At 45.3% G+C, this 72,089-nt stretch overlaps 1 protein-coding gene across 1 annotated transcript; it reads left to right on the plus strand.

Moving 5' to 3' along the window:
• The first annotated feature begins 8,977 nt into the window (after nucleotides 1-8,977).
• LOC141041684 (uncharacterized) lies at nucleotides 8,978-14,306 on the plus strand. The gene is made up of 4 exons (XM_073508578.1): nucleotides 8,978-9,883; nucleotides 10,227-10,291; nucleotides 10,378-10,477; nucleotides 12,223-14,306. The coding sequence occupies exons 1-4, from the start codon at nucleotides 9,818-9,820 to the stop codon at nucleotides 12,304-12,306; spliced, it is 315 nt and encodes a 104-aa protein (XP_073364679.1). The 5' UTR covers nucleotides 8,978-9,817; the 3' UTR covers nucleotides 12,307-14,306.
• The last annotated feature ends 57,783 nt before the right edge of the window (nucleotides 14,307-72,089 follow it).

Raw genomic sequence — 72,089 nt, forward strand, 5'->3', positions numbered from 1 at the left:
TCGAGTTGTGGGAGCGACACACTAGACGCCTAGGGTTTCGAGGGGGTGAGTAGTTGACCTAAGAAGAGTGGCACTAGAAAAAACGTAGCAGTCAATAACTGAAGGTGGATGGACGCGTAAGCCATAAGTAGGAGGTCAGGCATCACCATCATGAGAGGGAGGGAGCAGTTGAAGAAGATTGCTCATCCGAAGAAGATGTCATGTCAGGGGAAGTGGACATGCCAGGAGAAGATGGTGCATCATGAGATGTTGCCCCATCAGAAGAAGGCACGATAGAAGAATCCACAACACATGGACGACGACTGCAGCAGAAAAGGAGGAAAAGCAGGATGAGGAACCATACAAGGGAGCTCAAGAGACAAATGAGGTGGAGATAGCAGCATGCGGTCCACAACGGGAGTATGTGCAAACCTAGTGGGATGGGTGGAAAGGGGCAATACAATAGTGATAGGTGTGTCAGGCTAAGTTGAGAAATAAATAGACTCATTAGAGGAGGTCAAAGGAGAAGACGCACGAGGATTGAAAGGGTGAGACTCATCAAAAGTCACATCATGAGATATGCCAATCTACAGGAACCTAACATTGATAGCCCTTGTGTTCACCATTGTATCCTAAGAAGACACTCAATAGAGCAAATAGTTTGATGCATTCACAAGGTGCTAGAAGAACATATCGAACAAAACCAAACAAATGAAGCACATTAGTGAGGAGAAAGACCGCAAAGGCCCTCGCAAGATTTCCTAGACAATGGATCACTCGCAAACACTAATTCTTCATGTTACAATTCTTTAGAAGGGCACACCTATGTCTTCGTGTTTCTTTAAACCAAATCTTCGGGGACTTTCACTTATGTATCCTCACAAACACATCAGTCTCTTAACCACTTTTGTTGTCAGTACTCCAAAATCTCAAAGGGGGCACTAGATGCACTTACATCTACCAAGCTTACAACCCCGATAATCTAAAAATACACCTCCCGAGGGAGACCCTTGAAGACCATGATGAAACTTAAATCGACAAATGAGAGCCATGCAAACGACCAATGCGACGATACCTCTTCTGAAAAGAGGCGGTAGACAAAGCGTTGGGACGAAGAGAGTGGTGGCGGTGGCAATGGAAGGAACATGGGCTCGTTAAGTTCCCACCAGTGAGGCATAGCACCAGGGTCCAACCCCAAACAGAGCCCTTGTGTGACAAATCATGAACACAATAAAAATCAACGTCAAGAATGATGTGAGAAACAGAGTCAGTAATCTGGTTAGCTGGAAAGAGTTGCATGGCAATCCTAGAATATAAGCAACATGAGAAACATGAAAAGAAGTTAAGGGTGCTATAACTAGCAATGGGAAGAGAAATACCGCCGATAGAAAGAACATGAATAGGAGAATTTGGGGATATAATAAATGGCAGAGCAGACGAATAGAAGTTATATGGAAAGATGCACTAGAATCAAGAATCCATGTGGAGTACCTATTTGTGTAGAAGGTGGTCTCCTAGTGCCTGAATGGTGCGCAACAAAATTTGCCGATGAAGAACTAGAACACACTTAAGTCGCGCAATATCTTGCTCAATTAGGGACACGACTAAAGAGGTCGAGGTAGAAGCACCAACCCATGTAGAAGAGCCATGTACCAGGTACTTAGAGACCTTCTAATTGTACGCACCAATAGAAACATCATCAACAATCTTGGCAGCTTCAACAACAACATGATCAGCAACATGGATAGGAGTTGGCGATACCAATGATGAGGGCTGCTCCAGAGGAAACATGGCACACCAAGCATGAGACCTCGCGAGAGAGGACGCCTAGATATGAAGACCACACATGTAGGCAACAAAGTTGTTGTAACTAACGTCGTAAAATTTTTACCGGACAACACGGGATGGAAACAAAGCCCAATGATGAAGACATTGTGCCCATTTTTACTATTCTTACAAGATGGAATTGAGCTCGGTCAATCTACCAAGTGGAATCTACAGTGGACCAAACGCTATAGATTGATCGAAATAGGGTCGAGCATCAGCTACGTGCATGCGTAGAAGAGGTGCACAAGTTGAGCGCGAGCGATGCGGTTTGACCACACATGATTCGATAAGTGTTGTCACAACATAGCTCGACCCGATCCAAGGGGTGGCGCTCCGTGCTCTAGCTTAGCCCGATCGAGATGTTAGAGCATGAGATGTGCCCCAGGTCGGCTTGATCAAGGTGCTGACACACGCGCTCGATATGGATTAGAGCGCCTAGAATGGACAACACTACATGGGCTTGTATCAATGTTGGTGCAAAAAGGCGGCGGTGGTATCTAAAGAGAGGATTGCCAAAGGAGTAGCATGGTGGAATAAATTAGAGGCAAGACAAAGAAAAAATGAGATCAGGCCCTCGATAAAAATCGCAGTCAATCATAGCATAACTTGTTTGTGTGAAAATGGAAACCTAGGCTTTGATACCATGTTTTTTTAGAGAGGCATTGATACCATGTTAGAGAAATAGTAACTTGTATTCTCATGTGGCGAAAGGTCAATATGTACACATGCATAGATAGGGTAAAGTATGAAAACTGAGAATTTATATAACAGGGATATTAGACTACTTCATTGAACTACCCATTATATAAGTTCTTGTTTTTTATGATAGGATAAAATATGAGAAGCCTAAGAGAAGCCTTGAACTATGTTACGCTTCTTTATTGCTATTTAATCTTACATCCTAATTATGCCTATTTAACAACATTTGACCTTTTGGAGTCTTGGGAAATGGAATGCTACACTTGATCAAGCATATTATTGATCAAAATCTTCGGCTTAGTTGCCTTAGTTATTTGAATATGCTCAGTGTGACCTCATTTTCCTTGTGTGCACAGAGTTTACTACTCAATTGTCCGAGCTAGTTTATCTAATACACAATACCGAGTATAGGAGATATTGTTGCTGATATCTTTTTATTTGTAGGATGCGAAATCCTTGTGATCTTACCTACAATTAGTCGCATACTTCTAAGCTTGTCACAACTTCACTACCGCAACATTCTCTTGTTGATTCACTATCCTAAGACATTCTTGATTCTTCACTCTATTGTCACACCACCTCCAAATACTTGTCATTCACCAGTTCCATTTTCTCCCGGGACCCCAATAACACATCACCTCCGAAGGCACCTTCACATCTCCCGCTAAGATCTCTAACATTCTCTGTTGGTTGATACTTGTTTTACCGAGATGTCTTCTCTTATTTTCATAGTTAAATTGTGATCATTGGACTCCTAGATCTCCTTGGTGTTATGCTTGGTCTTTTAACCTTTTACTATGAGTGAAATACCAAGTACGTTGACTAGAGGATTGAATAGGTGATTAAAATTTCTTACGTAAATTTGTCCTTGGGGTGAGAATTGAAGTAGATAGGAAACCCATGTTCCCGGAGGTTGGCACAAGCACTCTGAGGTACTTGGTTCATCCATAAACACATTAGAAATTATGGTCACTTTGAAGGTGCCAAGCATGAATGCTCGGGGGTCTTGGACAATTGCACATATTGTCCAATGTTGAGATACAACCATTGAAAATTATGGACCAACTCCACTTGAAAGTTATAGAACTAATAGAGGACCATCAGAAATGGACTTAATAGAAATGGCTAAGTCCCCAAATCAGAGGTTCCAGGCCAACTTCACTCAAAGGTTCCTAACCAATATAGAAACTACTCTTTTCGAGAAACCCTAATAGACTCAGAAGTACCGGACATGCTCCACTCAGAGGTTCTGAACCTAACAGAGAACCCTCTAATTTCATCACTAAATCCATGGTTTCGGGAATCAACTTGACAATTTTAGATTCAAAACTAAGAGAATTTTAACCAACTCCCATGTCACACAAACAGTTTGGAGGTGTTGGCTGACTGGTCCGGTAGTTCTGTGCATGTTGAAGCTTGTGAAATGATATACTTCTAATGGAAATATTTGATTCGTTTGGGAATGTGTTGAGCCGTCGTTCAAGGGCAAATACCCCTCTTAATAGTATGGGTGTCACTATGACTCAATGTGGAGTTGCTCCACTAGAATTCTTAGAAAATTATCCTTAATCTTGTTGTGTCCTTTTAGACTTTTTGCGAGGTCAACAAACTCAATATGGTAGGAGGGCCAAGAGTTTTGTATTGAAGTCTCGACTTTCACAATTTAAGTTAAAATGTGATTGCCCTCTTTTTGTCGATGTTTAGGCCTTATCAAGCTAGTCGTGAGAGGAATGGTTCACTTTAGCATTGCAAGGTATCTTTGAGTGGTAGTATAGTCGGTTAGAAGTTACTCAATTTTGATATGGATCATTCTTGCTATATTCGCAAGCTATATATGGCACCCTTGGTTGAGTTCTACATTGCCTATGCACTGTCCATAGAGCTTTGGTGCACTTGAGGGTTATTTAACATCTAGTAAGTTTGAGGGTTCGTGTGAGTAGCCTACAGTACATGTGTTGAAGGAGGCTACGCTTTCTCTTTACGAGCGAGGAGAAACCAAGATCAATTATTAGGCCTATAGATAGTTTAGGTCTTGATTGGTCACATTGTTCAACAAGAGGTAAATCAATCATTTCCTTCGTATGCTTAGTATCACATTCCTTGGTATTCCTTACTGCTTACACTACAAGAGATAATTTAGGGACATGCACTGCGTCCTACCGCTAGCGACACATTCCTTGATATTTAGTCATATATCCTTAGAGATATTTGTACTGCCATGGGCCTTAGACATGCGCCAAGCTGGCCTTAGTGTTGCTTTTGTCCTAGCATTCCCGAGACTTGTCACTAGGGCCCCAAGGCTTAGGACTTCAATTCATCGCGAACCTCGGGACCCAAGCACCGTTGTTCCTTGTCGTACTGTGTGCCAAGTCACTTGGGTTGAGTGTACCCCATCATGCCTCGGCTTCGCGCTTCATTGTTCTTCGCTTCTTGCGCTGCCTCATGCCACGCGAGGTATCCATCCGTGTGTTCGGGGTGTTTTTTTAGTTGTTGCGCCATCCATGTCTCCCATGTGCTTTGACTTGTCCCTAGATTGTTCAATTCACGTGGGTAATAATCTCCTATGAGTTACTTCCTTATGATTGGGGTTTCAACCGTTTTTACATGGGCCACTACGCTAATGCATATTGTTGGGTAGAGCTAGGCTATTGTATAATATGTGGTGTTATTTGTTCATCACCCATGTACATGTTTTGGCACATTGTAGTGTTTGAAGTTCATTTGTAAGGCACGTACAAATACAATCATTAGTCTTTCGCTGCAATAATATAGGACTACAATGTACAAAATCGAGTTGTGATGGATCTTTCATGGCAGATACGCCGCTAAATCTATACAATTACAAGATGTTAATGGCCTCTATTTCAACTAATCTAACTCCCAAAATGTCCCAATAAGCCCCCTAGCTCGCGCACATGCATCACGGTTGTGAAAGAACACCTTGTCCCCGCCATTCCAATTCTAGCACTTTCAGAGACCATTGTAGCTCATCACCATTTACCACCAAACCTTAGCAGTTGCAAAAAACCTGGCATTTAAGAAACTGTGGCTACTAGAAAAATGAACCAACATTATTAACATTTTATTTCCCACAAGAGCGTGAAACTGATAGTTCCAGTACCATCAGTTCTATATACAAAATTCAATGAAAATGTTAGTTGTTCTATTGTAGCCAAGGCTCCTTCATTCAACAAAGTTGTCGATAACTCTTTGTGACAATTTTTTAATTTTAGTGCATGCATTTTTACAACAGTTTTGAGGCACATTGATATTGGGGATCATACCTATCCTCACATTGTAGTAGAGATTACTAACATTTTGGAAATATCTGAACTATTGTCCTTTTCAAAAGTCTCCATGCCTAATACCGCATGTTCTTATGTGGTTCAGGACACCAGAGTCGTCTACTAAAGTATTTGTGGATTAACCAACCTTCTCCATCATTTTAAACGTAGGTTTCTACTACTTGGTGCATCAAACTTTATATAATATTAGAGCTAACAGTTCTTGGGTTCAAATGTTGACTTTCACAATGTAAAATAAAAAATCATTGCCCTCTTTTTATCCACATTGAGACATTATTGAGCCAGACTTAAGAGGCGTGTTGAAGTATTTGTGGATTACCCAACCTTCTTCATTGTTTCAAACACTGTTTAATAATTCATCCGATTAATTAGTTAACATGCCAGTTAATCGCTACTCGTACGGTGACCGAATCGAATAGCACCTATTCATCGTGTTAACTTGCTAGGCGATTAATTGACCTGTTAGACCGATTAATTAGCCTATTAGACCAATTAATTGGTTGTTAGGCCGATTAATCATTGCTGACCCATTAGCTAGGGTTCAATCCAACAGTAGGATATTTTGGTATATTACATAGCCGAGAGCATGAGAGTATCGTATAATACTTAAAAAACTAGATATATGTTGACAATTCCTATTTAATTTACCAATTAATGGTCGATCGATTAATCCAGTTAATAGGCCGATTCACTGACTAATCACTACTCCCAAGCCCACCGAGCAGCTACTAGTTACCGGTTCCCTTAACAATGGTTTCAAACATTTAGTTCTATTGGTTGGTGCATGAAGTTTAATAGGGTATTGGCCGCCAAGAGATTTTTTGGTTCAAGTCATAGATCTCATAATTAAAATAAAAGATTTTGGCTCTCTTTTCTTCATTTAGGCCTTGTCGATCCACACGTGAGAGGAGGTGTTGAAGTACATGCAAATGTACAACCTTCTCCTTAATTCAAACTTTTGATTCTACTAGTTAATGCATAAACCTTAATATGGTATCAGAACTGAGAGGTCTTGGGTCCAAGCCTCCGCATTTATAGTTTAAGTAAAATATTGCTTGTTCTCTCTATGTCCACCTTTAGGTTTTATCGAGTCACATGTGAGATGAGGTGTTGAAGTACATGTTGATTGTTGAACCTTCTTTGTGAGTTTACAATTTTGATCCTATTAATAGTGTAGTTAACTTGGTATCAGAGCCAAGAGGTATTGAGTTTAAGACGTAACTAGTGTTTAAATAAGAAAATTTCTGCCCACTTTCTGTCTAGATTCGGGCATTTCTTATGTTGGGCCTTCAATTAAAAGGTGCTCCTTTTGTATTTAATAATATTATTCTAATTATTTCAGGATACATAAATACAATATTATAGTCATATTTCTATTAAAACCATATTTCTAAGGCATTTCCTAGCCTTTTTCATGCTTTTGATTGGAGGTAATATTGAGCACAAGGCCGGCTCGACCATGGGGCTTCGGGTTTGGGCCGTCGGACCGGGCTGCCCATGCCCAAGTTTATTCTTGCTCATGTTTAGACCTTATTGAGCTAGACAAGAAAGAGGGTGTTGATGTATATATGGACTGCCCAATCTTCTCCGCCGGTTCCAATTTTTGATTCTACTGGTTGATGCATAAAACTTACTACGGTGTCAAAACTAAGAGATCCTAGGCTCTCCTTTTGCAGCTTGTTTGCCTCTTAACGCCATATTTAGGCCCTATTGAGCCACAGACGAGAAGGTATTGAAGTGGATTGCCTAACATTGTCCATTAGTTTGGGTTGGTGCATGGAACTTTTAATAGCTTGCATGCTTGGATCATACTAAGGACGCCAACATTTCACCTATCTGGCTACATCTTGCTGAAGAGTGGCTATCAATATCGCCCAGTTCACAGTTTTAGCTAAAGTAGGTGATACCTCCTCTGATTTCTCTTTATGAGTCCTTTGATGAACTGTTTAAACATAATTTCTTATAATGCAAGCTATGGCTTGAGATCTTTTACAAGAGTTCTTCAAATTAAGCTCGATACTCTTTTGTTACACAAATAACAACAAAGTCCTGAACTGGTGATGGTCTGCGGCACTGAACTTTGCCTACACTGTAGTTATGAATGCGGAGCAAAATACACATCATAGCAGAGTTTGTATGCCCGGAACCAAAGCGCAACATTGCATTCTATGTGGATTATCATCGCCGTGATCCACATTAAGTCTTGAATATATAACTTAAATAATCGAGCCATTCGTCTCACCAAACGTGCGGATCGTGCGACTAAACTGTCGAAAGGAAGTCTTCAACAGGGAATGTTGATCCTTCATGATGTTGTCGTCAAGGTCTACCGCCACCATGTGCTTGAGAAGACTTGTACAACCCTTTAACAAGCAAAAGACCCACAAGAGGATTGACATCATCCTTTTCTTGGGTTAACGGCCGAATAGCCACCATGCGCTCAATCGCTTGACTGAGCGCCATCATCTGCTGGGCCAACGCGTCGTGCCACCGCTCCATGCCATAAATCATTGGTGCTTCATTGCTGCTAGCCGAACCAGATCCAATCGCACTACCATCTGTTGGTGCGTGATGTCGAGAGTCGCCAGGGTGGCCAGAGCCACTACAATTTGGCTCAAGGACTCGCCAAGAGAATGAACGGTTTTGTGGTGAGGGTTAGGAGGCACCATCCCAATCTCTTTGGAAATCTGACTAACCGCATCCAAATTTGCATGCGTTTAGGGAGGAATCAATGAATCGAAACACCAAATTCCCTACCTTCTACTAGGATTTTACGGCCAAGGGTTACAATTCGACGATCGATCTGGACCTTTGATACTCCAAGTGTAGCGTCCCTTAGTCCTACAATTGAAAGACCGAATTTCCTACCTTCTACTGTATTTTACGGCCAAGGGTCGAACAATTCCACGATCGATCTGGACCTCTGATACTAAGCGTAATGTCCCTTAGTCCTAAGTGATTTGGGTGTGATTCATACTGATACAGGATATGCAACGATTGGGGATCGATGAAAAGCAAGATAGGGTAGAGAGTTCATTCTTTTCTTGCTGCCATTACCACTCTCAGGCTATATAGCCAAGGACTCGCGCAACTTACGCCATCTTTATCACGCCTTCCTAACTCGATGGTGCCACCCTAGTCTCCACTTGTACCACTTCGGCCTGTGTTGTTACAAATTCTGTCGTGAATCTCTACTACTTAAAAAGAATAGATTTCACTACTTAAAAAGAACGTAAGGTTCCCGTTTCACCTTTCTTTCCACCACCCCCTTTGTCCAACCTACCCCTATTATAGTCAATCACCTCAATTAACTTACCTTCTTAACCAATTATACTTTAACTTACTTACCAAACTCCTGAACAAAATATAAGGTAAATCACGGGCAAAATTTGATGAACATTTACTTTCACAATCGCATTATTATAGACAGGTAAATCACAAGCTAACATACTAGAATATTTATATCCCGTTGCAACGCACGGGCATTGTTCTAGTAAACCAAAAAGCAACTCTCACTTGGTACTCTGCGAAAATGAAATTTCATGGCATAAAATTCTTTTGGAGTCTCATGCCTGTGCATCCGTGTCAGCTCATGTAGATTCGCCTGCCTGCAACCATACCAAGGATGTTTGGTTTTGAAATTTCGGCCTGACTGGACATGAGATGAACTTCCCAGCTGAGCCCACGTGAATAGACTTAACCCTTCTCCAAGAGTGGTAACGTGCAATGGAGAAGTAATATCTCCGGCATAAAGCATACAAGTACACAACTATCGATGGCCTAGGAAACATGACGAAGCGACAAAATGCATGGGCATTACCATCAGTAGCCAGCTTGTTTCCAGAAAACTCAGTGGATTACTTCTGCCCAAGTAGTTCTCTGAACTATTGTAGCAATACTTGTTACTTTTTGCATCATTATGTCTTTGATGCTCATTTCTCTTGAATATCGAATTGATATACTCTGTTCCACAAAAGAATTATGCATTCACAAACCTTTGTTGCAGTATGGAGAATATCATCAAACGTTATCAGAATTTCCCAGAAGCACATGGAAGGAGCCTTCTCAAAGAGGTGACAAAGGACAGAATCAACATCATTAAAACATTATCTAGAGTGTCTATCTTTACCTCTTATTGGATATTAAAAATCAGTTTTGATGCTCTGCTGCAGATACCTTTCTATGAGCAGATCTATACACTTTTCCTACAGCAGTAACTATTTTTTTTATAAAGAAAGAGCATAAATCATGCTATGGAAATGTTACAAATATGAGTTCACAAAACTGGAAAATACAAAAGGAATTATGTTCTGATTTAAAGTGATGGTATTAAATAAATGAGACATTATGCACATTTATGCCCATTTGCTTTGAGAATATTCTCGGTACTGCTAATGATCATTTCCATTTTTCTAGAGAAGAAGCAAGGATTTTCAAATTCCCATAGTGACAACAGATAGAAGGCCAAACATTCATGACATGTAACATCTCAAAATTGCTTCTACAAGTACCAATTGCAACTATAAATAGTTCCAAAAGGTTACTAATATATATATATTATCAGCAGGTCAATTGATGAATCAAGCATATCCCAGTTGACCATCGAACAGCTTAGCCAAATTGAAAGAAAATTGGAGTATGCACTAAGGAGGGCAAAGACCAGGAAGGTATGTTTCAGTAAGGCATGTTTGGTATGTATATCATTTATTAGCTTCCTAGTCCAAATATATTTTGGCAAACTTCGTCGCAGAATTTTCGTTTAGATTCCAATTGAAGACTTATTTGTGTAAAGTATCATTAAGGTTCTCTTACAGGAAAAGAACTGGGATGTCTATGCAAGTTTGAAATTTTTATTTTTCTTGTCACCATGTAAATTTAACCTACCTTTTATTAAAAAAATCGTGAAAATGGGAATCACACTCCACATAACAAAATGTGAAATTGAGAATCACACTCGATAGAGATGTTTATGTAGTTTACATTCTTTCTTGCCTATTAATACTGTAACACTTTTTTGCGGGGTATTACTACTGTAACACTTGTGCCAGGCTTCTCATGCTCAGACAGAAACCCAAAGCATTTATTTTAGTATCTGAGTCTACCATTTATCAGTTGCACTGATACTTATGTTCCATGAATGACTATCGGATTTGTTGTAAACAGACTACCTAGCACAACACATGGTATTTGCAGATCTAACATCAAAGAGGGAATTGGCCCATTAGTACAACATGAAAGTCACTAGTTGGTATGAAAGTTTAACACTACTCATGCCTGCTTTACCCCAAAGATTAGACAGTCTAGAAGACTGCAACAACTGATTTTTCACAAGAGGGCATGCTCTTCACAGCACCTGATAAGATATTGGTCAAACAGTTCGAGCGATCTCTCAACGTTTTGGGAAAATCCCTGATATAGATAAGGAATAACAGAAAAAAATTCTTTTTTTTTACCTGCTAAATCTGGCTCTTTCAGTGATTCACGATGAATTACCTGTCTTATGGTGAAATGGAAGGAGTGGGTCCAAACTAAGTTTCTACTGTTGGTGGATGGCATAGATGTGAATCTGGGATGTATATTAGGATGAAGATTCAATTAAGGTTCCACCATCTGAATTCCTATTCACGGCAGGCAGATGACTAGTCCTTTGCCTTACGGTGCCAATGAATAACTAAACTTGTTGCATTACTAGTAATTTTGATTTATATGGTTTATATCTTTTGGCGTTTTTAGATATTTCAGTCTAATATGCCCCCGGATTCATTTTTAAATTCAACACACTTTCTCCTGGGTGGAATCAGTTGGAAGCGTATAGGATCGCCACACTACAGGAGAAGGTGAGTCTCGATATACTAACAAGATTTTTCTAAAGTCCTATTTTATCTGAAGCACGCAGAGCATAAAACTAATTTTAGTACTTAAGAGGCTTACCACGTCCAGCACATGTCTCCATCCAGCTCTATGAAAGAATCATCCGGAGGCAAATCTTTTGCCTCCGTTTCAAAAAAAAAAAAAAAAAAACAGTTCTCACTGTATAAACAAGCAGCCGCATCTGCTAGATTTCAGTTCTGCGTAATGGATAAAACTTAATCAGGGAAATGCATTTATCCAGTGTATGCGACATCGAGATATTTCTGCATGTGCGCCTTATTTTTCATGCGTGATGTGTTCAGGGCCTGCTGTTCTATTGGACTGTGGCTCTGCGCAAAAGCAAGCAAGAAACCAGTGGATAAAGCAAGCTATAACCCCCCCCCCCCCCCCCCCCCCCCCCACACACACACACACACACACACACAGACACAAAAGATGGAGCAACCAACTCTGTACCTTCCCGCAAAAAAGAAAAAACAGACTCTGTAAATTACATCTTGCTGTCAGGCTCGCTCATGACGTTCCTGATGCATGGTTGCAGGGGAAAACAACGCTCGAGGAGAGGGACTTGATGGAGATGGTCTCGAGGAAGGAGCAGGCAAGTGGATTGATCCATTGCAGTTAATCATAGCACTCGGTTTCACCATGGAGTTGATGTCTTGCATGTAAACAGAAGCAGGAGGGAGGAAGGTATGTAACTAGAAGCCAGCAAAGCAGCAGGGAGGTGGATTTGACGCTCAGCCTCGGCATCGGCATTGGCTGCAACGTTGGTTGCTCGCATAGGCACCAAACGCCAATTGACCTCAACATGCCGTGAGAGAGACATTTTCGGCTGGCTCATGAGCTTCATAGTTGGAGTGACGTTGCATGTGAAGCACCAACAGATTCTCCAGAATTTGCCGCGAACATTTTGAGTTGGCTTAAGTCAAATCTGAAGCTATCATAGTTTCTGCACAGGTGCACAGCTTTTCACCCCATTGCGTTTAGGGCTCGATTAAGAATTTGGTGTTCTTCTTCCGTTCTGTTGTACTAGCACAAGCTTACTGCACAAAATGTGTGCATTTGTGCTTATCTCCACCAAATTCAAGTTATCTTCCATGAGTACCATGATATGTATCTTCAGTGAAACGAATCCATGATTTGTGTTCTACTAATGCAGTAAGGTGCCCTTGGTTATAGTGCACAACTCTGGTAAACTCAAGTTATTATGTGTCAAGTAGATATTTCACTATCCCCGCAAAAAAAAAATCACTATATTTTTCCTGACGGGGTTACCGAGGGAGAAAGTGAGGATTGTAGATGGTAAAAATGTTTTTTTAAGTGTCAACATCTCTATTTATTCATAGAAGGTAGTGATCTCTGCCGAAATAATCACAAGGGCTGGCTGAGTTTGTGGGATACTGTAGCTCTGGAAAAGTTAAAACACACACATGGAGATTGATCCGAAATGGGCTAGCGGTTGGCTCAGAAGTTAACAGGCGAAGAATTAAGGCTGGAGTCTTCTGTGTTGCTTGTGGTGGAGAAGAAACAAATTAGGGCAGTGATCTGCGCCGGCGCACCGGCCCAACTGTTGGGCCGGTCGAACGCCAACCGCCCGATGTAGCGAGCCGGAACCGTCCGATCTGGCAACTCAACCCTCGACTCGTTCTTCCTTCGGTCAAAGCTTCCAGAAAAAACGCCCCCACCCAGCCAATCCTCCTTCCACCTTTGTGCGTGCGCTCCCGGCGAGCTCGCCGCTCCCCCCTCCCGCTCCCGCGGTTGCAGCGTCTGGTCCCCCACCCCCTTTTGTCCCCGTCGTCGAGCTCGGCGCAGGCGTCGCCGTCTCTGCTGGCCTCCATCGACATGCATCGTACCTACAGAACTCCGGTGGTCGGTTGAAGCAAAAACGAACAATGCTTCCAGCAAAATCGAACAACGCTTCCAGTAAAACCAAACTTAGGTCCCAGCAAAAATGACATGAAACATTTGAGAGCTCTGCAGCCGATGAAGCAAAAAATTATATCTATTCCAGCAAAGAAATTCATCGGTTCCAGCAAAAACAAAATTTTGGTTCACCAAAAAAAGACGCATCAGCAAAAACGGCCACTCCCTCTTGCAACACCCCTGGTCACCGGTTGTAGCTCCGGCGTACATGGTTGCAACTCCCGGCGTTTGAACGACGTTGGATGCAGCCCTCCTCGCCACTGGATGCAGCTTCCTCCGGCGAGCTGTCAACCTTGCAGCACGTCCACCAAATGCTTCCCGCAAATCGAGACACCGGTTCCAGCAAAAACGAAAAGAGTTCATCAAATCGAATGGGGATGGTAGCAAAAAAGAAAGGGGTTGTAGCAAAAAAAGTGGGTGGATCCAGCAAAAAAATAACCTGGTTCCAGCAACCCTGGGCTCCAGCACAAACTCGTCGCCGCCGCGGCTGATTGCAGGTTAGTCATGGCGACTAGCGAAGCTCTGGCTGCGGTTGCCATGGAAAGGGTGCGCGTCCAGTTGCCGCGGACAAGGCGACGAGCAAGCCCCTGGCTGTGGGCGGCCATGGAGAGGAATGCATCCGGTGCGGGTGATCCGCACACGATTCAAAATGAGGCGCATCCAGTTGCCGGCGGCCATGGCGACGACCGCGCCCCCGGCTGTGGGTGGATGGGGAGGGAGATGCGAGTGGATATGGAAGAGAAGGGATAAGGTCGCGGGCGGTGCGCGGGCCCCAACAGCCACGCGTTTGATCCCCTGTGTGGAAGACGTGGCTAAACAGGCGGTTCGATCGCTAATCATCGAACGACCCGCGCGTGACCGGCTTCGGCCGGTCCGCCGGCTACAACCGTTTCCCAACAAATTATCATCGGTTTTGGGACAGTCATCATTCAGCAAAATTCTGGAAGGTAATGCGCTCGGAATTGGGAGTTCCGGTGGCGATCCCACCGGTTTCAGTAAGCTCCCAGGGTGATCTTTCTAGATGGCTGCTGTCTTGGTTGGCGGATGCCTCTGACGACGAACGAGCTACCATGGTTCGGAGCCTCTATGGGCTATGGTTGGCAAGGAACAGTGCACGGGATGGGAGGATCGAATCATCGAAGAGGCGTCAGATACTGAACGATCAGTGGTGAAGCTGATGGAGGAACGGCAGTCGATTCATGGCCGCAAGAGCAAGATTGTGAAGCCTGTACCAATGCAGAAATGGGAGCCGCCGGACCCTGGATGGGTGAAGGTGAACGTCGACGGAGCAACGACCAAGATGGGAAAGAAGGGTGGCGTGGGAGTGGTGTTCGGAAATCACGAGGGTGCCTTCCTGGGAGGGGCATGCCACTTCTTTCCTCAGTCTATGGAACCAGCAAAGATCCTAGCTGACGAAGTGAATGCTACTTACTAGACTGCATATTGAGATGGATTGCAAAGATATCGTCAGCAAGCTTCCGAACATGGAGCGTGACGTGTCGATGCTGGGGCCAATGATCAAGGAGGTGAAACAGCTTCTGGAGACACGCCAAGTGCAGGGGGGTTGGGTTAGGCGCACAGTTGGTTTAGCTAAGGAAGGGGTAATGAATAATTTGTGTAAGGTTTAGTTGAATGAATCACCTGAGTATTCTGCGCATTATTTCGATGGTAGTTTTTGTCTGTTCAATGGACCAAGCACATGGACCAAGATTTGAACCTACCGGCAAGCAGCACGATGCAAAGAAGAAACTTGCGCATACCTTGATTCAGATCTCCTTCTCCGATCGCCGGCACTCTCCTGTGCTTGTCGGGCGGCGCCCGCGTTTGTGTCCGTCCGTCGTAGGAGCCGAGGAGGATTGGGGCCGGACGAGAGACAGGGAGAGAGAGTGTCTGTCCATTTCCCCGGCACGTGTCTCAAAGGCTTCCGTAGTAGCCGCCAGGTGCCCCATCAGCTGAACGCCCGGTGACACGCGCGACGTGCACGGCCCCCGTCAGCCGAACCCCGCTGCAAATGTGAATCCCTCCCGCGAGAGCAGCCCACGGACAATTTTCTTTTGACACAGAAGTACAGATGCACGTGCTTATTTATTTTTTCACATCAATGCGGGATTGACGAAGTCGTCACAAACGTCTTCCTAGTCAACGGAAAAGCCTTTTCTTACTGGACGCACATCATCAAAAGGTCTAAAATAAATCCAAGAAATACCACCATCAATGTTCTAGGACTTGAACCGTCTGTGGTTTAGTTTCACCAAAAAAAACCTAGTTCGCAGCCCATATACATTCTAAATGTAGTAATTTAAAACACAGAAATAGGGAAAACATGAAATGAGATGTTGAATTTCTGAATTTTATAGAAACAAGAATCACATAAAAAGAAAAAGAAACGGCAGAGAAACATAGGAATTATTGACAAACAACAGAAGAAAACATAAGATCCGGTTTCCTCGAAACATTCTATGGCCCATAGAAATTCAAAGGAATGTACCATACTAATTCCTCTGTGCCAAACAACATCAAAGGAAAAATCCTTCTAGGAATCATATCCTTCAAAATTCATGTGATTTTCTTTTGTTGTCCTAAACCTAAAATTGAACACGGAAAGTTTGGCTTCACTAAAGTTGTCATCTGTGTTGTCATTGACTTGCACATTTTAGTCTACAAAATGAAGTTGTTTCGTACCGTCTCTTGGCAAACATGAATACACAAAAAAGAAATATGTCTACTCTATAATGTTTTGTTGAGATGTACATTAAGAATCAGTTAGATTATAAATTTGCTGCATGAAATATGTGTTACTTCCTCTGTTTTAATTATTGTTGTGGTTTTAGTTTAATTTAAACTAAAACCATGACGATAATTATGGAACGGAGGAGTATTTTTCTTTTAAGAAACATGGTACAAATGCAGATGCTCGCGGAAACATATGAACACTCATTCCTATGAATGCACATACACATATCCTACCCCCGTAACACCTTCGAAAGACTGAGCAGACAAATCTTAAGACCGACAAAGTTACCACAAAGCGACCTGTAGTGAAAGGGAACGAGGTCTCCACTGAGCGAACGTCGTGGAAAATCCTGAAATAAATCCAGGATTATGCAAGCACTCATACTAAGTTTAGGAATTGAACTTGGTGAAATCTTCTATTCTAAATAGCCGCAACCCACTATCTATTTTTGCTCCTCAAGCAACCATGCCACATCATCAAGTCATGCATGTGGTCATAATTACTTATTTTACCTCTTCATCTTACCATGCCACATCATCAATTCATGAATGTGGTCATAAGTTACAACATGTGCACTGATCTACCCATTATTTTACTAATTTTTGTGTGGGCATATATGGTATATACATTGAATGCTTAGAGCAAATATATGTAGATCATGTTACACATTTTCGTTTAAAATGGCCCCACCTTTACTTTAATTCAATAGTTTATATTTTTATGCATCATTTTGTCAAATGCTTCATAGGATTTTTTTTGTTTTTAAAATATAAACTAAGAGCAATTCTAAATTGTTTTCTACAATAGTTTTAGTTTTGGGTCCCGATAACGCCCACACGTGTCCGCGTTAAGGGGTATGGCCACAGATTTTGTGTGGTATCTAAGAGAACCAGTCCACACATCTACGTGTGGGCAAAACAAGTAATGCCCACACACCCGGTCTTTTGCCTCGCGGTCCCTCCCATACACCTATGTGTGGGCAAAATAGATAACGCCCACACGCCCGTACGTCCGGCCTCCTACCTGACGGTCTCGTACGCCCCGCGTGACAGTCATCACGCGTCCCCGCAGTTGCCATGGTTCGGACCCTCTTCCATGTTCGTTTAACTGCAGTTGCCATGTTGTTGAACTACAGTTGCCATGTCTGACAACTACAGTTGCCATGGTTGCTCAACTGCAGTTGCCATCTCAGGTCAAGTGCCAGATGCCATTTTTGAACAACTGCAGTGAAGGAAATATGCCCTAGAGGCAATAATAAGTTGTTATTTATATTTCCTTATATCATGATAAATGTTTATTATTCATGCTAGAATTGTATTAACCGGAAACTTAGTACATATGTGAATACATAGAAAAAACAGAGTGTCCCTAGTATGCCTCTACTTGACTAGCTCGTTAATCAAAGATGGTTAAGTTTCCTGACCATAGACATGTGTTGTCATTTGATGAACGGGATCACATCATTAGAGAATGATGTGATGGACAAGGCCCATCCGTTAGCTTAGCATTATGATCGTTTAGTTTTATTGCTATTACTTTCTTCATGACTTATACATATTCCTCTGACTATGAGATTATGCAACTCCCGAATACCGGAGGAATACCTTGTGTGCTATCAAACATCACAACGTAACTGAGTGATTATAAAGATGCTCTACAGGTGTCTCCGAAAGTGTTTGTTGAGTTGGCATAGATCAAGATTAGGATTTGTCACTCCGTGTATCGGAGATGTATCTCTGGGCCCTCTCGGTAATGCACATCACTATAAGCCTTGCAAGTAATGTGACTAAGGAGTTAGTTGCGGGATGATGCATTACGGAACGAGTAAAGAGACTTGCTGGTAACGAGATTGAACTAGGTATGATGATACCGACGATCGAATCTCGGACAAGTAACATACCGATGACAAAGGGAATGACGTATGTTGTTATGCGGTTTGACCGATAAAGATCTTAGTAGAATATATAGGAACCAATATGAGCATCCAGGTTCCGCTATTGGTTATTGACCGGAGATGTGTCTCGGTCATGTCTACATAGTTCTCGAACCCGTAGGGTCCGCACGCTTAAACGTTCGATGACGATTAGTATTATGAGTTATGTGTTTTGGTGACGAAGTTTGTTCGGAGTCCCGGATGAGATCACGGACTGACGAGGAGTCTCGAAATGGTTCCGAGTGATTCGGATATTTTACCGGAGTACCGAGGGGTTACCGGAAGCCCCCGGGGGAAATATTGGGCCTTAGTGGGCCTTAGTGGAGAGAGAGGAGGGCCACGAGTGGTGGCCGCCCCCCCATGGCAGTCCGAATTGGACTAGGGGGAGGGGGCGGCGCCCCCCTTTCCCTCTCCCTCTCGCTCTCCTTCCTTTTCCCTCCGGTGGAGAAAGGAAAAGGGGGGAGGGCGAATCCTACTGGGACTAGGAGTCCAAGTAGGACTCCCCCCATGGCGCGCCCCTCCTGGCCACCGGCCTCCTCCTCCCCTCATTTATATACGGGGGCGGGGGGCACCCCAAAGGCACAACAAGAATTCTCTTACCCGTGTGCGGTGCCCCCCTCCATAGTTTACTCCTCCAGTCATAGCATCGTAGTGCTTAGGCGAAGCCCTGCGCGGATCACATCAACATCACCGTCACCACGCCTTCGTGCTGACGGAACTCTCCCTCGACCCTCTACTGGATAAAGGGTTCGAGGGACATCATCGAGATGAACGTGTGCTGAACACGGATGTGCCGTACGTTCGGTACTTGGATCGGTTGGATCGTGAAGACGTTCGACTACATCAACCGCGTTAACATAACGCTTCCGCTTTTGGTCTACGAGGGTACGTGGACACACTCTCCCCGTCTCGTTGCTATGCATCTCCTAGATAGATCTTGCGTGATCGTAGGAATTTTTTTGAAATTGCATGCCACGTTCTCCAACAGTGGCATCAGAGCCAGGTCTATGCGTAGATGATATGCACGAGTAGAACACAAAGAGTTGTGGGCGATAATAGTCAAAATGCTTACCACCAACGTCTTACTTTGATTCAGCGGTATTGTTGGATGAAGCGGCCCGGACCGATATTACATGACCGCGTTCATGAGATTGGTTCTACCGACGTGCTTCGCACACAGGTGGCTGGCGGGTGTCTGTTTCTCCAACTTTAGTTGAATCGAGTTTGACTACGGCCGGTCCTTGTTGAAGGTTAAAATAGCACACTTGATGAAAAATCATTGTGGTTTTGATGCGTAGGTAAGAACGGTTCTTGCTAGAAGCCCGTAGCAGCCACGTAAAACTTGCAACAACAAAGTAGAGGACGTCTAACTTGTTTTTGCAGGGCATGTTGTGATGTGATATGGTCTAGACGTGATGAGATATAAATTGTTGTATGAGATGATCATGTTTTGTAAAAGTTATCGGCAACTGGCAGGAGCCTTATGGTTGTCGACTTATTGTATGAAATGCAATCGCCATGTAATTGCTTTACTTTATCACTAAGCGGTAGCGATAGTCATGGAAGCAATAGTTGGCGAGATGACAGCGACGCTACGATGGAGATCAAGGTGTCAAGCCGGTGACGATGGAGATCATGACGGTGCTTTGGAGATGGAGATCAAAGGCACAAGATGATGATGGCCATATCATGTCACATATTTTGATTGCATGTGATGTTTATCTTTTATGCATCTTACTTTTCTTAGTACGGCGGTAGCATTATAAGATGATCCCTCACTAAATTTCAATGTATAAGTGTTCTCCCTGAGTATGCACCATTGCTACAGTTTGTCGTGCCGAGACACCACGTGATGATCGGGTGTGATAAGCTCTACGTTCACATACAACGGGTGCAAGCCAGTTTTGCACGTGCAGAATACTCGGGTTAAACTTGACGAGCCTAGCATATGCAGATATGGCCTCAGAACACTGAGACCGAAAGGTCGAACGTGAATGATATAGTAGATATGATCAACATAGAGATGTTCACCATTGAAAACTACTCCATCTCACGTGATGATCGGACATGGTTTAGTTGATATGGATCACGTGATCATTTAGATAACTAGAGGGATGTCTATCTAAGTGGGGGTTCTTAAGTAATATGATTAATTGAACTTTAATTTATCATGAACTTAGTACCTGATAGTTTTTGCATATCTATGTTGTTGTAGATCAGTGGTCCGTGCTACCGTTCCCTTGAATTTTAATGCGTTCCTAGAGAAAGCTAAGTTGAAAGATGATGGTAGCAACTACACGGACTGGGTCCGTAACTTGAGGATTATCCTCATTGCTGCACAGAAGAATTACGTCCTGGAAGCACTGCTACATGCAAGGCCCGCTGCAGGAGCAACTCCGGACGTTATGAACATCTGGCAAAGCAAAGCTGATGACTACTTGATAGTTTAGTGTGCCATGCTTTACGGCTTAGAATCGGGACTTCAAAGACGTTTTGAACGTCATGGAGCATATGAGATGTTCCAGGAGTTGAAGTTAATATTTCAATAAACTGCCCGAGTTGAGAAGTATGAAGTCTCCAACAAGTTCTATAGCTACAAGATGGAGGAGAAAAGTTCTGTCAGTGAACATATACTCAAAATGTTTGGGTACCATAACCACTTGACTCAGCTGGGAGTTAATCTTCCCGATGATAGTGTCATTGACAGAGTTCTTCAGTCACTGCCACCAAGCTATAAAGGCTTCGTGATGAACTATAATATGCAAGGGATGGAAAAGACAATTCCCGAGCTCTTCGCAATGCTAAAGGCCGCGGAGGTAGAAATCAAGAAGGAGCATCAAGTGTTGATGGTTAACAAAACCACTAGTTTCAAGAAAAAGGGCAAAGGGAAGAAGGGGAACTTCAAGAAGAACAGCAAGCAAGTTGCTGCTGAAGGGAAGAAGCTCAAGTCTGTACCTAAGCCTGAAACTGAGTGCTTCTACTGCAAAGGGACTGGTCAATGGAAGCGGAACTGCCCCAAGTATTTGGCGGATAAGAAGGATGGAAAAGTGAAAGGTATATTTGATATACATGTTATTGATATGTACCTTACTAATGCTCGTAGTAGCGCCTGGGTATTTGATACTGATTCTGTTGCTCATGTTTGCAACTCGAAATAGGGGCTAAGGATTAAACGAAGATTGGCTAAGGACGAGGTGACGATGCGCGTGGGAAATGGTTCCAAAGTCGATGTGATCGCCGTCGGCACGCTACCTCTACATCTACCTTCAGGATTAGTTTTAGACCTAAATAATTGTTATTTGGTGTCAGCGCTGAGCATGAACATTATATCTGGATCTTGTTTGATGCGAGATGGTTATTCATTTAAATTCAGAGAATAATGGTTGTTCTACTTATATGAGTAATATCTTTTATGGTCATGCACCCTTGATGAGTGGTCTATTTTTGTTCAATCTTGATTGTGGTGATACACATATTCATAATATTGAAGCCAAAAGATGCAAAGTTAATAATGATAGTGCAACTTATTTGTGGCACTGCCGTTTAGGTCATATTGGTGTAAAGCACATGAGGAAACTCCATGCTGATGGGCTTTTGGAATCACTTGATGCTTGCGAACCATGCCTCATGGGCAAGATGAATAAGACTCCGTTCTCCGGAACAATGGAGCGAGCAACTGACTTATTGGAAATAATACATACTGGTGTATGCGGTCCGATGAGTGTTGAGGCTCGCGGCGGGTATTGTTATTTTCTGACCTTCACAGATGATTTGAGCAGATGTGGGTATATCTACTTGATGAAACATAAGTCTGAAACATTTGAAAAGTTCAAAGAATTTCAGAGTGAAGTGGAAAATCATCGTAACAAGAAAATAAAGTTTCTACGATCTGATTGTGGAGGTGAATATTTGAGTTATGAGTTTGGGCTTCATTTGAAACAATGTGGAATAGTTTCGCAACTCACGCCACCTGGAACACCACAGCGTAATGGTGTGTCCGAACGTCGTAACCGTACTTTATTAGATATGGCGCGATATATGATGTCTCTTACCAATTTACCACTATCGTTTTGGGGTTATGCTTTAGAGACGGCTACATTCACGTTAAATAGGGCACCATCTAAATCCGTTGAGACGACACCATATGAACTGTTGTTTGGCAAGAAACCTAAGCTGTCGTTTCTTAAAGTTTGGGTTGTGATGCTTATGTGAAAAAACTTCAACCTGATAAGCTCGAACCCAAATCGGAGAAATGTGTCTTCATAGGATACCCAAAGGAAACTGTTGGGCACTGTCGGTGTCAAAACCGGCAGATCTCGGGTAGGGGGTCCCGAACTGTGCGTCTGAGGATCGAAGGTAACAGGAGACAGGGACACGATGTTTACCCAGGTTCGGGCCCTCTTGATAGAGGTAATACCCTACTTCCTTCTTGATTATCTTGGGTGAATATGGGGTTTACAAGTGTTGATCTACCTCGAGATCGTAATGGCTAAACCCTAGATGTCTAGCCTGTATGATTATGATTGCCTTCACGGACTAAACCCTCTGGTTTATATAGACACCGGAGGGACCTAGGGTTGTACAGAGTCGGTCTACAGAGGAAGGAATCTTCATATCCGAATGCCAAGTTTGCCTTCCACGTAAAGGAGAGTCCCATCTGGACACGGGAAGAAGTCTTCTATCTTGTATCTTCATGGCCCATTAGTCCGGCCCACGTCACATAGCCCGGACGCCCGAGGACCCCTTAATCCAGGACTCCCTCAGTAGCCCCTGAACCAGGCTTCAATGACGATGTGTCCGGCGCGCATATTGTCTTTGGCATTGCAAGGCGGGTTCCTCCTCCGAATACTTGAAAGTAGTCTTCGAACATAGAAATCGTGTCCGGCTCTACAAAACAGGCACCACACACAACCACAAAGAGTATAATATTTCACAAGTCCCATCTACTGACAACTTTTGTAGCGAGATGTTACGTCCCTGCCCGGTCATTATTTCGAACCGTTTTTTAGCCTCCCGCTCCATGTTTGAAGATGCGGTTTTCATTGGCACATCTTGTCGAAGCAGAGATCGTGTCCCCTTATCGTGGGATTCTCATTAATACGGGTGTGGGTAATCCAACAGCGCCATCCGCATGACCCTTGGGGAATAGGCGAGTTTTAAGGCGAGTGGGGAGGCGCTTGATATTCGCTACCTTGATAAGAGGATAAGGATTCACTCTTTCACCCACACCTTCTTCCTCTCTGCCCATCCGTTCTCGAGCTCCATCGCCCAAGCTTCCATCCTTTCCGCCCCCAAAAAGCACTCCGACCATGTCCGGATCTGGAGCACAGGGCAAGTGGATGGCCTCCTCCGTCACAGAGGAGAACATCACGGAGCTCCGGGAAGCGGGGTACTTGGCCCAGGAAATCGTCCACCGGCTTCAGGCCAAGGGGCAGACCGTCCCCACCCCGGAGCCCAACGAGAGAGTGGTAATCATCCCCCACTTCATCCGTGGGTTAGGATTTCCCCTACGGGCTAGATTTCCACGATCTAGCCCCAAATTCTTTCCTCAACATCTCGGCATTCATTGTCGTGTGCGAGGCCTTCCTCTGTATCCCAACCCACTTCGGATTATGGTTAAAGACCTTCAATGTGAAGCCAAAAGTGGTGGATGGTCCACATGCTGAGTGCGGAGGTGCCATGGTGACCAAACTGTCCAACGTCACATGGCCCACAGGCACCTTCGTGGAGACCGTCAAGGGGTGGCAACTGTTGGGGAACGTAGTAATTTCAAAAAAATTCCTACGCACACGCAAGATTATGGTAATGCATAGCAACGAGAGGGGAGAGTGTTGTCCACGTACCCTCGTAGACCGAAAGCGGAAGCGTTATGACAACGCGGTTGATATAGTCGTACGTCTTCACGATCGACCGATCCTAGTACTGAACGTACGACACCTCCGCGATCTGCACACGTTCAACTCGGTGACGTCCCACGAACTCACGATCCAGTAGAGCTTCGAGGGAGAGCTTTGTCAGCACGACGGCGTGATGACGGTGATGATGAAGTTACCGGCACAGGGCTTCGCCTAAGCACTACGATGATATGACCGAGGTGGATTATGGTGGAGGCGGGCACCGCACACGACTAAGAGATCAATGATCAACTTGTGTCTATAGGGTGCCCCCTCCCCCATATATAAAGGAGTGGAGGAGGGGGAGGAGGCCGGCCTCCTAGGCGCGCCCCAAGGGGAGTCCTACTCCCACCGGGAGTAGGATTCCACCCCTTCCATGAGTAGGAGTAGGAGGGAAGGAAGGAGGAGAGAGGGGGAAGGCAAAAGGGGGGGCGCCCCTCCTCCTAGTCCAATTCGGACTAGAGGGGGAGGGGCGCGCGACCTGCCCTGGCCGGCCCTCCCTCTCTCCACTAAGGCCCATGAGGCCCATTACACTCCTCGGGGGGTTCCGGTAACCCCCCGGTACTCCGGTATTCGACCAAACTCACTCGGAACCTCTTCCGATGTCCAAACATAGTCATCCAATATATTGATCTTTATGTCTCGACCATTTCGAGACTCCTCGTCATGTCCGTGATCATATCCGGGACTCCGAACTACCTTCGATACATCAAAACACATAAACTCATATTACCGATCGTCACTGAACGTTAAGCGTGCGGACCCTACGGGTCCGAGAACTATGTAGACATGATTGAGACACATATCCGGTCAATAACCAATAGCGGAACCTGGATGCTCATATTGGCTCCCACATATTCTACGAAGATCTTTATTGGTCAAACCGCATAACAACATACGTTGTTCCCTTTGTCATCGGTATGCTACTTGCCCGAGATTCGATCATCGGTATCTCAATACCTAGTTCAATCTCGTTACCGGCAAGTCTATTTACTTGTTCCGTAATGCATCATCCCGCAACTAACTCATTAGTCACATTGCTTGCAAGGCTTATAGTGATGTGCATTACCGAGAGGGCCCAGAGATACCTCTCCAACAATCGGAGTGACAAATCCTAATCTTGATCTATGCCAACTCAACAAGTACCATTGGAGACACCTGTAGAGCACCTTTATAATCACCCAGTTACATTGTGACGTTTGGTAGCACACAAAGTGTTCCTCCGGTATTCGGGAGTTGCATAATCTCATAGTCATAGGAACATGTACAAGTCATGAAGAAAGCAATAGCAATATAATAAACGATCAAATGCCAAGCTAACGGAATGGGTCAAGTCAATCACATCATTCTCTAATGATGTGATCCCGTTAATCAAATGACAACTCATGTCAATGCCTAGGAAACTTAACCATCTTTGATTCAACGAGCTAGTCAAGTAGAGGCATACTAGTGACACTCTGTTTGTCTATGTATTCACACATGTACTAAGTTTCCGGTTAATAAAATTCTAGCAAGAATAATAAACATTTATCATGATATAAGGAAATATAAATAACAACTTTATTATTGCCTCTAGGGCATATTTCTTTCAGTCTCCCACTTGCACTAGAGTCAATAATCTAGATTACACAGTGATGATTCTAACACCCATGGAGTCTTGGTGCTGATCATGTTTTGCTCGTGAGAGAGGCTTAGTCAACGGGTCTGCAACATTCAGATCCGTATGTATCTTGCAAATCTCTATGTCTCCCTCCTTGAATTGATCACGGATGGAATTGAAGCGTCTCTTGATGTGGTTGGTTCTCTTGTGAAATCTGGATTCCTTTGCCAAGGCAATTGCACCAGTATTGTCACAAAAGATTTTCATTGGACCCGATGCACTAGGTATGACACCTAGATCGGATATGAACTCCTTCGTCCAGACTCCTTCATTTGCTGCTTCCGAAGCAGCTATGTACTCCGCTTCACACGTTGATCCCGCCACGACACTTTGCTTAGAACTGCACCAACTGACAGCTCCACCGTTCAATATAAATACGTATCCGGTTTGTGACTTAGAGTTATCCGGATCAGTGTCAAAGCTTGCATCGACGTAACCATATACGACGAGCTCTTTGTCACCTCCGTAAACGAGAAACATATCCTTAGTCCTTTTCAGGTATTTCAGGATGTTCTTGGCCGCTGTCCAGTGATCCACTCCTGGATTACTTTGGTACCTCCCTGCTAAACTTATAGCAAGGCACACATCAGGTCAGGTACACAACATTGCATACATGATAGAGCCTATGGCTGAAGCATAGGGAACACCTTTCATTTTCTCTCTATCTTCTGCAGTGGTCGGGCATTGAGTCTGACTCAACTTCGTCACACCTTGTAACACATGCAAGAACCCTTTCTTTGCTTGATCCATTTTGAAATTCTTCAATACTTTGTCAAGGTAGGTGCTCTGTGAAAGTCCAATTGAGCGTCTTGATCTATCTCTATAGATATTAATGCCCAATATGTAAGCAGCTTCACCGAGGTCTTTCATTGAAAAACTCTTATTCAAGTATCCTTTTATGCTATCCAGAAATTCTATATCATTTCCAATCAACAATATGTCATCCACATATAATATTAGAAATGCTACAGAGCTCCCACTCACTTTCTTGTAAATACAGGCTTCTCCAAAAGTCTGTATAAAACCATATGCTTTGATCACACTATCAAAACGTTTATTCCAACTCCGAGATGCTTGCACCAGTCCATAAATGGATCATTGGGCCTTGCACACTTTGTTAGCACCCTTTGGATCGATAAAACCTTCAGGTTGCATCATATACAACTCTTCTTCCAGAAATCCATTCAGGAATGCAGTCTTTACATCCATTTGCCAAATTTCATAATCATAAAATGCAGCAATTGCTAACATGATTCGGACGGACTTAAGCATCGCTACGGGTGAGAAGGTCTCATCGTAGTTAACTCCTTGAACTTGTCGAAAACCTTTCGCAACAAGTCGAGCTTTGTAGACAGTAACATTACCGTCAGTGTCAGTCTTCTTCTTGAAGATCCATTTATTCTCGATGGCTTACCGATCATCGGGCAAGTCAACCAAAGTCCACACTTTGTTCTCATACATGGATCCCATCTCAGATTTCATGGCCTCAAGCCATTTCGCGGAATCTGGGCTCATCATCGCTTCCTCATAGTTTGTAGGTTTGTCATGGTCAAGTAACATGACCTCTAGAACAGGAGTACCATACCACTCTGGTGCGGATCTTATTCTGGTTGACCAACGAGGTTCGGTAGTAACTTGATCTGAAGTTACATGATCATCATCATTAGCTTCCTCACTAATTGGTGTAGGAGTCACAAGAACAAATTTCTGTGATGTACTATTTTCCAATAAGGGAGCAGGTATGGTTACCTCATCAAGTTCTACTTTCCTCCCGCTCACTTCTTTCGAGAGAAACTCCTTCTCTAGACAGGATCCATTCTTAGCAACAAATGTCTTGCCTTCGGATCTGTGACAGAAGGTGTACCCAACAGTTTCCTTTGGGTATCCTATGAAGACACATTTCTCCGATTTTGGTTCGAGCTTATCAGGTTGAAGCTTTTTCACATAAGCATCGCAGCCCCAAACTTTAAGGAACGACAACTTTGGTTTCTTGCCAAACCATAGTTCATAAGGTGTCATCTCAATGGATTTAGATGGTGCCCTATTTAACGTGAATGCAGCCGTCTCTAAAGCATAACCCCAAAACGACGGCGGTAAATCAGTAAGAGACATCATAGATCGCACCATATCCAGTAAACTACGATTCGACGTTTGGACACACCATTACGCTGTGGTGTTCCGGGTGGCGTGAGTTGCGAAACTATTCCGCATTGTTTCAAATCAAGACCAAACTCGTAACTCAAATATTCTCCTCCACGATCAGATCGTAGAAACTTTATTTTCTTGTTACGATGATTTTCCACTTCACTCTGAAATTCTTTGAACTTTTCAAATGTTTCAGACTTATGCTTCATCAATTAGATATACCCATATCTGCTCAAATCATCTGTGAAGGTGAGAAAATAATGATACCCGCCGCGAGCCTCAACATTCATCGGACCACATACATCAGTATGTATGATTTCCAACAAATCTGTTGCTCACTCCATTGTTCCGGAGAACGGAGTTTTAGTCATCTTGCCCATGAGGCATGGTTCGCAAGTACCAAGTGATTCATAATCAAGTGATTCCAAAAGTCTATCAGAATGGAGTTTCTTCATGCGCTTTACACCAATATGACCCAAATGGCAGTGCCACAAATAAGTTGCACTATCATTATCAACTCTGCTTCTTTTTGTTGGGGAACGTAGTAATTTCAAAAATTTCCCACGCACACGCAAGATCATGGTGATGCATAGCAACGAGAGGGGAGAGTGTTGTCCACGTACCCTCGTAGACCATAAGCGGAAGCGTTATGACAACGTGGTTGATGTAGTCGTACGTCTTGACAATCGACCGAACCTAGTACCGAACGTACAACACCTCCGCGATCTGCACACGTTCAGCTCGGTGACGTCCCACGAACTCACGATCCAGTAGAGCTTCGAGGGAGAGCTTCGTCAGCACGACGGCGTGATGACGGTGATGATGAAGCTACCGGCGCAGGGCTTCGCCTAAGCACTACGATGATATGACCGAGGTGGATTATGGTGGAGGGGGTACCGCACACGGCCTCGTCATGTCCCCGATCTCATCTGGGACTCCGAACTACCTTCGGTACATCAAAACACATAAACTCATAATACCAATCATCACCGAACGTTAAGCGTGCGGACCCTACGGGTTCGAGAACTATGTAGACATGCCCGAGACACGTTTCCGGTCAATAACCAATAGCGGAACCTAGATGCTCATATTGGCTCCCACATATTCTACGAAGATCTTTATCGGTCAAACCGCATAACAACATACGTTGTTCCCTTTGTCATCGGTATGTTACTTGCCCGAGATTCGATCGTCAGTATCTCAATACCTAGTTCAATCTCGTTACCGGCAAGTCTCTTTACTCGTTCCGTAATGCATCATCCTGCAACCAACTCATTAGTCACATTGCTTGCAAGGCTTATAGTGATGTGCATTACCGAGAGGGCCCAGAGATACCTCTCCGACAATCGGAGTGACAAATCCTAATCTCGATCTATGCCAACTCAACAAGTACCATCGGAGACACTTGTAGAGCACCTTTATAATCACCCAGTTACGTTGTGACGTTTGGTAGCACACAAAGTGTTCCTCCGGTATTCGGGAGTTGCATAATCTCATAGTCATAGGAACATGTATAAGTCATGAAGAAAGCAATAGCAACATACTAAACGATCAAGTGCTAAGCTAACGGAATGGGTCAAGTCAATCACATCATTCTCTAATGATGTGATCCCGTTAATCAAATGACAACTCATGTCTCTGGCTAGGAAACTTAAGATTCAACGAGCTAGTCAAGTAGAGGCATACTAGTGACACTCTGTTTGTTTATGTATTCACACATGTACTAAGTTTCCGGTTAATACAATTCTAGCATGAATAATAAACATTTATCATGAAATAAGGAAATATAAATAACAACTTTATTATTGCCTCTAGGGCATATTTCCTTCAGTCTCCCACTTGCACTAGAGTCAATAATCTAGTTCACATCGCCATGTGATTTAACACCAATAGTTCACATCACCATGTGATTAATATCCATAGTTCACATCGCCATGTGGCCAACACTCAAAGGGTTTACTAGAGTCAGTAATCTAGTTCACATCGCCATGTGATTAACACCCAAAGAGTACTAAGGTGTGATCATGTTTTGCTTGTGAGAGAAGTTTAGTCAACGGGTCTGCCAAAATCAGATCCGTATGTATTTTGCAAATTTCTATGTCTACAATGCTCTGCACGGAGCTACTTTAGCTAATTGCTCCCACTTTCAATATGTATCCAGATTGAGACTTAGAGTCATCTGGATCAGTGTCAAAACTTGCATCGACGTAACCCTTTATGACGAACATTTTGTCACCTCCATAATTGAGAAACATATCCTTATTCCACTAAGGATAATTTTGACCACTGTTCAGTGATCTACTCCTAGATCACTATTGTACTCCCTTGCCAAACTCAGTGTAGGGTATACAATAGATCTGGTAGACAGCATGGCATACTTTATAGAACCTATGGCTGAGGCATAGGGAATGACTTTCATTCTCTTTCTATCTTCTGCCGTGGTCGGGCTTTGAGTCTTACTCAATTTCACACCTTGTAACACAGGCAAGAACTATTTCTTTGACTGTTCTATTTTGAACTACTTCAAAATCTTGTCAATGTATGTACTCATTGAAAAAACTTATCAAGCATCTTGATCTATCTCTATAGATCTTGATGCTCAATATGTAAGCAGCTTCACCGAGGTCTTTCTTTGAAAAACTCCTTTTAAATACTCCTTTATGCTTTCCAGAAAAATTCTACATTATTTCCGATCAACAATATGTCATTCACATATATTTATCAGAAATGTTGTAGTGCTCCCACTTACTTTCTTGTAAATACAGGTTTCACCGCAAGTCTGTATAAAACTATATGCTTTGATCAACTCAGCAAAGCGTATATTCCAACTCCAAGATGCTTGCACCAGTCCATAGATGGATCACTGGAGCTTGCACATTTCTTTAGCACCTTTAGGATCGACAAAACCTTCCGGTTGCATCATATGCAACTCTTCTTTAAGAAATCCATTAAGGAATGTAGTTTTGACATCCATTTGCCAGATTTCATAAAATGTGGCAATTTGCTAACATGATTCGGACAGACTTAAGCATCGCTACGAGTGAGAAAATCTCATCGTAGTCAACACCTTGAACTTTTGCAAAACCTTTTTCAACAAGTCTAGCTTTGTAGATAGTAACACTACTATCAGCGTCTGTCTTCCTCTTGAAGATCCATTTATTTTCTATGGCTTGCCGATCATCGAGCAAGTCAACCAAAGTCCACACTTTGTTCTCATACATGGATCCCATCTCAGATTTCATGGCCTCAAGCCATTTTGCGGAATCTAGACTCATCATCGCTTCCTCATAGTTCGTAGGTTCGTCATGGTCAAGTAACATGACCTCCAGAACAGGATTACCATACCACTCTGGTGCGGATCTCACACTGGTTGACCTACGAGGTTCTGTAGTAACTTGATCCGAAGTTACATGATCATCATCATTAGCTTCCTCACTAATTGGTGTAGGAGTCACAAGAACAGATTTCTGTGATGAACTACTTTCCAATAAGGGAGCAGGTACAGTTACCTCATCAAGTTCTACTTTCCTCCCACTCACTCTTTTCGAGAGAAACTCCTTCTCTAGAAAGGATCCATTCTTAGCAACGAATGTCTTGCCTTTGGATCTGTGATAGAAGGTGTACCTAAATGTCTCCTTTGGGTATCCTATGAAGACACATTTCTTCGATTTGGGTTTGAGCTTATCAGGATGAAACTTTTTCACATAAGCATTGCAACCCCAAACTTTAAGAAACGACAACTTTGGTTTCTTGCCAAACCATAGTTCATATGGTGTCGTCTCAATGGATTTAGATGGTACCCTATTTAACGTGAATGCAGTTGTCTCTAATGCATAACCCCAAAACGATTGTGGTAAACCGGTAAGAGACATCCACTACAAAAAAATACACTTCCGTGATGATACGTGTTTGTCACAGTAGGTCGCGTTTTCTATCATGCATGTACATCCATGACAATTTTATGACAGAATCAAGATAGTCATACCTGTGCTGTCATAGAAGTGTTCCATGCCCATTTACAGCCCGCTAACCCAGGGCCCGTTTACGGCCTATCCGAATTAGGCCCAGCAGCGTCATCTGGGCCGTCCAATATAATTCCAGCCCGTTTTAAGTTCCGGCCCATGACGTCTTTCGGCCCATATGAGGCCCTTAGTAACCCTCTGCCCATTAACGGCCCGTGGTAAAACTGGCCCGTAATGAACAGTGTATCACTTTATACCCATTAACGGCCCATTATTCCGTTGGGCCGTTTCCAGCCCATGTTATCTTTCGGCCTTCTCAGGGCCCATTTATTCTTGGGCTCATTTCCCGCATTCGTTTACTTTTGGCCCGTTACTGTCATTTTCTACCTGTGGGCCAAATTCAGCCCGTGGTTACAGTCGGCCCGTTTGTGGCCCGTTAATACGTTGGGTCGTTTTCATAGCGTCATCAAATACGGTCGATTAACAACGGCCCGTTATGGTCGGCCCACGAACGGACAATTTCAACTCTAGCCCATTTACGGCCATAATGTGGTCTGTTATTGGCCCATGTTTGGTCAACCGATCATACGGCCCGTAGAAGGCCCATTCATGATACGGCCCGTAGAAGGCCCATTGTGTCTACGGCCCGTATAAGGCCCATTGTTTCTACGCCCCATAGAAGGCCCATTGTTTCTACGGCCCTTAGAAGGCCCATTGTTTCTACGGCCCGTAGGAGGCCAATGTTAACTACAGTAAATATGTAGCCCATGGTTAATGTGGCCTAGTTTTAAAAAATAGGTTATTGCGGCCACTAGCAAACCACGGAAAAAGAACTGCACTGACTACAAGAAAACAAATACACAAGACAATAAGGAAATAAATAGGCAAGCAACTTACGCTAGGCTATCACGGCTATTACACATATTACATCCACCGGGCATCAAAGTTCGCCACCAGTGTAAATATAGGGAACAAAGCAGCATATAAACGACGCAGCAAAACAAGTCCAGAACTGAAACCACTTCAGAAGAGCTCAAGAAACAATATCCCGGGTACCCATAATGCTGGCAAGATGCTTAGCAAGCTTATTAACTTTCTCTTGTTTGGCGCTTAAATCCTCCAGCACTTGTTGTTGCACCAGAAAGTATGCATCTGAATTTTGCAGGGACTTCCTTAGTCCTTCGGCTTCCTGTCGCATAACATCTGATCGATGTCTTTCAACTTGAAGTTGAGACTCAAGAAGCCGAACTGATTCAGGCAGCAAGTTCAAAGAGCTGGTGCCAGCAGTAGTAGCCAGTAACTCGAACACTACATCAAGACAGGACTTTGGGGTTGTCTCAGTGTCTTCAATATAGTTTTTATCAGCTTTCTTGGAGACCAACAGGGATGTCTCACTATCTTGAACCTTATCTGCATTACTTCCTTTACCATTGCATAACGGGGTACTCTTCTCCAATATTTTATCCGCGTTCTAACAGAGAAACAAACAAACACATCACAGGTTTACAATGTAGTATATGAAACTCATTTTGGTAAACCAGTTCAGTAGTAAGGTGGACAGGATAACAGCATGAAACAAACATGTATCTATGTAGTATGGTCACTGTATGGTCTATATCATTCTAGTTTATGTTGCCAAATAAAGATAGATACAGTTCGAATCATATCTATTTAAGACAAAGCAGCTTAGACAGAATATAAGTGTGGGAAACTACATAGCAATAACAACACTTGTAATGTGCATGGCATGAGAACATAACTGTTTATTCAATTGAAACTGAAATCAACATAGAGCAAGTTACAATAGCAAACACATTAAAGAAACAGGTTTAAAACATACCTGTTGCGCCATTGGAGTTTCAATTGCATCCTTCAAATTTGAAATTAGTTGGTATGAGTAAATACAGTGATGCAAGAGCAAAGTAGTATGAACCATAGCTACGGAACCTGACCTGAGAACAATTCTTCTTCTGCTTTAAGCGTTGACTTGGGGTTCGGAGTGGTGGTCCTCGTGCTTTGGGCACTGCAGTTGCCTTACTAACTGCTCGTGTTTGGGTGCTCTGTGGTGGAGACGGTGATGTGTCAACGGGAACTGGGTTACTATCTGCTGGGGTTGGGGTTAGAAGGGGTGTAGCTGGTTCTCTGTCCAACTGGGTAGGGGTACAATCTGCGTGAGTCTGGGTTATGTGTGGTGAGGCTGGTTCTTGGGCAAGTACAACCATGGTTCTATCTCCATCGACAGGTAGCACGATCTTTTCTGAAGACCGTGTTTTTACTCCCACGGATACTGCCATCACCCCCTCCAATTGAAATGGCTAATAAACAAGAAAAGTAATTGAATGTACAGACATTGTAAGATAGACAGGTGCAATGGATAGTAGGGAAGAAAACAGGGCATGAAATAATTCACATTTATGTTGTCTAACCAAACAGAATAGCAGGACATAATTTCACATATATGATGGCTAATTAAACAGGATAGCATGACACAATTTCACATGTATGATGGCTAACTAAACATGATAGAATGACATACTTCAAAATATGATGACTATGTAAATAGGATGACATGATATAACTATACGATGTGTTTATTAAAGTGGTTGGCATGCCATAAATCACAAACATGTCGTCGATGGAAACATGATGGCATGATATAATTCACGGATAGAATGACATAATTCAAAATATGATGACTATGCGAACAGGATGAGATGATATAACTATATTATGCCTTTAAAAAATGGGTTGGCATGCCATAATTCAGATACATGTTGTCTATATAAACATCATGGCATGATATAATTCAAATATATGATTTATATACTAAGGAAGTGAGCAGAGGGCAATCGCATATATGATGTGTCAACTAAGGAGATGGCATTCAATATCGTGTATATGATGTAAAAACTAAGCATTACAATACAACATATGCATGATATGAGTAATATAACCATGCCAAGTTTGAGCATACACCTCAGGGGGATAATAGGACTGGTCATCTGCCTCTGAATCCTCCTCTAAAGAGCTATCTGTAACCAACAAGATATCTGCTTCAGCAGGTACCATTGTCTGCTCTGAAGACCTTGTTTTCACTCCAGATTTCTCCATCACCAATTCAAATGGCCGATGCACAGGAAGAGAAGTTGAATATACAAACATTGTCGATAAAAGCAATGAGAAATACAAAAAAAGGACGGCATGATATAATTCACATATATGAAGCTTGGCTAAACAGCATGGCATTGCATAATTCACATATATAATGCCTTGCAACAAGATAGCATTGCAGAATTCACATATATAATGTCTTGCAACAAGATGGCATTGCATAATTCACATATATGGTAATTAGACACTAAACAGGTGGCATTCACACAAAGCATGTTTAAACTAAGAAAATGACATCGCAATGCAAGATACCATACGCACGATATGAGCAACATAACCCTGCCAAGTTAGAGCATGCACTTCGGGGGGGGGGGGAATAGGACTGGTCATCTGTCTCTGAATCCACCTCTGAGGATCTATCTGTAACTAGCAAGACATGCGCTTCGTCAGATAGCATTGTCTGCTCTGAAGACCTTGTTTCCACTCCAGATTTTTCCATGACCGTGCCGAATGGCTGATGCACAGGAAGAGTAATTGAATGTACTAAAATTGTTGACAAATTTAGAAACGTAATAAAAAATGATGTCATGATATAATTCACATATAAGATGACTGGCTAACCAGGGTGGCATTGCAAAATTCACATATATGATGCCTGGTTAAACAAGATGGCATTGCATGATTCACATATACGATAAAGAAACTAAACAGATGGCATTGACACAAATCATGTCTAAACTAAGCAGATGACATCTTTGATGTATACAGTAAGCAATGCAAGGCACCATATGCATGATATTACCAACATCAGCATGCCAAATTAGAGCGAAGACCTCATGGGGTAAATAGGAGTGGTCTTGTACTTCTGAATCCCCCTCAGAGCAGTTATCTTCCTCTTGATTACGATCCGAAATGGGTGGAGGGCGGGCTGCCTTTACGCCCACCATGGAGCGACGTCTGCATGAAATTTTATTGCCACGCAAGGCTCGTCTCTTTTGCTCTACATGTTCAGTTCCATTGTGTACAATAGCTGACATGCATAGGAATAAATCATAGTGAGATTATGTAAGGAGTGCATGCACAAATCCAGAGTGATGGTAGCAAACTGTGGATAGACCCAAAACCAATGATACCAGGCAGATAATAGCTTTAGTTAAAAAATACAGATAATGGCTCCTTTAATGTTTGTTTGCACCCAACATGAAACTCATAGTAGACACCCGAGATTAACCAGATAGTAGACAGATAGTACTGATTACTTCCCCAATATGTACCCCACAACCATTTAAAAACTCAAGTTTCAGCATAAGTTTGGACCTGACTCGGAGTCTAATAGGTGAACATGACGATAAAGAAGCATGTCATCATATTAAGCGATGCATAACATAAGCAGACACGGAAGAGTGCGACCTCTCTTGCGGACCCGTGTAGTCCTCAAGGTCATCTGCTCAGTTGATGATGGTAATGCAGTTGTCGTGGCTGCCGGCGGCGGGGAAGAAGATCTGAGGCGGCGAAAGACAGTCTGGAGAGCGGATCCCTGCTGTGGTGAACCCTTCCGTCGTTGGAGCAGCTAAGCTGGGGTGGAACACAGCACCGCAGGAGCAGGACAAACCACACAAGGTTTTTTTTGACACATATCTGTAACAGAAGTAATTGTGTAAGGGCTTGTTTGAATTTGAGGATTCTAACAATGCAGGGATAGGAAATAGACAGGAATAGGATAGGAATGCACGTGCAAAACAGAGAATTTAGAAACACAGGATTTCTGCCAATCCGGGTGTTTGGTTAACAAGAATTGGAAGATCACAGGATGCAAAGAAGCATGGTGAGATTAAGTCAACCACAAGAAGTGTACAACCTCTTTGGCGAAGCCATGTCGATCTCAGCGTGATTGGGTTGGCCGGTGAGGATGCTCTGGCTGACTTGGCTGTCGGAGGAGGGGAAGAAGATCTTAGGCGTCTGGAGATGGAGCCCGAGGTACTGCTCCGCTGTGATGGAGGGTTTCGTCGTTGGAGCAGCTCTGGTGAGTTGTACGACGCCGAGGCTGAAGTAGGACAAGAGAGACAACGTTAACCTGAGTGGAATTCTAATAGCATCTCCAATAGATGACATAAAATACATAACCACAAAGTGCTAGATTTATACATCAGCCACTCATCTCTGAACTTAACTGTCGAAACTGAATTTAACTGTCGAAACTGAACTTAACTGCCGAAACTGAATTTTGCTGTCGAAACTGAATTTTACTGTCGAAACTGAACGCACTAGAGGTGAGGCTACACGTCAGTTGACTGACTTTTTCATCTCTGGTCAGTCGATTTTGCAGCCGTTGGATACGAAATCAAGGGCCTACAGTTCATCTTCAACCTCCACCCCCCTAAGCCGCCAGCCACCACCGGCCAAACAGCCGCCCCCCGCCGCCCGCGGCCAGCGGTGCGCCGCCCCGCCCGCCCCGGAACACTCGCCACCGCCGGTCCGCCGCCGCCCCGGCCATCCCTCTAGGCCCCCTCGTTCCGAGCTTTTTCTCCGGCGATCCCCACGCCACCGCCCCACCACCACCGACGACCACCGCCCCCACCCTGAACCCTAAGATAGATAGTGGGGTACCTCTCCGCCGAGCCCCCCTTCCCGCTGCGGCTGGTTCTTCCTTAACTCCGGCGAGCCCCCCACCCCCTGAAAATCGACTGACCCAAAAGTCGATTCAGTCGACTGAAGTGTAGCTAAATCGGAGCAGCATCGCAAGCAAGAGCAAGTGCGAGAGCAGCAGCGCGAGCAAGAGCAGGAGCAAGACCAAGAGCAGACCAGGCAGGGGACCGAGAGCAAGAGCAGAGCAGCAGCGCGAGCGAGAGCTAAAGCAGCAGCAGCTCCTACTGATGTGGATGTCGCCGCTGAGGGAGCGACACCGTGGATGGAGCCGTGCCGTGTCGGCTCGGGACCGAGCGTCGGCAACACCGTGAGATCAAATCAAGAAGAAAATGCGGCGATTAGTGTACAACCTCTTTGGTGGCGCCGATTAGGCCGCAGCTTCATCCGAGGAAACGGTGATGATGATGCTCTTCCGGTGGTGCAGGTGAAGACGGAGGTGTGGGAATGGAGGTGGCGCGAAAGACGAGGGGAACGTCGGGGCAGCTCCTTGGAGGTGGAGGACAGGGTGGCTGAACCGGCGGGACGACCAGATCGACGAGGGATCCTCATCTGGTACGGTGCATGAGGGAGGTCTAGGTGTTGCTGTGGACGATGTCGTCGGGGAAGAGGCTCCGGCTGGGTGGCGGACGGAGGAGGGTGTGGGGCTTCGCGGGTTTTCCCGACCTCGGTGTACGAATGGGTGGGCGGATGGGATGGGAGTGGGGAACCATGGCTTAGGGACGCGCTTGTCCGAAATGTGGGGTAAGTTATGAAAGTACCCCCACCGATTTGAGGCGGTTCTTTTGGTTCAGGGGTATCACGGGCATTTCACGTGTCGGGATTTCATAGGAGGTGGGAGTTTTCGCGCGCGTTGTAATTTTGGAATAGCAAGGCGCGGGTTGAGATGGCGGGAGTTGTCGGAGCACAACAAGACAAAGATTTATCTTAAATATTTCGTGGTAACAAGGCGCGGGTTGAAGAGGCAGGAGTTTTGCAGCATGATAGACAGAGACGCTTGCTTGAAATTTCGGCATAACAAGGCGTGGCTTGAAATTTCGGGAGAACAAGCTTAACGTGTACCCAAAAAAAGAAGACAATTTAGACTAGTATGATATACTACGTACAATGTGTTTAACACGCACAACACACACACAGACACCATTTAGACTAGTAAGGTACACGTGCATTGCACGCATGAGATTTGGCAACCAAATTATGAATAAATACCACATTATAGCATGTAAGATTTGAGTCATATATGCATGATGTAGATGTTCGTCTAATTCTTATAGTTCATTTCATTCAAAATCATCTAGTTTTTATAAGAAAGCTAATCTATTTTAAGATTCATGGAATTGTGCAATGTAAGGCATAAAGTAAAAACAAATCATGTGGAAAAACATTTGGGCAATTTTGATACCGAAGATTCTAGAACAAAGAAGAAGTGCTTGTGTTTTGAGGTTTGTGCATTATGCTTAAGTTCAACCATAGAGTCTTCTAGATTGTACATGTGGCAAAATCTGGTGGAATCTAGATGATATCCAACGGCCAGTAGTGCTCAATTTGCCAGCTCTGCACCATCGGATTGGTCTCATCCAACGACCATCTTTCAAAGTTAAAGTTATCCGCACACTATATAAAAAATATAATATATAATATATATAGGGGTATAGATATAGATATGTGATGCGAAAGCCACCCATCATCTCCAATTGGAATAGTGTGTCCATGCACGGATGCAGTGTGTCCAAACGATGTCTGCCATCGGTATCTCAAATTCAAACTAGTCTGACCTTGTTCAATGTGTATACATTACAACATGCTCGTTTCCAAACCACACCGCGCAGATCTCCGTCATATTCATGCATGCATGGGTTTCCAACATCATGATCTCTTATTCAAATATTTGAATTCAACTTTACATTGATTATGACCTCACCTAGTCTTTTACACCCACACATTGGTCTTCTCTTTATAATTGTACCACTAACTTTCTCTCGTGCATGCATGCACACACACTATCAGTCGGCATTATCCATCGCACACATGCAATCTTTTTCTTCAGGTCGGTCTCCCATGAAGGCACACACACACATCCCCCTCTCCATCATATCGGGCATTCTTTATCTCTCACGTGCATGCGCAACGATCGATGTTCCTCTATGTGTGTGTGTGTATAGCTAGGTCTTTCATAGTTTTCCACATAAACTGATCAATCTATATATCTAGTGAGGTCTCACCCTCTTTCCCACGTCCACATCGATCAATCTATACCTCTCTATATAGGATTACATATATAGCTAATACACCCACATTAATTATATATCCAACGCCCCCTCTCATCATCCATGCCTTCCGCTTCATCTCTCAGATGCGCGCACAATGGCGAAGACAGGGGGCAGCAAGGGCCCTGCCCCCCCTAACATCACTATATATCGAGGCTAATATGAATGTGATCATTAGACAACTGCTGGTAAAAATGGTTTAAGTTGATGAATTGGCCCTCCTCGTAAAGGATTAGCAATGCTTGCCCCCTAGCTCATGGGACATTTTTCATGGCTCCGCCACTGCGCGCAACAGCGCACGTTCTTGCCCCCCCTCTCTCTAAATATCGATCTCGCAGTTGTGCACTCCTTCATAGTCTCCCTCCACTCGGCCCCTCGCACCATCTTCTAGCCCCCCACCGGATTTTGCCACATGTACAATCTAGCAGACTCCATGGTTGAACTTAAGCATGATGCACAAATCTCAAAATAACAGTGGTTCTCCTTTGTTCTAGAATCTTCCGTATCATAACCGCCCAAAAATTTTTCTAGTTGAATTGCCATTATTTGTTTTTACTTTATGCTTTACAACGCACAATTCCATGAATCATAAAATAGATTAAGGGCTTCTTTGATTCAAAGGATTCTCAAAGGAATTTTGGTTCTAATCCTTAGGAATTTTTCCTATCTTGGTTGTTTGACTCGTAGGATTGTAAACCATAGGAATTTTTCCATATGATTCATTTGCACTAGATTTCATAGGAAACATCCCATCCACTCAAACCTCTTTGAAAGAATTCTGCGTTTTTTCTATGCACAATCAAACACTCGTACAATCCTGTAGGATTCAAGACGACATTCCACTCTAATCCCATGTTCTTCCTATTCCCGCGTTTTGGAAATCCTACGAATCAAAGAGGCCCTAGATTTTTTATAAAAACTAATTGATTTTGAATGAGATGAACTATAAGAATTAAACGAGGTCTACATCAGGCATATATGACTCAGAGCTTACATGCTGTAGTGTGGTATTTATTCATAATTTGGTTGCAAAATCTGACGTGTGCAATGCACGTGTACCTTACTAGTACTTCGAGTATGTGCAAAACACAATGGCACGCTACACAGTGTCTCTCTTACAGTTCATGAAGCCACGTGGCACATGTGGAGGCATTGTCGCGACATCCTTGTGTGGATTGATCACAGTGACGTGCTGCTAGTTCCAGAAGAATGTACTCGTCCTCCCTGAGCCGCACTGGCGGTACATGCACGAAGCGAAGATGTGCACACACGCCACGCACGCACTTATTCCCTCGCACGCACACGCGGGTACACGGGCGAACGCAATTTTGTACCAAGATCCACCCCATGTGATAATTTGACGCATGTAAAGTCCTTCACTTCATTGATGGTCAATTAATACAGTGCATGCAAATTGAGTGGACGTGAGGGCGGAAGAAAGACATTACTACTCCACTGCGCGCATGCGAGTAGTTAAATCATGGGTTGCTAGTAGTACTTCCATTGGTCTCCTTCGTATTTTGTGCCAATTTTTGACAGTAACATAATATTTACGCATCTGAGCAGTGTAGTCTACTTGAAATTTATGTTCCACTAAACTCATCGGGAGCCGTTTCGGGCCTCGAAACCAAAACCCATCAATTTATCTTTACCTTGTTCCCATCACATTCGAAAGTACTAGTGCTACAATTAAGTGCAAGCCTACTCACACCTACTAGTACGTACCAAACCTGAACATGTTCCCACTATGCAGGTATTAGTACTAGTGCTAGTACTCAGGTTATAAAAAGGGGAACTACCTAACCGAAAATTACTCTACCTTTCCTCCTCATAAGTGCTTCTTCTTCGTCCGTCCTTGCCATGTCCGGCGCGTAGAGCTCTAGGTCGAGAACTACTCGTAACAAGGGAGCGACAACCAAGGCTGCGGAAAAAAAGAGAGGGCTCGCCGCCACGCAGAGACCTCGAAAGATCTCTCATGGGCTGGCGATGGCTCCCAGGAGCGCCCTAGCCGCGGAGGCGAACATGCTGAGCTGGAGGCGCTGGAGTCGTTATCCCTCGACGGCATGCCCGATCAGCTCAATAAGCACCTCAATAAGCAGAAGGAGTTCATCCACGGCTTGGTGGAGCTGCTGAAGGAGAGCCTCGACGACATGCCCGCTGAGCTCAATAAGCAGGGGGAGTTGACCGCCGGCTTGGTGATGCTGCTGAAGAAGAGCATTGCCTCGGAGAAGAAGGCGACCGGCGAAATCCTGCAACTTCAGGAGGATAAGGCGAAGCTCTGCCACGAGCTCGACCTACTGAAGGAGAAGAACGCCGGCTGGAAGAAGCTGCATGAGAGTAGTAGTTCCTCGATGAAGATGCTGCAGGCCCTCATCATGGAATAGAAGGAGGAGTTGGCGAAGCTCCACATCGAGCACCCGGCTGCTGTCAAGGTACGTAATGCGGCTGTGGAACAGATGATGAAGGCTCGCATCGAGAAATCCCGTGTCATGGACAGAATGAAGAAGATGGCGGAGGAGACGCACAAGGAGATGGAGGTCGTGGAGGCGATGAAGAAGCAGTTACGACTCCGCGGTGAATTAGATCATTTGGGGTGATAATATTCCTTCTTCTTTTGCTCCTGTGTTTCTTCTTTTGCTTCAGGTGCTTCGCCGCACGTGTCACGTTCTCTGCGAGGCATGAATAGAACAATGCTAACAATGAGATGACTAGCAAATTAGATCATTTTTTATTGCCATATGGCACTGGGCTGCCGTGTTTCGTGCTCCTCCGTCGTAGTACTACTCCAGTGGAAAACTTGAGTATACCGCACGGTTCTTTGCTCCTCCTCGGGTCGTCGGCACATTTATATGAGCAGTCAAATCACAAGGCCCCGCCTTCCAGCTGTAATGAGCCGTCAAATCACAAAGGCCCTCGCCTCTCGTGAAAAGGACCAAGCTAGACTGCCCCGCCCTCTAGCCTTTTAAAAAATGTATACATTTGTCCAGTAGTAGTATCGATGGATTGCGCCATGGAGCAAAAATAACAAGATGAAATTAAAGAAAAAAGGTGGTACATATAGAGAGCGCTCGTCGCCAAATTATGCATATACTATATGACACTACCCACTATGAAGGTACTAGTAACATAGACTAGTAACTAGTCTATGTTACTCTCCACTATGACCAGCCAAAGTCGAGGCGCTGATACCAACGAGGGACTGGTTGTGTCAATACTTGGACAACTCACCCGATTGCATGCGCACCAGGCAGACGAAGCTCGTGTCGTGTTGGTGCCGTGTGCGGCCCGCACATTAACCAAAACCTCGCGCCTCCATCTTAGCCTCCGCGTTTTAAACTTCTCAATCTCAAGGCCAAGGAGCAACCTGAAACCTATGATAGAGCCAATCGGATGGTTGAGAACACTACAATTCGTAGCTACAGATGCGTGTGTGAGAGAGGATGAGTGCGTGCGTGCACCTCTTCTCAGAGTACAACTGTATGTGGGTGGCATCGACCTAGGGAGCAGTGATGGTGTGTGCGAGAAGTCCCAAGAGATAGGTGTAATACCTCTGAAAAAAAGACTAGTCTATAGCTCGCCACGAGGCTATTCTTGTCAAACGCCAAGCATAAGATATGTATCCGACTGTGCCAGTTTTTGCACGTACACAGCAGTAGAAAAAGAACTAGTACCATGGCATATGCTACACCACGGCCGAGAAAACGTGCCGATGTTATGCCATCCGGGAATAGTGCCGCACTTCGAAACTAGAACCGTCAATAAATTTTGAGCGCGTCTCGTCACATTCCAAATTACTACTACTACCATGCTATATTTAATTGCAAACCTGTTCACACCAATCACAACCTAAATGGTTTCCCGCTTAGGAGCGTATTAGTAGTACTCGGTTATAAATACTACTATGCTAAGATGACTGCACATTCCTCCTCAACTCCTCATCCATAAAAAACAATCAAGTCAATCAAGCCATAGCCAGCGTGAGTTCTGGGTTGAGAGATTTCCACCGGGGAGAGGTGAGCATGGAAGAGGAAGCACGAGAGATGTCCCGCCTCGCCGCGAAAGCAGCCGACATGTCCAGCCGCGCAGCAGTAGCAGCACAGAGGTCCCGCCGTGCCGCTGAAGCAGCACGGAGGTCCCGCCGCGCTGTCAATGTAGCAGACTGGTCCGGCCACGCCGCGGAAGCAGCAGAGATGTCCCGCCGCACCGCCGAAGCAGCACAGAGGTCCCGCCGCACCGCGGCAGCCTGGGAAAATTTCTCGTGGGCAGGCGAGGACTCTTACAGGCGCATGCATGCGATGGTCCATAGCCAGATGGATCAGATCTCCGGCTGGGCGAGGTTGCAGGACGATGCTACCGGCATCATCTGGCAACTAGGGGAGGGCAATGCGAAGCTCCGGGGCGAGCGCGACCTGCTGAGGGCGAAGATCGCCGGAAGGGCGAAGCAGGAGGAGGAGACCGCTGCCTTGTTGCAGAGGACGGGCGTCATCATCAAGAAACTTATGGACGAGAATGCCATGCTCCGCATCGAGCGCAACAGGCTGGTGGAGGAATCCATGGATGCTGCCAAGCAGCGTATTAAGGACATGAAACTGATGAAAGAGATCATCGCCCGCCGCAAGAACTAGTCTCCGCGACCTGCAGTGCATAAAGAAAGTAGAGATCAGCGAGCCAGATCGTTGTATGCGTCTTCCTTCCTCTTTTGCCCTTGTGTATTTCGGGCGTAGCCGCATGTGGCTTTTTTAATTATCTTCCTAATTATGTAAGACAATTATTATCCACTCTCGTCGTCCTTATATATATTCATCAGTCTTGCTATAAGTCACAGTAGATGCTATATAGGTCCGTCGGATCAAGATCCGTGCAAAATTTTCTTTTCAGATTTTCTTTTTTCTCTCTTAAATCTCAGTCGAGTGAGACATTGCCACGCCATTAAACAGAGGCTCGAGCGCCATTAATGGAGACCTTGGGAGAGAGGTGGACGGCATATGGGGGTCAAAGGGCTCTCCTCCCGATAAGCACGCGCAGGGGTCTGATCGCACGCCTCCCGTACTCAAATAGCTACCCTGCACGGCGCCTCCTAGCTAATAAAAAAGGGGACGCGTGGCGGCACGTAAATGGTAAATAGAATGCCCATGGTTTCAATAATACTTGTGTTTCCGATTGTAACGTGACAACACTTGTTCCAAAATGACTTTGTTGATTGTTAATGTGTGCGCCTTCGCAAATCGGATAGCAAAATTACCATAACATGTTGGTTCCATGTCATGACACCAAGCCAAGTTTCATGATTTTCATGCGTGTTTCGGATTTACAGGAATTAAAAAACCAAGTTTCTCAATGTTTCCAGCCGAGCCATGACGCCCAGATGTTTGAATTTCATTCCCATTTCTGGCATGGGACCTAGAAATTTACCCGAGGAGACACATGTGATTTTTCAACCAGCTTTGGTGCACTGGAGCATGTGCTTGTATTTAAAATTTGAATTATGCACACAAAGGTGACACGTTCCCTCTCAGAACCACGAGCCTTCTTGAGAGAAGCTCCGTTTTGCAAGAAACTTATACCAAAACTTGTTCCTATTCTGCAATTTTTTTTACCACAACATGGTAGTACCATGACATGACACCATGCCAAGTTTCATGATTTTCAGGCATGTTTTGGATTTACAAGAATTTTAAAACCAAGCTTCTCAAAGTTCTCGGCCGAACCACGATGCCCAGATGTTTGAATTTCATTCCCATTTCTTGCATGGGACCTAGAAATTCACCCGAGGACACACATGTGATTTTTCAATCAACTTTGGTGCACGGGAGCATGTGCTTGTAGTTCAAATTTGAATTATGCACATAAATGACCACAAACTCAATTAATGTATAAAAAAGGCCAAACGAACCCAGAATAATTCCAAAATTTAACAGGGCACTCATATAGTTCTATGTTGCCTCTGTAAAGAAAATCTGGGGGGAGGCAGCGTATATTGTTTCGCACACAAAGGTATAAAGAAATAATGAAATTAGCATACCTATTTAATTCTTGGGTTCTTATTATTTATGCCACTAGTTGTGTATCACTACTCAGTTTTGCCATTAGAAGTTACAACTACTCAAAAAATGCCATCGATCCGTGAGATGCCTGCTCAAAAATGCAATTAGATATCTAAAAAATGCCATCGTTAAGTTAGATGTTTGCTCAGAAATGCCTTAGACATTGTTATTTTCACGTCAAACCCGTTGACCATGTTACATGACAAAAATAAGCCGATTCTCACAATGATAAGTTAATGGTGTCCAGCACAACACACCCCTCAAATAAAACTAAGCACCCTAGAATTCTTTGACAAAACTAAGCACCCTGAAATTCTTTGACAACTAAACTGCTGGCTATATGATGTTGGCCATATATATTGTACGTATATAATGTGAAGAAACGAGTGGTAGTACTATACCAACTAAAAGATGAAATGTACAAAATATAATGAGAAGAAACATAACATAGTTCTGCTGGGGGCTCAGCACAACACACCCCTCAAATAAAACTAAGCACACCAGAAATTAAACTAAGCAACTAATCTGGTAGACACTGCATTAGAACCACCATGAGCAACGACACTGCCACCTTACTCGGAGTCCTCGTCCACGTCCTCGACTTCGTCCTTGTCCCTCTTCCTCTTGGGCGATACTTCTTTGCTTGAACCACACACTTGGCTCTTGCTCTTCATCCAACCCTTGTAGATATTGAAACAAAGGTAGCCATCCATTGCAACATAGTGGATGTGGTCTATATCTAGTACAGTCCACTGCCATGCACGATGAAACGTGTGCGGAGGTTTCTTCAGTTCACCGTACGAAGGATGAACCATGGCTCCTGCCAGTGTCAGCATTGAAGGCTAATCAAGGGAGGGCACCAGCCCTTCTTTCTGGAGGTCGAAGGGGTCGCCTACAACGAGGCCTATCCGACCAAGGATTTCCTTGTCGTTCCTAAAGTCTACAGTAACGAATTTGACTCGGCCGCCCTTGAGGAACTTCTTAAATTCCTTGCACTCAACGTCGGCATGGCATATGTGGTAGACCAAGCATAAGTCATGCACGCAAACCTGGATCACGGCGGGCTTCTTCTTCTCTGCCATCTTTAGATTCTTCTCGCTTCCCAGGACTGTGGTGTACTCAACATCTAGCCCAGCGACCCACTCATCATTTGAGTTTTCGAACATGCATTTGAAGCAAGCAAGGCATTCTTTCACTGTTGCGGAAGAACGGGTGTAGATGACGTCGAACTCATCGCCGGTGATGGTTCTAACCTTGTACTCACCATCGATCATGGAGATTTGGGATGCCATGGATTTGGGAGGAGGGTTAGGATTAGTGGAACTGCCATAATGTGAAAGGACGGGACGACTAGGAGCGGTTTATCGATTGTAAAAATGTCGAGTGGGGGCGCGTGCGAATGGCAGGGTAGTGGCTTGCCTGGTGGATAAATGGATTCATGCACTGTACTATGGTGGCCCAATTAGATGTCGTGTCTACTCGACGCCCAATTAAATGGATTTCGATGTCATGTCAAGCGTTGGGAAAATTATAGGTCATACGAAGCTTTCCATTCTCCCATGATACGGGCTTCTGAGAGCCCTTGGATCTGAGATCGAACGGTTGCATGGCGTGATTCTAGACCTATGGGTGAATATCCTATCCTGGAGGGTTATTCTGCAAATTTTCAGCAACTTAGCATGCGACCGTTCGATGTCTGATCCAAGGGCTGCCAGTAGCCCGTATCATGGTCGCGCCTACCACGACCGTCGCCTCGCTCGCACGGCCGCGCCCTTGGAGATTTAACACGGTGCGTTAGGCTATCTGATGTTGGCATGTCATACATAGGCATCACTTCGTCACTCATACAACAAGGTTAGCTATAAGGTTGGCTATAAGAGTATTTTTTGTTTACTTCTCTCTATCTCTTTCTTTGTAGTATTTATTGCATTTGCCAAGGAGTGACCTCTTCCAATGAAATGGTGCTTAGATGAGGTGCTATGGGCATTAAATGGCTTAGCAACTCAAGTCCCAAATGCATAGGTGCTTAGTTTTTTGTTGCTAAGTTTGCTTCATCTAGGTACACGCGCTTATCACCGTTTCTTCCCGGGCTCACCAAACTAGTCTATCTCTTCTTAATTAACTTGCCACATCCGACATTATGCCTATGTGGCACGCTTAGCACTTGTAGGATCAAGTACAATAGTGGGCTATAAGCCCGCTTTACATGGCATTTTTGCATATGTGGGGGAAAGAGGCAAGGAAAAAGTGGAGGAGTGGGCTCTCAAGCAAGAGCCAGCCTCTACATGGTGGAGCATCGGGGGAGGCACCTGTATGGAGGTGGTCAGGAATCGGGAGACTCAAGCCAGTCGTAGCGCCGCAGTTAAAATGATAATGGCAAGTCAAATCACCGGGCCCCACCTGTCCAGCAGTAACTCACTGTCAAATCACACAGCCCTACGTTTGCAGCAGCCTACTCCCTCATCTTCTCGCGTCTTTATCGAACCGACTAGGCGGAACTGCCCCGCCTACCGCGCGAGAAAATCCCCGCCCTCGACTTTTAAATAGTACAGTATACTAATTTTGTATCCATGGATTGCGCCATGGAGCAAAGCCTCAAGAAAACGGCGGTACACATGTGTGGAGTATACAGCACGCCCGTCGCGTTCGCGTCGCACCCCAGACGGTCGGTCGGTCTGGCACGCCGCTCTCCGAATGGAACACGCATCATATTGCGTTTGCACAGACATGTGGGACCGCAATTGAGAACCGACCATAGGCGCACTCCCCGGCCTCGCAAGTCGGGTGACTTAATAGAAGAGAGAGACGAGCGATAGTACTACTAGAGTAGTGTTGTAGGAGTACATACGTTGGTACCTGGACGATCCCTGCAAGACACGGAAGATCAGTTCGTCCATGCTTGTGACCACACTCCAGCAGACACGCCTGGATTGGCTATCGTCTACATATTGTGCAGGCTGTGTTGTACAGGGCTGTAGTTCTGGTGAGAAATCTAAAAAAAGGTTCTTGTCATCTCGCAAAATTAGGTGTCATGTGCTTCGGATCACTGCGAGGGTTAAACAGCAACAACTGAGTTGGGCTAGTCATTGGGGGCACATGCACGAAGACTACTCGGCTGCCATCTAGGTCAAGCCGGCTATGTTAATTAGGACATCTATCGATGGACCCCTTTTCTACGAGTTTATCTTTAATTTGAGCTTTGATCTTCGTCTAGTTTGTCCGTCGGGATTCATCTTGTCTCCTTTGGGCAGTGAGGTTATGATTTCTTGTCATGTGGCATTTTTCGTGTTATATGTTATAATCTGGTGCTTCAGATCAAAATGACGACAACTGCGCCTTCGGGGCACGTGCATGAAGACTTCTCGACAGTCATTGCCGAGGTCAAGCCGGCTTCGGCCGGTAGACAAAAGAAAACTAGTACTCCACTATATAGGCAGGAGCCTCCGCGCTTTCTTGCTAGTGTTGCTCTCTTCACACTGTCTCGTCCTCTCCAGATCTAAACACAACAGTGGTGGCCACACTCTCTCTCTCTACTCACCGCTGGTCACAGATCCAGCCAGATCCTCTCCGCTGGGGAAGGTGAGAAGATGCAACGTTCACGCGGTCGTCCTCGGCGACGGCTCTTACCCACTGCCCACTACTAGGAAAAGGGCCGTAGCTAATATGGACATTAATGGCGCACCTGTATCTGGTGCGCCACTGCTATATAGCAGTGGCGCACCAGATACAGGTGCGCCATTAGTGTCCTCATTACTAATGGCGCACCAGACACACGGTGCGCCATTACTAGCAAATTTTATTTTTTTATTTTTCCAAAACTATTAATGGCGCACCAGGGCACAGTGCGCCATTACTACTTTTAACTAGTAATGGCGCACCACACGCTCTGTGCGCCACTATTAACATGTTTTTTACTTTTTTTTCAAAACAAGTAATGACGCACCTGTGTGAAGTGCGCCATTACTAGTTCAAACTAGTAATGGCGCACCACAACCACGGTGCGCCACTACTAACAATTTTTTTTTTGCAAAACTAGTAATGGCGCACCCCTAACTGGTGCGCCATTAGTAACCAGGGTTACTAATGGCGCATTTCTAGGTGGTGCGCCATTAGCAACCTGAGACCAGCTAGATATTTTGGACAGCCACCTACCACACTCACTTTCCCCACTTCATTCTCTCCACCTCCTCCTCCAAGCTTGTCTCGGCTGCCTCCTCCTCCTCACCTCATTTGCACCATAGATTCACCCAAATTAAGTGGTTAAATTACCTTTTTTGATAGGTAAGTAAGGGGAAAGATTTCTTTATGTTGTAGATCTACTTTTTTCTCCCTCCAACAATGTGCACATGCACTTTTTATGGCCTAGCTAGATCTACGTATGTTTGTGGTGTTGCATATGTTTGTGGTGTTGCATATATGTTTGTGTTTGCAGGTACCAGTATTTGAAATGCGATAGTTGCCAATATTTTGCCGGAATCTTGATTCATTTCCGTTTCGGCGAGAATTTGGCACTATGCATTCTTTTTTGTCCTATTTTTAGGCAAAGTCATGCCAAATTTTTTCTTGGTTCTAAAATATCCTTTTGCTCTACCCCGCAGGCGACCATGGTCCGCACGATGACTGAAGGCATCGTGAATAGGTTTTTGAGCTCCGCGAAGGCCGAGATGCTTCAAAGAACAAGACGGAGATAAGATGTCCGTGTCGAAGATGCAAGCTGAAGAGCCTTATTGCGGACCCGGATTCCGGGCAGGTGCGGGACCACCTGCTCTTGCGTGGTTTCATGGATGGCTATCTGTGGCAAGGTGATGAAGATGACTATGAAGTCATCCATGGGGGTCGGGCAAGAAATGAGGAAGGGCAGCAAGACAACCAGCGCGGCGAGGGCGGGCGAGAAGACGAAGAATCTCCAGGACATGATCACGACGGTGATGCAGTACACAGTCATCATGTAGAAGATGCCGGACATGATGATGAGGAAGATCAAGACGAAGGACATGATCATGAAGATGAAGATGCCGGAGCAGACGACGATGGACCATCGATGGGCTGGGTGCAGGACCCTCATATTCAAGAGCTGCTTCTCAAGCAGACGGATAACGCAAGAGCTGCCGCCCGAGAGAAAGCCAAGCTGGATCAACTGGAGATAGACGCGGTTACTCCATTGTATGAAGGATGCAGGCCCGAGGATACCCGCCTGAAAGTAACACTCATGGCTCTAGAGATCAAGGTAAAACACAAAATGACCGATGCATGCTTCGACGAGAACATGTCATTCTGGCACGAACATCTTCCCAAGGGGAACAAGTGCCCAACCAGTTTCGAGGAGGCGAAGAAAATCATTTCTGGATTTACCGCACGTGAAATACCATGTGTGCATGAACAATTGCATCATTTATCGGGACGAGCACGCGGAGTCTACCACATGTCCGGTGTGCGGCGTCACTCGATACAAGAAGAGGAAGAAAGCTCCTCGAAAAGTGGTGTGGTACTTTCCGATCACTCCTCGTCTGTAGCGGTATTTCGCGGACCCTAAGCTAGCAAAGCTCCTGCGTTGGCACGCAGATAGGGAGGAGAAGAAGCGAGAAGATGATGGAAATGATCCGGAGATAAATAAAAAAGACAAGATGCTGAGTCACCCTAAGGATGCGAGCCAGTGGCAAGCGTTGAACTTCGAACACCCGGAATTTGGGGATGATCCAAGGAACATCATGCTGAGCGCGAGCACCGATGGAGTCAATCCGTTTGGCAGCCAGAGAAGCACACATAGCTCCTGGCCTGTGTTTGTGTGGATGTACAACCTTCCCCCCTGGTTGTGGATGAAGAGGAAGTACATTCACATGAGTATGCTAATTGAAGGGCCGAAACAACCAGGGAACGACATCAATCTGTATCTGGGGCTGCTGAAAGAGGAGCTAGACATGCTGTGGAAAACGCCAGCCAATACGTGGGACGCCGCAGAGAAAGAATATTTCCCTATGAGAGCCGCACTGCTCACGACAGTGCACGACTATCTTGGTTACGGATATCTCGCGGGGCAGGTGGTCCACGGATTTTCTGGATGCGTCAGGTGCATGGATGACACAACATATCGCCAGCTAGATAGAGATCCCGGGTCTTCAAAAACCGTGTTCATGGGACATCGAAGGTGGCTTCGCGATGATGACCCATGGAGAAAACACAAGGATCTGTTCGATGGTGAAACCGAACCCCGAAGACGCCCACGTACGAGGAGCGGTGAGGAAATAGACGAGCTGTTGAAAAATTGGAAAGATTGCCCACTGTCGGGAAAGAAGCGAAAGGCGCCATAGCCGCTGCTGAAGGTATGGAAAACGAGGTCTGTTTTCTGGGACTTGCCGTACTGGAAGATCCTCCGTGTGCCTCACAGCCTTGATGTCATGCATATCACGAAGAACGTGTGCGAGAGTCTGCTTGGTACCCTGCTCAACATGCCAGAGAGGACCAAAGATGGGCCGAAAGCAAGGGCAAACTTGAAATCAATGGGCATCAGGGAGGAGCTTCACGCTAATGATGATGATGATGAGGCAAAGCAGGACACAAAAACTCGTCGCAAATGCAAAAAGGCCAAGAAGACCGGAAATGACTACCCTCCCGCATGCTTCACTCTAAGTCAGGAGGAGATCGAGCAGTTTTTCACCTGCCTCGTAGGAGTAAAACTTCCTTACGGTTACGCGGGGAAGATAAGCAGATACCTAGACTCAGCGAAGCAGAAGTTCAGCGGGATGAAGTCTCATGACTGTCACGTGCTGTTGATGCAGATACTTCCAGTTGCAATCCGTGGGATCATGGACGCGCACGTCCATGAAACACTATTTGGCCTATGCAACTTTTTCGACGTCATCTCTCGGAAGTCGGTTGGCGTGAGGCAACTCAGAAGTCTACAGGAAGAGATCGTGGTGATACTATGCGAGCTTGAGATGTACTTCCCGCCCGCATTCTTCGATGTTATGGTGCATCTGCTGGTCCATATCGTGGAGGATATCATCCAACTCGGGCCGACGTTCCTGCACAGCATGATGCCGTTCGAAAGGATGAATGGTGTCATCAAAGGATACGTTCGCAACATGTCACGTCCAGAGGGAAGCACAGCCAGGGGCTTTCTAATCGAAGAGTGCATCTCCTACTGCACGAATTATCTAGGCATCGAGAACCCCGTTGGTGTGCCCGTCAACAGGCACCTCGGCAGGCTCGCTGGATAGGGTCACCGCGATGGTCACCGTGAAATGCATGTCGACTTCAAGGGTTGCCGCGAAATGCATGTCGACTTCGAGGGTCGACTCACCGCGATGGCTGCAGGCATGGATGGCGGGCGGCCAACAGGGGCTGCCCCCAATTCCCAGGTTTACGGGCAGCAACTCGCGCAACGCGCCAGCAGCGCCATTGGTGTCTCCAGCGAAGGCGGCATTGGTGTCTCCCGCGGCGGCGCCATTGGTGTCTCCGGCGGAGGCGGCATTGGTGTCTCCCGCGGCGGCGCCGGCATTGCAGCTTAATGCACCCGGGTGTGGGAAGAATACACTGGTCGGCACCTCGGCAGCAAGCGGCCCCTCCGTCAATTGCGCGCCTGCCGTTGGCGGTGCCTCGACATTAGCCGAGCTCGACGCCATCACGGTAACTAATTAAGCCTCTCGGCCGATGACTTCATCTCCTTGCCTTTGACTGGGCATCCCTGACGCCCAACATGTTTTCGCAGGGCGCCGCCGACGTTCCGTGCACTCTCCTGCACTTCATGAACGACGAGTTGGTCGATGTCGCCAAGGGCATAATCGTTCAACCGGGCAGCCGCATGTTCCACGGTAATCAGATGCCACCCGCCGTTTATAGGGTTCAACTGGTTCGGGTGCTGCCGGGCTTCGACGACATATTACCTCTGTATCGACCCCATGGGGCCGACGAAGATGATGTGATGACCCTCAGCGCCTGCATTAGCTGGCCCATGCTTTGGCCGAAGAGCCAGATTCGTTTGGGGGTGGGGGACACCACCCCACAGACAACACCGCCAGTCGTGCCGGCGCCAAGCCATGGCAAGACCCCCGCAATGCTACTGGACATGCCGGACATGCATATGGCACAGGATCCGGACATGCATATGGCACAGGATCCGGAGGACGAAGACGACGACGGTACATTTACCAACGTCGATAAGTACTTCAACGAACATGGGTACGGTGACGAATTCTTGGGGCCTCCTTCTCAAGAACCCAACCCTGCAAAAGACGATCTAGCTGGTACCGCGGAGAAACCCAATTGCAACAGGCGTCGTCTGGCGTTCAATTCTCAGGAGACACCTCCAGCTGCCGCCTTCACCGAGCCTCAGATAGCCGAGGTGCAAAATATTATCAGCCCCAACACACTCAAGAAGGCGGTCTCTGAGCAGAACTCGATCCCATTACAGTAGAAGAAGAAGGGACGGAAAAGAAAGACTAACAAGGGTGCGAGCCAGCCAGCACCGAGTACGATCCGTGCTCAGGACGGGCCACCTTCACCTAAGGATATCTCGAGGAGGGTGCATGTGGCGGGTAGGCCGACGCTACTGACTAATCTGCTCAATGCTGCAACCGGTGCTATGCGGAGTCTGCATGATGGTGTTCTTTCTTTGGAGAAGCAGCGTCTCTCCGAGAATGATGTGGCATACCCGGTTTTCGTGGCCAAGGTGCCAGAGGGCAAGGGCTTTGTGGATAGCGCCATCGGGGGTACGATCGTCCTGCGGTTTGATGACATCTTTGCTATGTTTAACCTTCATCCGCTGCACTACACCTTCGTTCGGCTATTTTCGCTGAGTATGGAGATGCGGATCATTAGAGACAAGACCCCGGACATCGTGATAGTTGACCCCTTCTACATGCGTGCCAAGATCTTGGGCAGCGCTGGGGACCGGCAAGTCGCGAGTTCATACCTCGAAGGCGTCATTTTGGCAAACCCAGATAAGGATAACTTCCTCGTGCCTTACTTTCCAGAGTAAGTCATCCCCTCACCGCCCCGTAACATATGATTTCTTAGATTCCGATCATTCTTTTTTTTCTAACATTCCGTGTTTTGTGCAGTGACACACATTGCACACTCATCCTCTTAAGCCCAAAATATTCCATGGCCACGTATTTCGACTCGGACCGTCAGTCGAAGAAAGACTACACAAATATCAAGAAAGTTCTTGATGATGTTCTCCCCGGCTACGCCAGATCTGGAGGCATCTTCAGCAGGCCAGTTCATTGGTACGACAAGCACGTGTTCACCCATAATACGATGTTCCCCTGCGTCAAGCAGCCGCCTGGCGGTCAGAAGGATGCCTACTACGCCCTCCATCACATGCGGGCGATCGTACGGGACCATAATCACCTTGTGGTACCAAATAATCTCAAAGATTGGGCCACACACTTGTCGGCAATCCAGGACGCGGACATCAGACAAGAATTCTTTCGCACCCAGTCGGAGTTTGCGGAAATCATCCATCAAGATGTCCTTCGTACCTCGGGGCAGTTCTACCTCAGATATCAACCGTCCAACAGTGAGATAGAAACAACGCTACATATGCAGGCTGACAACGCCCGTGATTTCATGACCATCGCGACAGACGGCGGCTTCATCCATGCTCCGGTCCCTGAGTCGAGTCGAAAGTAGTGATGCTATGTAGTTCTGAAATATCGATTAGCTCATGTTGTAATTAAACTTTAATGAACTTGTATGTCTCTTTGGTTTGGACAGTCGCTCAACTTATATGTAATCGATGCTATTTATTAGTAGGACCATGAATCATGCTATTAATGTCTTGCTTTTCTCTTCCAATCCTTTTGTTACATACTTATATATTGCTTATGTATTGTCTATGAATTGCTACTAACGTTTTGTTTGGCTAGTGCATAGAGATGCCGTCGTATGTCGTGTACAAGGGTAAGGTCCCCGGAGTCTACGTCGACTGGGAGGAGTGTCGGAGACAGGTTCACCGTTTCAGCGGTAACAGTTACAAAGGGTACACCACTAGGGCGGAGGCGGAAGCTAGATACGCGCGCTATCTAGCGGGAGAGAGGAGGGAGCGAAGGAGGAACCGGATGAAGACCAGTTTCATTGCGATGATGCTAATCGTGATGACCGCAACTCTCTTCTATGTGATGGTAGTTTAGATGATCGATATCGACTTGTAATGTGGAGACAAACTCGCTACTCGCGGTCTCGAGACTTGTAATGTTCTAACTTTGTTCAGTCTTTTGAATTCGGAGACTAATATGATGAATTGTATTCGGAGACTAATCTTCTATTGTATTCGATAAATCTGCTATTTTTATGTTGTGTTGTCTATATTCTGTGCAGTAATATATTTTGTAACCTGTGCAAATATCAGAAAAGAAAAAAATCCTAATATTCATACTAGTGGCGCACCACACAGCACTTTAGTGGCGCACTGCAATAAACACACTAGTGGCGCACTATCTAGTAGTGCGCCATTAGTAACCGAGAGCACAAGGTAAATATGGCCCCCTGGGAGGCATAGTAATGGCGCACCAGGGGACATACTAATGGCGCACTTCCTGGTGCGCCACTACTGTCTGGTATACTAATGGCGCACCAGGGGTGCACCATTAGTATTAGTTACTAATGGCGCACCAGGGGTGCACCATTAGTATTAGTTACTAATGGCGTGATGATAGTGGCACACCTGTAGTGCGCCATTAATGGCCAAAACAGGCGCGCCACTAACAGACCTTTTCCTAGTAGTGGCCGGCACGTCCCGATCAGCGTGCCTTGCCGTTCTCTCCCAAGCATCGCTGGCGAGGGAGGGCCTCCCGCCCCTTCTTCCTCGTTGCCGTAGTGTGGGCAGATCCGGCCTCCCGCCGCCCACCTAGCGACATCCCGGCGACCCTCGGGTATAACTTCCTTCGAAACTGGCCTTGCTCTACTTCCCGAGCTCCTGACGTCCCTGCATTTGTATCTTTTACTATTTCTCAGGCCCTCTCGTAGATAGGATCGATCGGCTGTTCGAAAACCACCTAATTTTTTACTGTCAAGAGGTAAAACTAGTTCATGCACTGGAATCTAGTAGTACTTGGTTCAAACAAGGAAGAAAGGGGTGGGGGTGGGGGAAGATTTGTTACCTGTAGGACTTGGTCGAAAAGGAAATAATGGGGGCGAAAAGTAGCATAGACTAGCTATCCAACTGGTCTCTAGGTCTAATAGGGAAATAAAGGGAACGCAGTACAAACTCAATATAAACCCGATCTATTGGTTGAAAAAGGAAAGAAAGTGGGGACTGGGGGACAAGTTAACAGAGTAAGTCCAGCACTAGATTTGCTAGCCTCACACAGTATAAGGTGACTATATACCGAACAAAAATGGGACCAACCGAGATATCCTCTTCTGATGTTTGTTGCCCCGAGCCGCTCTTATGTAATGCCACTGGTAAAATGTAGCAGTCGCACTGTTAAAAGTAAGGACACGTTAAACCAATGTTGTTTTCAATGTAATGCCTCCAGTAATATGAATCAATGGCACTTTTTTTCATGTCCTGCTAAATTTCCCATTAAGATAAGTTGCTTCTTTTCGTTAGAGATGCAACTGTCCTGGTCCGCCTACTCTCCCGTGCCCAAATACCGACTCTGTAGCAGCTGTTAATGTAATGTTGCTGGTAAAATGAAGCAATGGCACCATTAAAGTAATGTCGTATTTAACGGTTGTCATAGTTAATCCTAATGCCCACACTAATATCTAGCAATGCTGCTAGAAATTGTTATTGTCCTTGTACGATTGCCATTCAGATAAGGAACATGCTTTTTTTTCATTTGATGCATCTTTCATCACTTGTTAGTCACCCTCCTTTCCACCTTTTTTTGTGCAAACAGAGATATACATTTCACGCTTGATCTTAGTTGAACTGCACAAATGAGATCCAAATTATAGTTGAACATTCCAGGAGCTTCACGACCAACCTTGATGTTGCTCAATTTATTGCAACTAATGAAGAAGAAGCTCTGTGGGTTTCGTTTTTTGATGGAAATGGAACCGGGGCTGGAGCCCTTTTCTTAAAAAAAAAGAAGAAGAAGCTGCTAGCTCATGGGACATTGCTTCATTTTAGGTGAACTGCACCAAAAGGTCCCATGAATTGAATCATCCATGTTGGTGACTGGTGTCATCCCTTCTACGATGGCGTTGACTGCAGATATGGTTCCCATCACGATGTATCTTCCTTTTTGGTCTGACCGTTTGCCAAAGATCCTGCATGTTGATCCTGCTCTTGTGCTACTGTTTTGGCACTGCCATGATGAAGCAGTAATGTTATTATTTTGCACCTTAATCTAGTGGCACTATTAATTTGAGGCAATGTTTTGGCACCGCTAGTGCCACTGTTTTTTTATATCGAAAGAGGGGGTTCCCTCCGATTTCATTAAAGAAACCCAACCATAGAGAACCATTATCCGACAACATCTCAGTGTAAATGGGTAGTTATGCAACTACTACTAGAACGGACTGAGTACTAGCAGGAGACAAGTTCGCCACATAAGCTAGGTAGGTAGGGGGCGCAGCACCAGCTCGACCAAGTTTGGATTACAACCCAAATGCTACCACAGAAACATCAGGGGGAAGGTAGGGACTGAAAGAGCCAGCTTCAGCATCCCAGTCTAAGCACCCCCGGCCTTCATCCTTGCGACGCACGGTACACCTTGTTTGCCACCTGCTCGACCCTAGTGTCACTGATAAAATGAAGTAATAATACAGTTAAAATAGAGTGAGTGTCCTCTCTATCATTTCATTTCCAATGTAGATAAAGAAAGTGCTTCTCTTTGTTAATGTATGTTTCGTCAACTAGTCCCATTGTTAATGTTTAAGCGTTTCTGCAAACTGGGGTGCTTAATTTTAGTTGATCTGCACAAAAATAGAGATTTGAATGTCTCAAGGCCCCTCCTTGTACTACCGCTGTACACTGATGTTCATCACTGGCAGAAGGTGTATCGGGGAGACTTGGGATGATTTCCAGTATGAGGCGTGGCGTACCGTATGAGGCGTCGCAGGGTCCATCTCGCCCTCGCAGCATGGCATACTATGATACTATCACAATATTTTCTTCTATTTATTTTGCGTGTTTCATCAACTAGTGCCACTATAATGTAATCATGCTTTTTCATTATCTGTGCAAACAGGGTTATTCAGCTGCATTTTGGTGGAACTGCACAAATGTACGGATGGAACCGACATATATGCAGAGTGCGAGGTGTGCCAAGTAAAAATTACCGACACCAACCATGCTCCATGCACTCATTGGCATCCACCACCACCAGTGGGATGTGTGGAGCTCTCTGTGGATGGATCTTTCTCGGCAGCAAATCCTCTAACCAAATACTAGTAGCTTATATTGGCAGTTTTCTAGGGAGTACTCTTTTCTGAAAGAAGCACCAATCTATTTTTCTTTATTTGTACACAGTGTCACAACTTTGACCCAAAGGCCCAGAGCTATTTAAGGGTGATTGGCGTAGTACTCGGAGACTGATTGTAACCATGATTTTCATTAGCTGTCACACTGATTGTAAGCATGAGTAGGTGGAAGATTAGGTTAGTGCGAAGCTTACCTTAAACCCTACCGCCGCCGTTGAAATGAGGCGAGCGTCGAGCGAACCGTGGAGAACGGCGGGGAAGCGACGTCGCGCCATCCGGCCTCCTCTTGCGGTGGGAGAACGAATACTCCTGTGGCGAGATGGTGGTTTTGGAATGGAAATGATGGAGAGGAGAGGAGGTGGTTTTGCAATGGAGAAGAGGGCGAGGCGACACGGTGGTTTTGGAATGGAGATGATGGAGAGGAGAGGAGGTGGTTTTGCAATGGAGAAGAGGGAGAGGCAAGACGGTGGTTTTTGAATGGAGATGATGGAGAGGAGAGGAGGTGGTTTTGCAATGGAGAAGAGGGAGAGGAGCGTGCGGCAGCGATTTAGGATTGGACGAGAGGGCCGGCGCGCTGTGACTGGATCAAAATCAAAATCAATTTACCCTTCAATTAAGAAAGCGACCCCACATTAACTAGTCTCCCTTTTATTCTGGGTCATAATTGACCATGATTTTCGCAAATAAAATATATGTTATACGTTGCAAAAATAATATAATTTGAAAGTACATTCAGATACGAACCAAACGATACAATTTTTGGTGACATGCATTCACATTTTGCTTGTCAGATACAGTACGTGGTCAAACTTTGATCCAAAATACGCAAAACAAAAAAAATACTTCAAAGACTAGCGCCGCTCTTCTGCTCTTAAACCACCGCCGCTCATCTCCTGTTCCAATCTAAATCTAGCGCCGCTCCTCTCCTCTTCCATTTCAAAACCACCGCCCCTCCTCTCCTGGTCCAATCCAAAACCAGTGAGCTCCTCTCCCGTTCTAATCCAAAACCAGCGCTGCTCCTCTCCTCTTCCATTCAAAAACCTCCGCCGGCGAGTGAAGGTGCTGTGGAGAAGTAGATCGATGGAGGAGTACAACCGATACGTGAGAATCGCAGACGGCGACCCTGTGAAGCTAGCTAGGATGTTGGAGATACAGTCTTGGTTTGACAACAAGGACCAACTAGCAGTGACGGCGACATCCATGGCCAAATATCTGCAATAGAGCGAAAAGGCGGCGATACTCCCGGTGGGAGTCGCGCGGGAGTACATAGAGCTGCTCCTCTGGTCCATGGAGCAAACAGATTCACCGAATCCGATCATGAGGGAGCGGTGGTGGGAGTATCGATCCCAGATGGAGCATCCACCAGAGATTGAAGGATCGAGCATCTACAGGGTGCCGTTTGTGAGGGTGTCATGCCAGAGTGAGCCGGTGGAGTCTTCGTCGACTGAACCCAACTGCAAGAGGAGAAAAACAGTTGGCCCGACGACGCTTCCCCGCCACCCTCTCCCTCGCCGTTCACATCGTCTCACGGGGCGGCTGTCTGCCGCCGAGGAATAGGAGGGATTGCCCTGCCCCCAGCCCAATAGTCGGGCAGGTTGTGAATTGTCAGGAGGAGCTTAGGGTTGTTAGTATTTGCAGGTTGTGAATTGTGTTTTGTGTTGTGTATTTTGAGAGTACTTTCATATATGAATGTCTTTTGAATTTCAGATTTGCAGTATTGAGCATATGAAGTATTTTATGAATTCTAGAGATCTATTTTTAGCACTTAAAAAAATGTAGTTTCATAGGAGTATAAAAGTGCAGACAATGTGATTCTCAGAGAAGAAACTGCAAGTTTCAGTTTTAGATAAGAAACTCCAAGTTCAGTTTCATATAAGAAACTGCAACTTTTAGAGGCAGAGCATTTATATTAACACGGCCTTTTCAAACAGTGTTAACATCATGTTGGAAGTTTTATTCATGGTTGAAACTGGAACTACCAGCCAGTTAACATCATGCTGATCAACATTCATGCATAGCACATCTTCATATGATGCACAGTCAAAAAGATATGCTATTTTCAAAATTCCCACACAATGTCGAGTGTGCGAAAAACAGAGAAAACGAGGGACGAAGTTTTGGCAAGTGTTGGACGTGGTGTGCGTAGATGACAATTGGGACCCACATGTCAATAAAGGCAGAGGCAAAAAATTTGGAGATATTTTCTCTGCACAGGTAGAATCGAACCCGGGCGGAACAGCTGTCGGGTAGTGTCACTCAAGCACTAGGCTAGTTCAGTTGTTTCGTTACTAATAAGGCACTTCCTCAGGTGGTCGGATCTCCTCATGTGCCTTTGTGCGCTTGCCGCGACGCCGTTGTCTGCTGTTGTGAACATGCTGAACAAACGAGAGGAATCTAGAGAGGACTGTACGTGGAGAGGCGGACAGTCGGGACCCACCAGGTCTATGGCCGTACGCAAGCAAGTGCCTCATCAAAAAAATACTTCCTCCTAATGCTATACTGATGTTGAGGCCCACGGGTTTGTCAACATAGTTACATTTTTTTAGGTGCTTCAACGTAGTTACTATAGGAGATAAATTCACAACGAAGCCGGGGAGCTCGCAGGTATCATTTATGATCACCAGGGCAGCAAGTATCAGCTGGGTTTTGGGCTGCCCCGTCTAGGCTTTCTTTTTTAACATGCGCAGCCCACGACCTCGGATGGGAGGTCCATAGGCCTGTTTGTATTTTCTTGAGGGCTGTCATGTATCGACCGGCCTATGGACCTCCCATCCGAGGTTTTATTTTTCCCAAAACATCGGCAACCCAATTTATGTATTTTTTTTGAAGAAAACGCAGAGGTCTGTTCTATTTTTCTATATAAGAATAGGAACGCCTGGTCCAACTTATGTTTCCCTTCTAACTATATTATATATATTTAAATTATTTTATATGTTATTATATATTATTGTTATTGTCATCATATATTTAATAGATACTTACATATGTAAGAAAACAATATCCCACATCTTATTAACTTATAAAAATAATTTCTTAACAATAAAATCCTGGATTTTTTTGGCAACGAAAATCCTGGTGATTGTGTACAAAAGCTTGGTAAGATTGATGGACCGATGTAATAATAAATCACTTATTATTTAAATATATATATATAACAAAATGCTCAGCCCCTGTTTATTTTTTGATAACATTGCTCCGCCCACCCCAACATTATAATTAGAATCAGCCCAGCAAAATCATGTATTTCGAGAAAGTGCAAATGGCCTGTAATTTTTTAGGAAAACATAAATGGGCCGCATGGACGCTACATTATTTGTTCACCCAGCCCAGCTAATGGACTTCAATTCAAAAAAAGAAGATCAAATTGACTGTAAATTCTACCCCGCAAAAAAAGACTGTAAGTTCTGAAAAAATGGGTTGAATACGTGCCACATTTTTGGAGGCTAAAATGTGGGCCAATAGGTCGAAGCCAATGCAAATCATTGTCAACTTAGTCAACAAATGATTCTGACATCGTTGGCCGTTGGATTTAGATCCAACGACCGGCATCCATCTTCAATCTCTCGTCTTCTTCCTCCAGCGCCGTCGGGACCACCTGCTCCCGCCTCCTGCTGCTAGCAGCTCTACTTAGCACGATTCGCTGTGAAGCGCTACTCCACCGTTGGCCAGGCCATCCCTCCACCCCTCCACACCTCCTGTTCTTCTCCACCGACTGCCGAACCACACCGCACCAGAACCAGTGAACCCTCGTACACCTCTCCGTCTGCGACTCTACTCCCGCGTCTTTCCATCTCCGGCTCGTTGCTGTCCGGGGCCTCGCCATCGTCCACCACCTTGGATGCGTTCGGCGCGGAGTGGTCAACATGGTAACCGAACGACACCATCGGTAGTAGACTGTGCGTGGAGAGGCTGACAGCTGGGTCTACGGCCGCACGCAAGGAAATGCCTCCTTATTACATGCAAAATGATGATTCCTCCACCTGACAGCTGGGACCCACCGGAAGGGCCTCTGTATTTCGTGAAAAAAACGTTCCCACCGCTGACAGGTCGGACCCACCAGCTATATCTTCGCACGCAAGGAAGTGCCTCCTTATTACGCACAAAAAAATGAATACCCCCTTGCTAGCTGGGACCCACAATAGTGGGAGGCTCTGGTGCTCTCGGCGCGGCGTAGTCAACATGGTTAAGGAACGGCTTCCATCGGACATGGACTGTACGTGGAGAGGCTGACAGCTGGGTCCACGGCCGCAGCAAGGAAGTGCCATAATGATTCCTCCACCTGACAGCAGGGACCCACCGGACGGGCAACCGTATTTCGCGAAAAAAACGTTTCCCCCCGACTGTTGGGACCTACCAGCGACATCTTCGCACGCAAGGTAGTGTGTCCTGGCAAAAAAACGATTCGCCCCCTGACTGCTGGGACCCACCAGCTACATCTTCGCACGCAAGGAAGTGCGTCCGGGCAAAAAAACGATTCGCCCCCCTGACTGCTGGGACCCACCAGCTATATCTTCGCACGCAAGGAAGTGCCTGACAGTCGGGACCCACCTGGTCGAAGCGTACGTAGTGTTGTTATTCTGGTCGCGAACGTGTACGTACATACTGGTCGATGTAGAGGCGCGCACGTAGCATGTACACGTACGTACAACGGCAGTGTGCAAGAAACAAAATACGGCCGCGTACGTACATATGGGCTGGGTCTCGAACGCCTACTCGCGCATACGTACGACCAGGGATCGTGTACATGGCTGGGTCAGAATGGAGAAACTGCGTCGTCGTCGTGTTCATGGGGAGCCAACCGGCTGGGTCGGAACGGAATGCGTCGTCGTGTTAATCGGGAGGGCTTGGACGGAACAACCGATGGAAACTAGGCCTGGCGTACCGCAGAACGGAGGAAACGGCCTTGTGTTCGACCGGCCACGTGCGAAACGGGATCCTGTTCATCGGGAGGGGTCTGGCGTACCGCAAAATGGAGGAAACGGACCTCCTACGGTCGAAACAGGGGTCCTGTTGATCAGGAGGGGTGTGGCACTGCAAAATGGAAGAAACGGACTTGTGTTGGAGCGTTACGGTTGAAACGAGGGTCCTGTTCATCGGGAGGGGTGTGGCGTACTGCAAAACGGGACTCCATAGGATACTGTTCTTCTCCACCGTCGACCCCCTCCAGCCTCCACGAGCTACTGTTCATCCACCGTCGACCTCCTCCAGCCTCCACCTGCAGCTATTCATCCACGGGCTCCTGTTCATCTAGGCTCCACCGCGCGCTACTCCACCGGCTACTGTTCAACCAGCCCTCTCCACGGGCTGCTGTTCAACCACCCCTTAATGGGTTACTGTTCATCCAGCCCTCCACCGTCTACTGTTCATCCAGCCCTCCACGGGGTGGTCCTGTTCATCCAGCCCTCCACGGGGTCCTGTTCATCCAGCCCCAACCGGCTCGATCGATCAGGGTCCTGTTCATCCAGAGGCAACACCACGGGGTCCTATTCATCCACCCCCACCGGGAACTGTTCATCCAACCCCCCCCCTCCCAGCAGCGCTCACTGTTCATCCAGAGACAGCATCGATCAGCTTCAATTAGCAGCAGTAGCGAAGGAATCGCTCGATCGGGTTCATTTAACAGCCATCGATTGATTGCTCGTGTTCAGTAACGCGTAGCCTGCAGTGCAATCGCTCGGGTTCAGTTAGAGCCCAACGCGTCGCACCCACGCGCGTGCGTGTACGAGAGAAACGCGCATCACTCGGCCCCGACCACCCACCGTAACCGGGAACACCATGATATTTTCCTCGCCCTCGCTTCTACCACGGTTTTTTCCGTCATGGAGGGCCCAAAGAATGACATGCAGCTGCGTCTCCAGCCTGCCCAGGACAAAAAGCCCATTTTCTGCCATGATTTTTTGTCATAGAAGTAGGAGCCCACCACATCCATGATGATACCGGGTTTTGTCACAATTATCGTCATAGAAGTGTCACAAGTATGACAGAAAAAAATTCGTTCGGCCCAAAATGTCACGGATGTGTCTTTTTTTGTAGTGATCATAGATTGCAACATATCTAATAAAGTACGGTTACGATGTTCGGACACACCATTACGCTGTGGTGTTCCAGGTGGCGTGAGTTGCGAAACTATTCCGCATTGTTTCAAATGAAGACCAAACTTGTAACTCAAATATTCTCCTCCACGATCAGATCGTAGAAACTTTATTTTCTTGTTACGATGATTTTCCACTTCACTCTGAAATTATTTGAACTTTTGAAATGTTTCAGACTTATGTTTCATCAAGTAGATATACCCATATCTGCTCAAATCATCTGTGAAGGTCAGAAAATAACGATACCTGCCGCGAGCCTCAACACTCATTGGACTGCATACATCAGTATGTATTATTTCCAACAAGTCTGTTGCTCGCTCCATTGTTCCGGAGAACGGAGTCTTAGTCATCTTGCACATGAGGCATGGTTCGCAAGCATCAACTGATTCATAATCAAGTGATTCCAAAAGCCCATCAATATGGATTTTCTTCATGCGCTTTACACCAATATGACCTAAATGGCAGTGCCACAAATAAGTTGCACTATCATTATCAACTCTGCATCTTTTGGCTTCAATATTATGAATATGTGTATCACTACGATCGAGATCCAACAAATCATTTTCATTGGGTGTATGACCATAGAAGGTTTTATTCATGTAAACAGAACAACAATTATTCTCTAACTTAAATGAATAACCGTATTGCAATAAACATGATCAAATCATATTCATGCTCAGCGCAAACACCAAATAACACTTATTTAGGTTCAACACTAATCCCGAAAGTATAGGGAGTGTGCGATGATGATCATATCAATCTTGGAACTATTTCCAACACACATCGTCACCTCGCCCTCAACTAGTTTATGTTCATTCTACAACTCCCGTTTCGAGTTACTACTCTTAGCAACTGAACCAATATCAAATGTCGAGGGGTTGCCATAAACACTAGTAAAGTACACGTCAATAACATGTATATCCAATATACCTTTGTTCACTTTGCCATCCTTCTTATCTGCCAAGTATCTAGGGCAGTTCCACTTCCAGTGACCATTTCCTTTGAAGTAGAAGCACTCAGTTTCAGGCTTGGGTCTAGCTTTGGGCTTCTTCATGGGAGCAGCAACTTGCTTGCCGTTCTTTTTGAAGTTCCCCTTCTTCCCTTTGCCCTTTTCTTGAAACTGGTGATCATATCAACCATCAACACTTGATGCTTTTCTTGATTTCCACCTTCGTCGATTTCAGCATCACGAAGAGCTTGGGAATCGTAACCGTTATCCCTTGCATATTATAGTTCATCACGAAGTCCTAGTAACTTGGTGATAGTGACTAGAGAACTCTGTCAATCACTATCTTATTTGGAAGATTAACTCCCACTTGATTCAAGTGATTGTAGTACTCAGACATTCTGAGCACATGCTCACTAGCTGAGCTATTCTCCTCCATCTTATAGGCAAAGTACTTGTCAAAGGTCTCATACCTTTCGACATGGGCATGAGTCTGAAATACTAATTTCAACTCTTGAAACATCTCATATGCTCCAGGGCGTTTCAAAAACGTCTTTGAAGCCCCGATTCTAAGCCGTGAAGCATGGTGCACTAAACTATCAACTAGTCATCATATCGAGCTTGCCAAACGTTCATAACGTCTGCTCCTGCACTCGGTCTGTCACCTAGCGGCGCATCAAGGACATAATTCTTCTGTGCAACAATGAGGATAATCCTCAGATCACGGATCCAATCCGCATCATTGCTACTAACATCTTTCAACTTAGTTTTCTCTAGGAACATATCAAAAATAAAACAGGGGAGCTAAACGCGAGCTATTGATCTACAACATAGATATGCTAATACTACCAGGAATGAGTTCATGATAAATTAAAGTTCAATTAATCATACTACTTAAGAACTCCCACTTAGATAGACATCCCTCTAATCATGTAAGTGATCATGTGCTCCATATCAACTAAACCATGTCCGATCATCACGTGAGATGGAGTAGTTTTCAATGGTGAACATCACTATGTTGATCATATCTTCTATATGATTCACGCTCGACCTTGCGGTCTCGAGTGTTCCGAGGCCATATCTGCATATGCTAGGCTCGTCAAGTTTAACCCGAGTATTTCTGCGTGTGCAAAACTGGCTCGCACCCGTTGTATATGAGCGTAGAGCTTATCACACCCGATCATCACGTGGTGTCTCAGCACGACGAACTTTGGCAATGGTGTATACTTAGGGAGAACACTTGTACCTTGAAATTTTGTGAGAGATCATCTTATAATGCTACCATCAATCAAAGCAGAATAAGATGCATAAAAGATAAACATCACATTCAATCAATATAAGTGATATGATATGGCCATCATCATCTTGTGCCTTTGATCTCCATCTCCAAAGCACCGTCATGATCACCATCGTCACCGGCGCGACACCTTGATCTCCATCGTAGCATCATTGTCGTCTCGCCAACTATTGCTTCTACGACTATCGCTACCGCTTAATGATAAAGTAAAGCAATTACATGGCGATTGCATTTCATACAATAAAGCGACAACCATATGGCTCCTGCCAGTGGCCGATAACTTCGTTACAAAACATGATCATCTCATACGATAAAATTTAGCATCATGTCTTGACCATATCACATCACAGCATGCCCTGCAAAAACAAGTTAGACGTCCTCTACTTTATTGTTGCAAATTTTACGTGGCTGCTACCGGCTGAGCAAGAACCGTTCTTACCTACGCATCAAAACCACAACGATATTTCGTCAAGTAAGTGATGTTTTAACCTTCACAAGGACCGGGCGTAGCCACACTCGATTCAACTAAAGTTGGAGAAACTGACACCCGCCAGCCACCTGTGTGCGAAGCACGTCGGTAGAACCAGTCTCGCATAAGCGTACGTGTAATGTCGGTCCGGGCTGCTTCATCCAACAATACCGCTGAATCAAAGTATGACATGCTGGTAAGCAGTATGACTAGTATCGCCCACAAATCACTTGTGTTCTACTCGTGCATATAACATCTACGCATAAACTTGGCTCTGATACCACTGTTGGGGAACGTAGTAATTTCAAAAAAATTCCTACGCACATGCAAGATCATGGTGATGCATAGCAACGAGAGGGGAGAGTGTTGTCCACGTACCCTCGTAGACCAAAAGCGGAAGCGTTATGACAACACGGTTGATGTAGTCGTACGTCTTCATGATCGACCGATCCTAGTACCGAATGTACGGCACCTCCACGATCTGCAAACGTTCAGCTCGGTGACGTCGCATGAACTCACGATCTAGTCGAGCTTCAATGACACTATCATCAGGAAGATTAACTCCCAGTTGAATCAAGTGATTATTATACCCCGGACATTTTGAGTATATGTTCACTGACAGAACTGTTCTCCTCCATCTTGCAGCTATAGAACTTATTGGAGACTTCATATCTCTCAATCCGGGCATTTGCTTGAAATATTAACTTCAACTCCTGGAACATCTCATATGCTCCATGACGGTCAAAACGTCGTTGAAGTACCGGTTCTAAGCCGTAAAGCATGGCACACTGAACTATCGAGTAGTCATCAGCTTTGCTCTGCCAGACGTTCATAGCATCCGGCGTTGCTCCTGCAGCAGGTTTGGCACCTAGCGGTGCTTCCAGGATGTAATTCTTCTGTGCAGCAATGAGGATAATCCAAGTTACGGACCCAGTCCATGTAGTTGCTACCATCATCTTTCAACTTAGCTTTCTCTAGGAACGCTTAAAATTCAATGGAACAACAGCACGGGCCATCTATCTACAACAACATAGACATGCAAAATACTATCAGGTACTTAGTTCATGATAAATTAAAGTTCAATTAATCATATTACTAAAGAACTCCCACTTAGATAGACATCCCTCTAATCATCAGTGATCACGTGATCCATATCAACTAAACCATGTCTGATCATCACGTGAGATGGAGTAGTTTTCAATGGTGAACATCACTATGTTGATCATATCTATTATATGATTCACGCTCGACCTTTCGGTCTCAGTGTTCCGAGGCCATATCTGCATATGCTAGGCTCGTCAAGTTTAACCCGAGTATTCTGCATGTGCAAAACTGGCTTGCACCCGTTGTATGTGAACGTAGAGCTTATCACACCCGATCATCACGTGGTGTCTCGGCACGACCAACTTTCGCAACGGTGCATACTCAGGGAGAACACTTGTACCTTGAAATTTTGTGAGAGATCATCTTATAATGCTACCATCGATCTAAGCAAAATAATATGCATAAAAGATAAACATCACATGCAATCAATCTAAGTGATATGATATGGCCATCATCATCTTGTGCCTTTTATCTCCATCTCCAAAGCACCGCCATGATCACCATCGTCACCGGCGCGACACCTTGATCTCCATCGTAGCATTGTTGTCGTCTCGCAACCTATTGCTTCTACGACTATCGCTACCGCTTAATGATAAAGTAAAGCAATTACATGGCGATTGCATTTCATACAATAAAGCGACAACCATATGGCTCCTGCCAGTGGCCGATAACTTCGTTACAAAACATGATCATCTCATACGATAAAATTTAGCATCATGTCTTGACCATATCACATCACAGCATGCCCTGCAAAAACAAGTTAGACGTCCTCTACTTTGTTGTTGCAAATTTTACGTGGCTGCTACGGGCTGAGCAAGAACCGTTCTTACCTACGCATCAAAACCACAACGATATTTCGTCAAGTAAGTGTTGTTTTAAACTTCACAAGGACCGGGCGTAGCCACACTCGATTCAACTAAAGTTGGAGAAACTGACACCCGCCAGCCACCTATGTGTGAAGCACGTCGGTAGAACCAGTCTCGCGTAAGCGTACGCGTAATGTCGGTCCGGGCTGCTTCATCCAACAATACCGCCGAATCAAAGTATGACATGCTGGTAAGCAGTATGACTAGTATCGCCCATAAATCACTTGTGTTCTACTCGTGCATATAACATCTACGCATAAACTTGGCTCTGATACCACTGTTGGGGAACGTAGTAATTTCAAAAAAATTCCTACGCACACGCAAGATCATGGTGATGCATAGCAACGAGAGGGGAGAGTGTTGTCCACGTACCCTCGTAGACCAAAAGCGGAAGCGTTATGACAATGCGGTTGATGTAGTCGTACGTCTTCATGATCGACCGATCCTAGTACCGAACGTACGGCACCTCCGCGATCTGCACATGTTCAGCTCGGTGACGTCGCACAAACTCACGATCTAGTCGAGCTTCGAGGGAGAGCTTCGTTAGCACGACGGCGTGATGACGGTGATGATGAAGTTACCGGCGCAGGGCTTCGCCTAAGCACTACGACGATATGACCGAGGTGGATTATGGTGGAGGGGGCACCGCACACGGCTAAGAGATCAATGATCAACTTGTGTCTATGGGGTTCCCCCCTCCCCCGTATATAAAGGAGTGGAGGGGGGAGGAGTCCGGCCTCCAAGGCGCGCCCCAAGGGGAGTCCTACTCCTACCGGGAGTAGGATTCCACCCCTTCCATGAGTAGGAGTAGGAGGGAAGGAAGGAGGAGAGAGGGGGAAGGAAAAAGGGGGGCGCCGCCCCCCTCCTAGTCCAATTCGGACTAGAGGGGGAGGGGGCGCGCGGCCTGCCCTGGCCGCCCCTCCCTCTCTCCACTAAGGCCCATGAGGCCCATTACACTCCCCAGGGGGTTTCGGTAACCCCCCGATACTCCGGTATTCGTCCAAGCTCACTCGGAACCTCTTCCGGTGTCCAAACGTAGTCATCCAATATATCGATCTTTATGTCTCGGTCATTTCGAGACTCCTCTTCATGTCCGCGATCATATCCGGAACGCCGAACTACCTTTGGTACATCAAAACACATAAACTCATACTATCGATCGTCACCGAACGTTAAGCGTGAGGACCCTACGGGTTTGAGAACTATGTAGACATGACCGAGACACGTCTCCGATCAATAACCAATAGCGGAACCTGGATGCTTATATTGGCTCCCACATATTCTACAAAGATCTTTATCGGTCAAACCGCATAACAACAGACGTTGTTCTCTTTGTCATCGGTATGTTACTTGCCCGAGATTCGATCGTCGGTATCTCAATACCTAGTTCAATCTCGTTACCGGCAAGTCTCTTTACTCGTTCCGTAATGCATCATCCCACAACTAACTCATTAGTCACATTGCTTCCAAGGCTTATAGTGATGTGCATTACCGAGAGGGCCCAGAGGTACCTCTCCGACAATCGGAGTGACAAATCCTAATCTCGATCTATGGCAACTCAACAAGTACCATTGGAGACACCTGTAGAGCACCTTTATAATCACCCAGTTACGTTGTGACGTTTGGTAGCACACAAAGTGTTCCTCCGATATTCGGGAGTTGCATAATCTCATAGTCATAGGAACATGTATAAGTCATGAAGAAAGCAATAGCAATATACTAAACAATCAAGTGCTAAGCTAACGGAATGGGTCAAGTCAATCACATCATTCTCTAATGATGTGATCCCGTTAATCAAATGACAACTCATGTCTATGGCTAGGAAACTTAACCATCTTTGATTCAACGAGCTAATCAAGTAGAGGCATACTAGTGACACTCTGTTTGTCTATGTATTCACACATGTACTTAGTTTCCGGTTAGTACAATTCTAGCATGAATAAT

Source organism: Aegilops tauschii, chromosome 2, assembly GCF_002575655.3.
Source record: "Aegilops tauschii subsp. strangulata cultivar AL8/78 chromosome 2, Aet v6.0, whole genome shotgun sequence".
Lineage (NCBI taxonomy): Eukaryota > Viridiplantae > Streptophyta > Magnoliopsida > Poales > Poaceae > Aegilops > Aegilops tauschii.

Coding starts and splice junctions, on each gene's coding strand:
- LOC141041684 (XM_073508578.1), top strand. CDS start 9,818: ATGGAGAATATCATCAAACGTTATCAGAATTTCCCAGAAGCACATGGA. Junction 9,884..10,226: donor GAAGGAGCCTTCTCAAAGAG/GTGACAAAGGAC, acceptor CCATTTTTCTAG/AGAAGAAGCAAGGATTTTCA. Junction 10,478..12,222: donor GGAGGGCAAAGACCAGGAAG/GTATGTTTCAGT, acceptor GCATGGTTGCAG/GGGAAAACAACGCTCGAGGA.